This window comes from Oncorhynchus gorbuscha, unplaced genomic scaffold (assembly GCF_021184085.1).
Source record: "Oncorhynchus gorbuscha isolate QuinsamMale2020 ecotype Even-year unplaced genomic scaffold, OgorEven_v1.0 Un_scaffold_1582, whole genome shotgun sequence".
Classification (NCBI taxonomy): domain Eukaryota; kingdom Metazoa; phylum Chordata; class Actinopteri; order Salmoniformes; family Salmonidae; genus Oncorhynchus; species Oncorhynchus gorbuscha.
In genome coordinates, this window is record NW_025746317.1 from 3,886 (window position 1) to 75,974 (window position 72,089).

Sequence of the window (72,089 nt, forward strand, 5' to 3'; positions counted from 1 at the left end):
CATATAGACACTGTACAGGCCTATATTCCTGCACAGGGTTGTGCATATAGACACTGTACAGGCCTATATTCCTGCACAGGGTTGTGTATATAGACACTGTACAGGCCTATATTCCTCCACAGGGTTGTGTATATAGACACTGTACAGGCCTATATTCCTGCACAGGGTTGTGCATATAGACACTGTACAGGCCTATATTCCTGCACAGGGTTGTGTATATAGACACTGTACAGGCCTATATTCCTGCACAGGGTTGTGCATATAGACACTGTACAGGCCTATATTCCTGCACAGGGTTGTGCATATAGACACTGTACAGGCCTATATTCCTGCACAGGGTTTTACATGGATAATAGGGAGAGAAATCAAATCAAATGTTATTTGTCACATACACCGAATACAGCAGGTATAGCAGCACCGTACTGGGAAATGCTTACTTACAATCCCCTAACCAACAATTCAGTTAAAAAATATGTACTAACTATATACATATATATATATTTTCAAGTAACAATAAAATGACACAACAATAACGAGGCTATATACAGGCGGCACCGGTATTGAGTCAGTGTGCGGGAGTACAGGTAACGAGGCTATATACAGGGGGCACCGGTATCGAGTCAGTATGCGGGAGTACAGGTTAGTCGAGGTCATTTGTACACAGGTAGAGGTAAAGTGACTGCATAGATAATAAACAGGTTAGTCGAGGTCATTTGTACACAGGTAGAGGGGTAAAGTGACTCTGCATAGATAATAAACAGGTTAGTCCAGGTCATTTGTACACAGGTAGAGGGGTAAAGTGACTCTGCATAGATAATAAACAGGTTAGTCCAGGTCATTTGTACACAGGTAGAGGGGTAAAGTGACTCTGCATAGATAATAAACAGGTTAGTCCAGGTCATTTGTACACAGGTAGAGGGGTAAAGTGACTCTGCATAGATAATAAACAGCAAGTGTAAAAACTAAGTCATGTTTCAGGTCATAAAGCCTTCTGCTTTACACAGTTAAACAGGTTAGTCCAGGTCATTTGTACACAGGTAGAGGGGTAAAGTGACATTGCATTGAATACTTGTCTCTGATTGGTAAAGTGACTCTGCATAGATAATAAACAGCAGCAAGTGTAAAAACTAAGTCATGTTTCTGCCGTTTGAACGTCTTTATAAAGCCTATCTGCTTTAACACAGTTCATACCATGGCATTGTTGAATACTTGTCTCTGATTGGCTTGAAGACCATTCTAGAGCGTGCATTATTTTCCTATAACTCACGGTAATAATCAGCACAGTAGAATTCAATGTTCTTACTTGCATGTTCTACTGAGATACTTTTTGAAAGCAAAAGTCAAATTGGAGAATTCAGTTTGGGAAAATGACACTATGAAACAGTAGGCTACCGGTATCCGACCCAAAAACCATATTAGTTGGGCTCTAATGCATGGTGTCATTGGCTATTAGGTAGCCTAGTGGTTAGAGCATTGGGCCAATAACCAAAATCCCCGAGCTGACAAGGTAAAAATGTGCCCCTGTTCCCCCCGGTAGGCTGTCATTGTAAATAAGAATTTGTTTTTAATTGACTTGCCTAGTTAAATTAAAATAATTATCCTAAAACTACTGTCAACATAGAAACAGAGAATGAATGACAGGCTAATATCCCCGTTTGTAGCCAAGACCTCAGGGGAGAACACCTTGCAGGGTGATAACAACATAATGAATGACAGGCTAATGTCCCAGGGCCAAGACCTCAGAAGAACACCTAAAATTACACCTTATCCTAAAACTACTGTCAACATAGAAACAGAGAATGAATGACAGGCTAATATCCCCGTTTGTAGCCAAGACCTCAGGGGAGAACACCTTGCAGGGTGATAACAATAGAATGAATGACAGGCTAATATCCCCGTTTGTAGCCAAGACCTCAGGGGAGAACACCTTGCAGGGTGATAACAACATAGAAACAGAGAATGAATGACAGGCTAATGTCCCCGTTTGTAGCCAAGACCTCAGGGGAGAACACCTTGCAGGGTGATAACAACATAATGAATGACAGGCTAATATCCCCGTTTGTAGCCAAGACCTCAGGGAGAACACCTTGCAGGGTGATAACAACATAGAAACAGGAATGAAGCCTGACTGGATAATCAACCGGCTGGGATTGGTCATGTTTTCCTTCTCACGTGGTGTCATATTGCGCAACAATAGTGACGACAGTGACACTGCATCTTTATTAAAACCCCTAGGTGAACCAGGGTGGAAGGGCATCTATCCCAGTGTCATGAGGGGATTTAAAATGCTTAAATGTTGGACAGACATTTTTAGGATTTACTCACAGTGACTTGATTACTGGATAGTGGGGGCATCGGTAAGCAGAGTAGACTACCGGTATGCCTCACGGGAGCCCCCTGAGACTGTAGGCTTTTGTTCCAGCCCATCAATGTAGCCTACTCCTGATTCAAATGAGCAAGGGCGGTAGGCCTAGTGATTGGTTAGTGCTGAGTTGGAACAAAAGTTTGCAACCCATGTGGCTGGACCAGGAAGAACAGTGACAGGCCACAGCTTGTATAGATCACTAATTCAAATTGACCACTGACCTTTCTAAGGTGATCCTTAGCCCTGGTGACCTCATCCTGCATGGTTTTCCTCTTGAACTCCTGCATGTTCTCAAAGTACTCCTCGACATCTCGCTCGTCCTGCGGGAAAAGCGAGCCCAGCACTATCTTCCTGCCACAGATATCTATCGCAGTGCTGAAGTACTTCTCCAGCTGACGGCAAGGTGTATCCAGATCTCTCTCTTGATCATCTTGGTTGAACGTCCGATTGCTACCGAGAAAGATCATGTCCCAAATGTTACCCTCCTTGAAGTCCGACAGGTCGGGGAAAAAGGGTGCGACGACATCCCCGACCCCTGTAAACTGACGGTGGACATTTTTTAAGTCGTTAACGGAGAAGAGTCCGGCCCAGCTGGTTTCGGTTTCGCAGACAGCCAGCTGGTCTTTGCGCTTCTGTCGCTGGAGAGTTCTGTTGTGACAGGTGACCGCGAACTTGGACTCGATCACATTCCACTGAACGATAAAACCGAGCTTGAACGTCTCGTTTTCTTCGAATATGTTCGTTTTGATGGCGACCCAGCCGTCCAAGCTGTCCAAACGCTCGCAGTCTATGCTATTCATTTTGTTGTTGTTGTTGTGGTAAACATGTAGCTAGCGAACTAAGACTTGTATTCCTCTGGCTTGTTTACAACGTCGGCCATTTGTAACGATGACGTAGTATTTCCCGTGGCGTTCTCTTTTACCTTCAACTTTGACCTTTCCGTCACATGCTCAGGGGGGATTCCACAGCCAATTTTATTCGCTACAATATATCAGGGATTTATGCCAAGAGGATTTGAATATTTAATACAATGTGTCACCTTCAAGAAAATAATGACCACATTCACAATCAAATACTATTGGATTAAATACAATATTATCACTTTATTAGGCGACTAAAGGCAGATTTTGGCACGATGTCAAAATACCCATGCTGACACTTGATCTGTGTGCATAACAGTTGGGGATCCTGCTATATTTGTCACGAACTGCTTCCTTGGTTAGCCTGTCAAAAACACAGTCAATGGTCGCCCTGAATCGACGTTGCTGGGGGAGTTATTGAATAATTTCTCACCAAGGTAAACTTAACCAGTGTTTTTGAATTGTTAGTAACTAGGCTATAATAACTGATATGTCTAGTCATAATTATAGCAAATAAATATGAAACTCCAGCATAGTTGAAATGGTGTGTTTGAGTTTATGTGTACAGCCTGATCCATGTTTTGACAGAGGTCCAGGATGTTAGATAAGCAAACCCTCCTTTAACTGTCATCACTGTGTACTGTTCTTTCTGAACAAGTGTTTTTCTAAACATTTAAGACTATGAATCATACTTGTTTTGATTGCAAATAATGAACTCTTTGCATGGCTTCCATAAGAAAGCTAATTGAATATTTATACTTATTTTTAAAGTTACATAGAGCATATACATTTACACAAGTGAATGACTGGTTGGTTAATGTTGGGTGAATAGAACATCAAAATATTTGACAATACCTACTTCCTACTTCCTTTGTGGAAAAATTTTAATCTGACATGTTTTATTTGATTGCCCTGTCCACCACAGTACCTCCACCACAGTACCTCCACCACAGTACCTCCACCACAGTACCTCCACCACAGTACCTCCACCACAGTACCTCCACCACAGTACCTCCATCACAGTATCTCCACCACAGTACCTCCACCACAGTATCTCCACCACAGTACCTCCACCACAGTACCTCCACCACAGTACCTCCACCACAGTATCTCCACCACAGTACCTTAACCACAGTAACTCCACCACAGTAGCCCCACCACAGTATCTCCACCACAGTACCTTAACCACAGTACCTCCACCACAGTATCTCCACCACAGTACCTTAACCACAGTACCTCCACCACAGTACCTCCACCTTCCTCCTCCCATCATGGACCTGTATGAGGTCTTCACAGGAAGCAGGCTGGATGTCATCACTGAGGAGGTGCTGAGTGGAGACGAGGAGCGTGGGGAGGAGCACCAGGAGGAGGTGAAGGAGGAGGAGGTGAACAGGGATCTCCCTACCAAAGAGGCCTTCGTAGTAGTGTCAGAGAGAACAGAGACTAGAGAGTTGTCCTCTACCTTCCAGCGTTTCTCCACGGATACCAACGACTCTCTAAGGTCCGTAATACAACACCTGCTTTATTGGTCCATTTGCACAGATTATTCTTTTTTGGGGTTTGTTGCTGTCACAGTACCCAACCTGATACACAACACAAACATCCCAGGCTGACAGGGGTACTTAGGGGTAAAGTGCCTTGCTCAAGGGCACAACTGTAGTAGGTAGTGTACAGGATCCTCCGGCTTCCGGCTCACTCCCTGAAGATTCCCCTTGCAGGCAGGGGTTCAGGGGTTCGAACCGGCAAACCCCTGGTTACTGGCCCGCCTCTCAAACCTCAAGGCTACTGCCATCAAGGCTACCGCTGCCCCCCCCCCAGTGTCTAATGCACTATGTATATAATCTTTGCATGACATGATGCATGCATCAATCATTTAATGATGGATACAATAAAGTGATCATCATCAGGTTTGAGGCGTATGTCCCGTCTTCAGATGAGGAGGGAACTCCATCCCCTGACAGCTCTGTGGACGGACACGATGACGTGTTTGAGGAGCACAAGGAGTCAGAGGTAAGGGCAATGTGTGTGTTGAGTCGGAGGTAAGGGGAGGGTGTGTGATGTGTCGGAGGTAGGGGAGGGTGTGTGTTGTGTCGGAGGAAGGGGAGGGTGTGTGTTGTGTCGGAGGAAGGGGAGGGTGTGTGTGTTGAGTCGGAGGAAGAGTGGGGTGTGTGTGTTGAGTCGGAGGAAGGGTGAGGTGTGTGTGTTGTGTTGGAGGTAGGGGAGGGTGTGTGTGTTGAGTCGGAGGAAGGGTGGGGTGTGTGTTGAGTCGGAGGTAGGATGGGGTGTGTGTGTTGAGTCGGAGGTAGGATGGGGTGTGTGTGTTGAGTCGGAGGAAGGGTGGGGTGTGTGTGTTGAGTCGGAGGTAGGGGAGGGTGTGTGTTGAGTCGGAGGAAGGGTGGGGTGTGTGTTGAGTCGGAGGTAGGGGAAGGTGTGTGTTGTGTCGGAGGAAGGGGAAGGTGTATGTGTTAATTCCATGTGAATATACCCTTGATCTAGCCTGAGTGCCAGTCTGTGCTCTCCTGACAACTTCTACAGGCAGATTTGTACTCAGGCGAACCTTGACCCTCTGTAAGAGTTCATTTCTGCTGTGCCTTCAGGACAAGGTGAATAACATCAGGACTAAGCTGGAGGAGAAGGTGGTGGAGATGGAGAACTTTGCAGGACATCTAGAAGAGATCTTCCTCACTGTGGAGGTACAACAACCACTATTACTGACACAACAACCACTATTACTGACACAACAACCATTATTACTGACACAACCACTATCACTGACACGACAACCACTATTACTGACACAACAACCACTATTACTGACACAACAAACACTACTACTGACACAACAACCACTATTTCTGACACAACCACTATTACTGACACAACAACCACTACTACTGACACAGCAACCACTATTACTGACACAACAACCACTATTACTGACACAGCAACCACTATTACTGACACAACAACTACTATTACTGACACAACAACCACTATTACTGACAAAACAACCACTATCACTGACACAACAACTATCAACACAACAACTACATTACTGATTTAAATCAAAATCAAATCAAATCAAATTTATTTATATAGCCCTTCGTACATCAGCTGATATCTCAAAGTGTTGTACAGAAACCCAGCCTAAAACCCCAAACAGCAAACAATGCAGGTGTAAAAGCACGGTGGCTAGGAAAAACTCCCTAGAAAGGCCAAAACCTAGGAAGAAACCTAGAGAGGAACCGGGCTATGTGGGGTGGCCAGTCCTCTTCTGGCTGTGCCGGGTAGAGATTATAACAGAACATGACCAAGATGTTCAAATGTTCATAAATGACCAGCATGGTCAAATAACAATAAGGCAGAACAGTTGAAACTGGAGCAGCAGCACAGTCAGGTGGACTGGGGACAGCAAGGAGCCATCATGTCAGGTAGTCCTGGGGCACGGTCCTAGGGCTCAGGTCCTCCGAGAGAGAGAAAGAAAGAGAGAATTAGAGAGAGCATATGTGGGGTGGCCAGTCCTCTTCTGGCTGTGCCGGGTGGAGATTATAACAGAACGTGGCCAAGATGTTCAAATGTTCTGACACAACAACCACTATCACTGACACAACAACCACTATTACTGACACAACAACCACTATTACTAACACAACCATTATTACTGACACAACAACTACTATCACTGACACAACAACCACTATTACTGACACAACAACCACTATTACTGACACAACAACCACTATTACTGACACAACAACTACTATTACTGACACGACAACCACTATTTCTGACACAGCCACTATTACTGACACAACAACTACTACTACTGACACAACAACTACTATTACTGACACAACAACCACTATTACTGACACAACCACTACTATTACTGCCACAATCACTATTACTGACACAACAACCACTATTACTGACACAACAACCACTATTACTGACACAACAACCACTATTACTGACACAACCACTACTATTACTGCCACAAGCACTATTACTGACACAGCAACCACTATCACTGACACAACCACTATTACTGACACAGCAACCACTACTACTGACACAACAAACACTACTACTGACACAACAAACACTACTACTGACACAACAAACACTATTACTGACACAACAACCACTATTACTGACACAGCAACCACCATTACTGACACAACAACCACTATCACTGACACAACAACCACTATTACTGACACAACGACTACTATTACTGACACAACAACTACTATTACTGACACAACAACCACTATTACTGACACAACAACCACTATTACTGACACAACAACTACTATTACTGACACAACAACTACTATTACTGACACAACAACTACTACCACTGACACAACAACTACTACTACTGACACAACCACTATCACAACAACCACTATTACTGACACAACAACCACTATTACTGACACAACAACCACTACTACTGACACAACAACCACCATTACTGACACAACAACCACTATTACTGACACAACAACCACTATCACTGACACAACAACTACTTTACTGACACAGCCACTATCACTGACACGACAACCACAGTACACACATAACAAAGACACATCCAGGGGTTTTCAACCATGGATCTGTGAGCCAACCCCGTTTGGGAGCCCCTGATTATCGCTTAATGAAGTGTTTCATGTCTTTCAGGAGAATTTTGGTCGTCAGGAGCAACACCTGGAGCAGCACTGCAACGATGTTCTACAGACGTTGTCCCATCGTTACGACGAGCGAGCCGCTGCGCTGGGGGAGGAGAAGAAGAGGAAGTTGGAGGCCTTGTACACTCAGCTGCTGGGCTGCGGACGCACCCTGGACGCATCCAAGGACCTGATTGAGACCGCCCAGGAACTGTACCGCACCGAGGACAAACGACTCTTTCTACAGGTCTGTTGTAGTGGGTCGGTCGTCACAATGACTTATTCAAGATTAAATCATTGAATTTAGCTTTATAACTTTAAATAACTTTGAAACGTTTAAAAGTTTACGATAACTTTGTTTTGCTCTGAGTTGTGTTTTTTGTTTGTCACAACATTCTGGGTAAACCCGAGACACTGTCGGGAGTGAAAAGCCCAGGAGGCCGTTCCTGAGATACTGGAACCAGCGCACCTGGCAATGACGATCATACCACGTTAAAATGTGCTTCAGTCACTCGTTTAGCCCATTCTAACGTTCAATCGAACAGTAACTGAATGCCTCAATGCCTGTCTGCCTGCTTTATATAGGAAGCCACGGCAACGTGACTCACTTTCTGTAGGAGCGAACCATTTTCGTGAGCGGGGTGGTGTGGTGTACCTAATAAACTGTGGTCTTTGTGATTTTTTAATCTGCCAGTTAAAGGTTTTATGAACCTTAAAATGTTAAATGTCCGCTGGAGGAGTTGACTTTTGATGTTGTGAACTTTCCCTTGACAGGCTGTTATGCCCACCATGAAGAGGTAAAGTACTTAAAGGAGATTAACACTTCTGCCTGAGAATACAACAGAACTATACTATACGATACTATACTATACTATACTATACTATACTATACTATACTATACTATACTATACTATACTATACTATACTGTAAGAAGACTAACATTGCTAGCCTGAGAGTATAACCGAACTAGCCTGGTTCCAGATCCATTTTATCCTTGTTCTAGATCAATTTTATCCTTGTTCTAGATCCATTTTATCCTGGTTCTATATCCATTTTATCCTGGTTCCAGATCCATTTTATCCTGGTTCTAGATCCATTTTATCCTGGTTCCAGATCCATTTTATCCTGGTTCTATATCCATTTCAGCCTGGTTCCAGATCCATTTTATCCTGGTTCTAGATCCATTTCAGCCTGGTTCCAGATCCATTTTATCCTGGTTCCAGATCTGTTGGTTCTCTTGCCAACACGCTTGATCCATTTGTGTTATCTTGTTGCGTGACCATGACCATAGGAGTTGGCAAGGCACACAGATATCTGGGACCAGGCTATAACAAATCTATGATAAGTGTTTGTTTACAACTGCATGGTAGTGAGTCTGGTTAATAACAGTGTAATGGTGTGATTTGCTGTGAACCGTTTAACAGCCTGATTAGGAGTGTTTCATGAGGATAATATATCAGCTTATGTTTGTCGTCAACACTCATTCTGAAACCAAAATAGCTTCCGATCCTAATTAGCCAACTAATTCAAACTAATTTAAACTAAGCAGTATAATGAATGTGTTTGATGTTGAATAGGGTTTGTTGACATAGTTTATGTTTTGAATAGCATGATGACGCATGATGCTACATCCAATGTTCATTTTCAGTGTCGTTTTAGGTGGGCTCTGTTCAGAAGGTTGCGACGTTACAAAACATTCGGATAGAAAACAATTTTGTAGAACAGGTATGATTTTTCGTGGTGTAGAATCGGGCATCTTGTCAGCTCTATTCATTCCATTTCTATATGCAACGTTCTGAACGTTTCACCTCACTGAATACAGGTCTGTTTGTCCAATCAGAATGGAGAAGTTTGCTGACAGGTGTTTTGTTTGTCCAATCACAATCAAGGAGTTTGCTGACTTGGTTGCGTTTTGTCCATTCAGAATCAAGGTTTTTGCTGATTGATGTTTTGTTTTCCTAATCAGAATTGAGGAATTTGCGAAGGAGAAGCCTGACCTGACTCTGGTGACCCCTCTGGAGTTTGACATGCCCCTCGCTGACCTGTCAGACGTCAAGACCATGATGGACTCCATCAACATCGTACCAGGTCTGATCAATCAATCAACCCATCCTTCCATACACCCACCCACCCATCCATTCATCCATCCACCACAGGAGGTTGGTGGCATCTTAATTGGGGAGGACGGGCTCGTGGTAATGACTGGAGAGGAATTGGTGGAATGGTATCAAATACATCAAACACATGGTTTCTATTCCATTCTCTCCGTTCCAGACGTTATTAAGAGCCGTCCTCCCCTCAGCAGTCTCCACTGCCATCCATCCATTCGTCCATTCATCCATTCATTCGTCCGTCCATTCGTTCATCCATCCATCCATTCATCCATTCATCCATCCATTCATCCATTCGTCCATTCATCCGTCCATTCGTTCATCCATCCATCCGTCCATTCGTTCATCCAGCCATCCATTCATCCATCTATTCACCCATCCATCCATCCATTCACCCATCCATTCATCCATCCATCTATTCACCCATCCATCCACCAACATTTTTATTTTCGTTTTTTACATCCCCCTCTGATCACATAATTCTATTCTTAAAACCGGTTTATTCAGAATAACGTAGGACATTTAATGTACAGACATTTCCATCCCATGATTTTTGGCCTCTTATAAACAAACTTGCGGTCGTGATTGGGAGTCCCATAGGGCGGCGCACAATCGGCCCAGTGTCGCCCGGGTTTGGCCGGGGTAGGCCGTCATTGTAAATAAGAATTAGTTCTTAACTGACTTTCCTCGTTAAATAAAGGTTAAATATTATTATTACATATATTTTTTTCAATGCAATTAGATTTAGGCCATGGATGGGCAACTGGTCAATTTACAAAGTCTAAAATAAAAAACATAATTGTTTTATATTTTGGGTGGGGGAGTCAAACATTTCTCTCCATCCTATGCCAAAATATCTAGAATTGCAGGAAATAAGGTGTAAAACTGCAAATGTTTCTCTTCGCTCGATGGCAATATGAGTAGAATTGCATGAAATGTGTTATACATTTGCAAAATCTTCTCCCCGCCCCATGGCAAAATGTTTCGATTTACAGGAACTTTACACTAAAACGTTTTCTCTCCGTTGTCAAGAGAGGGGGGGGGGGGCGCTAAAATGTTTTTCTGGCAAGGTGGGGGTATGGATGTGGATACGCAGACCTGCGAGCCACTGCAGGCCCCCCATGATTACATTTAAGTCATTTAGCAGACGCTCTTATGAGTTCAGATTTTTTTGTGTGGCCCCCACCCCCATCAAAGTTGCCCATCCCTGATTTTAGACCAAGAGTATGAGCTTGGAACAGAGTAGAGCAGAGCCCCAGAGAAATCCTTCCAGTCTCCAAACTCTACCTTTTAGATAAATGGAGGTTTGCTAGGGGAGTTTGGTTGCTTAGAAACAAATGACTTTGATGCAAAAGTGATTTCATTTCTCTGAGTATTTAATTACATTGGGCCACTGGAGTGACGAGTCAGGCACTTTTGAATGATGCTTTCATTCTGCTGAAGTTTGACTGAGTCAATGAATGTGTCCCAAATGGTACCCTATTCCCCATATAGAACACTACGTTGGACCAGAGCCTATTTGTCAAAAGCAGTGCACTACATAGGGAATACAGACAATCTTCATGCTGCTTCTGTAGTTAATGATTGTAGAGGCTGGCTGTGACGTCAGTCTGTCTTGAAGAGAGATTATATACTGTTGACCAGGGCCCTGTTCCCTATATACTGTTGACCAGGGCCCTGTTCCCTATATAGTGTTGACCAGGGCCCTGTTCCCTATATAGTGTTGACCAGGGCCCTGTTCCCCCTATAGTGTTGACCAGATTTGATTTGATTTAGAGTTGACCAGGGCCCTGTTCCCTATATACTGTTGACCAGGGCCCTGTTCCCTATATACTGTTGACCAGGGCCCTGTTCCCTATATAGTGTTGACCAGGGCCCTGTTCCCTGTTCCCTATATAGTGTTGACCAGGATCCTGGTTCCCTATATAGTGTTGACCAGGGCCCTGGTTCCCTATATAGTGTTGACCAGGGCCCTGTTCCCTATGTAGTGTTGACCAGATTTGATTTGATTTAGAGTTGACCAGGGCCCTGTTCCCTATATAGTGTTGACCAGGGCCCTGTTCCCCCTATAGTGTTGACCAGGGCCATGTTCCCTATATAGTGTTGACCAGGGCCCTGTTCCCTATATAGTGTTGACCAGGGCCCTGTTCCCTATATAGTGTTGACCAGGGCCCTGTTCCCTATATGTTCCCCTGTTCCCTATATAGTGTTGACCAGGGCCCTGTTCCCTGTATAGTGTTGACCAGGGCCCTGTTCCCTGTATAGTGTTGACCAGGGCCCTGTTCCCTGTATAGTGTTGACCAGGGCCCTGTTCCCTGTATAGTGTTGACCAGGGCCCTGTTCCCTGTATAGTGTTGACCAGGGCCCTGTTCCCTGTTCCCTGTATAGTGTTGACCAGGGCCCTGTTCCCCCTGTTCCCTGTATAGTGTTGACCAGGGCCCTGTTCCCTGTATAGTGTTGACCAGGGCCCTGTTCCCTGTATAGTGTTGACCAGGGCCCTGTTCCCTGTATAGTGTTGACCAGGGCCCTGTTCCCTGTATAGTGTTGACCAGGGCCCTGTTCCCTGTATAGTGTTGACCAGGGCCCTGTTCCCTGTATAGTGTTGACCAGGGCCCTGTTCCCTGTATAGTGTTGACCAGGGCCCTGTTCCCTGTATAGTGTTGACCAGGGCCCTTAAGGATCTAGTCCAAGGTACTGCACTACAGTAGGGTGTCATTAGAACCGGTCTGTGACGTGTGTCTTTCTTTGATTCACGTGGTGACTCACCTCAGACAGCTTTGTTTTGTTTCTCAGAAACTCTGATTCCACAGAAGGACACACATTTGAGAGAAGTTTCAAAATGTTTAAAAATCCTGTAATAAAATAGTCTTCAAAGTATTTGTGTTTCAAATTGTCTGTGGGGGAGAGGCAGAGTGGCAATCAATGACATAGAGACGTAGTTTTATGTCACAGTCACTTAGAAAAAGTGTCAAGACCATTTAATAAACCATCAATGCAGTACAAACTAATTCACATAAAGCTTTTCCTCTCTCTCTGTAATGGTTCTGGTTCTTAACATGATATCATGTGTTTGTTGTGTCATTCCAGCCCCATCTGCCCCGGTCATCAACCCCCAGGTGTCTAACTCGGCCACGAGGACGTCTCTGCGTGTGTGCTGGAGCCTGTTCTCAGACGACTCTGTGGAATACTACGAGCTCTACTACAGACCTGTCCTGGAGGACACGCCGGCTGTAGACAGCATCAAGGGGCCTGACGGTAGCTACTAGTACAACCACCACCAGTACAACTTAGAATCAGGATGTAGAATCAGGACAGAGAATCAGAACGTAGAATCAGAATGTAGAATCAGAATGTAGAATTAGAATGTAGAATCAGAACATAGAATCAGAACATAGAATTAGAATGTAGAATCAGGACAGAGAATCAGAATGTAGAATCAGGACAGAGAATCAGAACGTAGAATTAGAATGTAGAATCAGAACATAGAATCAGAATGTAGAATCAGGACAGAGAATCAGGACATAGAATCAGGACATAGAATATGAATATAGATTCAGAACATAACATAGAATATGAATATAGATTCAGAACATAATATAGAATATGAATATAGATTCAGAACATAACATAGAATATGAATATAGATTCAGAACATAATATAGAATATGAATATAGATTCAGAACATAACATAGAATCAGAACATAGAATATGAATATAGATTCAGAACATAACATAGAATATGAATATAGATTCAGAACAAAGACAGACATTCCAGTTGAATATTGCATGACATTATGGACCAACACAGAGATAATATATTGGGTGTACTATTTGGAATGTGCAATCTCTCTCTAAGAGGGTAAATTTAATCTAATTGAATCAACTATTCCCCTATGAGGGAGACTATGGTTACTTTAATTAAAACCAACAGGTATAAGGCTTTAATAAGGCTTTATAATGCATTGTTGTAATGTTGTAAATGATTGAAGTGAGTTTCTCTCCTCCTCAGTGTCTAATGTGAAGGTTAAGGAAACCCACTGTAGTGTAGGAGAGCTGCTGCCTAACGTGCAGTATGAGTTCTGGGTCACAGCTACCAATACGACAGGCATCAGCCTTGCCAGTGAGAAGGCTGTCTACGTGACAGGTAAAACCCTGGACCTGTTACAGGGAACACCACTTTCAAACTGACTAACAGTGGCTTTCAATAGGAATGTGTCAGTGGAAGGCACAACTGAATACAATGGGCTGCACTATGCTCTCTCACCTCTTTTTCCTCTCTCTCTCTCTCTCTCTCTCCCTCCCTACCTCTTTAATCCCCCTGTATCTCCCTCTCTCTCTCTCTCTCTCTCTCTCTGTCTCTGTCTCTCTCTCTCCCTACCTCTTTAATCCCACTGTATCTCCCTCTCTCTCGCTCCCTCTTCTCCTCCCCCTCCAGTCCCATCTCCACCAGTCATCAGACAGAGGGAGTGTAGCAGTTGTCCGGAAGCCGCTCTGATTCGCTGGGAGTCAGGAAACACCAACCCAGTCGACTCCTACACCGTAGAGCTGATTGAGACAGGCACTGATGGACAGAGTGGGGTCACTGAGTAAGAATTAACGCACATGCACTCTCACACCCCCACACACATGCACTCTCACACCCCCACACTCTCACACCCCCGCACACATACACACTCACACCCCCACACACACACACACTCACACCCCCACACACATGCACTCTCACACCCCCACACACATACACTCACACCCCCGCACACATGCACTCTCACACCCCCACACACACTCACACCCCCACACACATACACCCCCACACACATACACTCACACCCCCACACATGCACTCTCACACCCCCACACACATACACACTCACACACATGCACTCTCACACCCCCACACACATGCACCCCCCCCCACACACATGCACTCTGCACACACCCCCACACACACTCACACCCCCCACACACATGCACTCTCACACCCCCACACACATGCACTCTCACACCCCCACACACATACACTCACACATAAACACACACACAGAAGTTTCAATATAAGATGCACATTTGAATTCACTTCCTATATTGACTAAACTGAAAAAAGTTTACATAAATTCTACTCCCCATTGGCTCTCTCTGCAGGTCTGTAATGTGATTGGTTCTCCCTGCAGGTCTGTAATGTGATTGGTTCTCCCTGCAGGTCATTAATGTGATTGGTTCTCCCTGCAGGTCTGTAGTGATTGGTTCTCCCTGCAGGTCTGTAATGTGATTGGTTCTCCCTGCAGGTCTGTAATGTGATTGGTTCTCCCTGAAGGTCCATCGTGGCTGTTCCTACCTGTGAGAGTCTGTAATGTGATTGGTTCTCCCTGCAGGTCCATCGTGGCTGTTCCTACCTGTGAGAGTCTGTAATGTGATTGGTTCTCCCTGCAGGTCTGTAATGTGATTGGTTCTCCCTGCAGGTCTGTAATGTGATTGGTTCTCCCTGCAGGTCTGTAATGTGATTGGTTCTCCCTGAAGGTCCATCGTGGCTGTTCCTACCTGTGAGAGTCTGTAATGTGATTGGTTCTCCCTGCAGGTCCATCGTGGCTGTTCCTACCTGTGAGAGTCTGATCCAGCTGGAGTCAGGAAGACAGTACCTCATCTACGTCAGAGCTGTCAACATCGGAGGACCCAGTGACAGGAGCCAGGCTTTTACTGTCTCTACTACAGGTGAGAGGAGAGACCCCCATGTCCTGATACTGTAGTATGTTTAGTTCAGTGTTTTACTGTCTCTACTACAGGTGAGAGGAGAGACCCCCATGTCCTGATACTGTAGTATGTTTAGTTCAGTGTTTTACTGTCTCTACTACAGGTGAGAGGAGAGACCCCCATGTCCTGATACTGTAGTATGTTTAGTTCAGTGTTTTACTGTCTCTACTACAGGTGAGAGGAGAGACCCCCATGTCCTGATACTGTAGTATGTTTAGTTCAGTGTTTTACTGTCTCTACTACAGGTGAGAGGAGAGACCATGTCCTGATACTGTAGTATGTTTAGTTCAGTGTTTTACTGTCTCTACTACAGGTGAGAGGAGAGACCATGTCCTGATAGTGTAGTATGTTTAGTTCAGTGTTTTACTGTCTCTACTACAGGTGAGAGGAGAGACCATGTCCTGATAGTGTAGTATGTTTAGTGTTTTACTGTCTCTACTACAGGTGAGAGGAGAGACCCCCATGTCCTGATACTGTAGTATGTTTAGTTCAGTGTTTTACTGTCTCTACTACAGGTGAGAGGAGAGACCATGTCCTGATAGTGTAGTATGTTTAGTTCAGTGTTTTACTGTCTCTACTACAGGTGAGAGGAGAGACCCCCATGTCCTGATACTGTAGTATGTTTAGTGTTTTACTGTCTCTACTACAGGTGAGAGGAGAGACCCCCATGTCCTGATACTGTAGTATGTTTAGTTCAGTGTTTTACTGTCTCTACTACAGGTGAGAGGAGAGACCATGTCCTGATAGTGTAGTATGTTTAGTGTTTTACTGTCTCTACTACAGGTGAGAGGAGAGACCATGTCCTGATACTGTAGTATGTTTAGTTCAGTGTTTTACTGTCTCTACTACAGGTGAGAGGAGAGACCATGTCCTGATACTGTAGTATGTTTAGTTCAGTGTTTTACTGTCTCTACTACAGGTGAGAGGAGAGACCATGTCCTGATACTGTAGTATGTTTAGTTCAGTGTTTTACTGTCTCTACTACAGGTGAGAGGAGAGACCATGTCCTGATACTGTAGTATGTTTAGTTCAGTGTTTTACTGTCTCTACTACAGGTGAGAGGAGAGACCCCCATGTCCTGATACTGTAGTATGTTTAGTGTTTTACTGTCTCTACTACAGGTGAGAGGAGAGACCATGTCCTGATACTGTAGTATGTTTAGTGTTTTACTGTCTCTACTACAGGTGAGAGGAGAGACCCCCATGTCCTGATACTGTAGTATGTTTAGTGTTTTACTGTCTCTACTACAGGTGAGAGGAGAGACCCCCATGTCCTGATAGTGTAGTATGTTTAGTTCAGTGTTTTACTGTCTCTACTACAGGTGAGAGGAGAGACCATGTCCTGATAGTGTAGTATGTTTAGTTCAGTGTTTTACTGTCTCTACTACAGGTGAGAGGAGAGACCCCCATGTCCTGATACTGTAGTATGTTTAGTGTTTTACTGTCTCTACTACAGGTGAGAGGAGAGACCCCCATGTCGTGATACTGTAGTATGTTTAGTTCAGTGTTTTACTGTCTCTACTACAGGTGAGAGGAGAGACCCCCATGTCCTGATACTGTAGTATGTTTAGTTCAGTGTTTTACTGTCTCTACTACAGGTGAGAGGAGAGACCATGTCCTGATACTGTAGTATGTTTAGTTCAGTGTTTTACTGTCTCTACTACAGGTGAGAGGAGAGACCATGTCCTGATACTGTAGTATGTTTAGTTCAGTGTTTTACTGTCTCTACTACAGGTGAGAGGAGAGACCCCCATGTCCTGATACTGTAGTATGTTTAGTTCAGTGTTTTACTGTCTCTACTACAGGTGAGAGGAGAGACCATGTCCTGATACTGTAGTATGTTTAGTTGATGTTGTTCACTGTCAAATATTATTCTGTCTCATAGCACCTTTATAGGTGAGGTTGTTACTGTGTGTTTTATAGTTGTCAAGGCCAGACAGTGAGGTTGTTACTGTGTGTTTTATAGTTGTCGAGGCCAGACAGTGAGGTTGTTACTGTGTGTTTTATAGTTGTCGAGGCCAGACAGTGAGGTTGTTACTGTGTGTGTGTTTTATAGTTGTCGAGGCCAGACAGTGAGGTTGTTACTGTGTGTGTGTTTTATAGTTGTCGAGGCCAGACAGTGAGGTTGTTACTGTGTGTTTTATAGTTGTCGAGGCCAGACAGTGAGGTTGTTACTGTGTGTTTTATAGTTGTCGAGGCCAGACAGTGAGGTTGTTACTGTGTGTTTTATAGTTGTCGAGGCCAGACAGTGAGGTTGTTACTGTGTGTTTTATAGTTGTCGAGGCCAGACAGTGAGGTTGTTACTGTGTTGTTTATAGTTGTCGAGGCCAGACAGTGAGGTTGTTACTGTGTGTTTTATAGTTGTCGAGGCCAGACAGTGAGGTTGTTACTGTGTGTTTTATAGTTGTCGAGGCCAGACAGTGAGGTTGTTACTGTGTGTTTTATAGTTGTCGAGGCCAGACAGTGAGGTTGTTACTGTGTTGTTTATAGTTGTCGAGACCAGACAGTGAGGTTGTTACTGTGTGTGTGTTTTATAGTTGTCGAGGCCAGACAGTGAGGTTGTTACTGTGTGTTTTATAGTTGTCAAGGCCAGACAGTAGGGTTGTTACTGTGTGTGTTTTATAGTTGTCAAGGCCAGACAGTGAGGTTGTTACTGTGTGTTTTATAGTTGTCAAGGCCAGACAGTGAGGTTGTTACTGTGTGTTTTATAGTTGTCAAGGCCAGACAGTGAGGTTGTTACTGTGTGTTTTATAGTTGTCGAGGCCAGACAGTGAGGTTGTTACTGTGTGTTTTATAGTTGTCAAGGCCAGACAGTGAGGTTGTTACTGTGTGTGTAGGAACCATCTTCCACCTGCTGCAGGACACAGCCCACCCCTGTCTGTCCATCTCTGAGGACGGCTTCTCCATGTTCTACGGAGACGAGGAGCTCCCGCTCTCCGCCATGACCTTCGATGACAACACCTTCGCCAGGTAGACAAACCAACCAGGTTTACACCTTCGCCAGGTAGACAAACCAACCAGGTAGACAAACCAACCAGGTTTACACCTTCGCCAGGTAGACAAACCAACCAGGTTTACACCTTCGCCAGGTAGACAAACCAACCAGGTTTACACCTTCGCCAGGTAGACAAACCAACCAGGTAGACAAACCAACCAGGTTTACACCTTCGCCAGGTAGACAAACCAACCAGGTTTACACCTTCGCCAGGTAGACAAACCAACCAGGTTTACACCTTCGCCAGGTAGACAAACCAACCAGGTTTACACCTTCGCCAGGTAGACAAACCAACCAGGTTTACACCTTCGCCAGGTAGACAAACCAACCAGGTTTACACCTTCGCCAGGTAGACAAACCAACCAGGTTTACACCTTCGCCAGGTAGACAAACCAACCAGGTTTACACCTTCGCCAGGTAGACAAACCAACCAGGTTTACACCTTCGCCAGGTAGACAAACCAACCAGGTTTACACCTTCGCCAGGTAGACAAACCAACCAGGTTTACACCTTCGCCAGGTAGACAAACCAACCAGGTTTACACCTTCGCCAGGTAGACAAACCAACCAGGTTTACACCTTCGCCAGGTAGACAAACCAACCAGGTTTACACCTTCGCCAGGTAGACAAACCAACCAGGTTTACACCTTCGCCAGGTAGACAAACCAACCAGGTTTACACCTTCGCCAGGTAGACAAACCAACCAGGTTTACACCTTCGCCAGGTAGACAAACCAACCAGGTTTACACCTTCGCCAGGTAGACAAACCAACCAGGTAGACAAACCAACCAGGTTTACACCTTCGCCAGGTAGACAAACCAACCAGGTAGACAAACCAACCAGGGTTACACCTTCGCCAGGTAGACAAACCAACCAGGTTTACACCTTCGCCAGGTAGACAAACCAACCAGGTTTACACCTTCGCCAGGTAGACAAACCAACCAGGTTTACACCTTCGCCAGGTAGACAAACCAACCAGGTTTACACCTTCGCCAGGTAGACAAACCAACCAGGTTTACACCTTCGCCAGGTAGACAAACCAACCAGGTTTACACCTTCGCCAGGTAGACAAACCAACCAGGTTTACACCCAACCAGGTTTACACCTTCGCCAGGTAGACAAACCAACCAGGTTTACACCTTCGCCAGGTAGACAAACCAACCAGGTTTACACCTTCGCCAGGTAGACAAACCAACCAGGTTTACACCTTCGCCAGGTAGACAAACCAACCAGGTTTACACCTTCGCCAGGTAGACAAACCAACCAGGTTTACACCTTCGCCAGGTAGACAAACCAACCAGGTAGACAAACCAACCAGGTTTACACCTTCGCCAGGTAGACAAACCAACCAGGTTTACACCTTCGCCAGGTAGACAAACCAACCAGGTTTACACCTTCGCCAGGTAGACAAACCAACCAGGTTTACACCTTCGCCAGGTAGACAAACCAACCAGGTTTACACCTTCGCCAGGTAGACAAACCAACCAGGTTTACACCTTCGCCAGGTAGACAAACCAACCAGGTTTACACCTTCGCCAGGTAGACAAACCAACCAGGTTTACACCTTCGCCAGGTAGACAAACCAACCAGGTTTACAAGACAAACAACCAGGTTTACACCTTCGCCAGGTAGACAAACCAACCAGGTTTACACCTTCGCCAGGTAGACAAACCAACCAGGTTTACACCTTCGCCAGGTAGACAAACCAACCAGGTTTACACCTTCGCCAGGTAGACAAACCAACCAGGTTTACACCTGCTGAACACCTCAGCTAATATAGATCTGTTAATGACATGGAGATTTACTGTAGCTTTCAAAATGAAAGATCTGAAAATGTGAGTGTACTCATCCCGTGATAGTGTGGTGTGTGTACTGTGTGTGTGTAGATTTGTGTTGTGTGTAGCTGTGTCTCCTCCCTCTGATAGTGTATATTGTATGCATGTGTGTTTGGTCCAGGTGTGTACTGTGTAGCTGTCTCTCCTCCCTCTGATAGTGTGTATTGTATGTGTGTGTGTTTGGTCCAGGTGTGTAGCTGTGTCTCCTCCCTCTGATAGTGTGTATTGTATGTGTGTGTGTTTGGTCCAGGTGTGTGTACTGTGTAGGTGTGTCGCTGTGTCTCCTCCCTCTGATAGTGTGTATTGTATGTGTGTGTGTTTGGTCCAGGTGTGTGTACTGTGTAGGTGTGTCGCTGTGTCTCCTCCCTCTGATAGTGTGTATTGTATGTGTGTATGTTTGGTCCAGGTGTGTGTACTGTGTAGGTGTGTGTAGGTGTCTCCTCCCTCTTATAGTGTGTATTGTATGCGTGTGTGTACTATGTAGGTGTGTGTCGCTGTGTCTCCTCCCTCTGATAGTGTGTATTGTATGCGTGTGTGTACTATGTAGGTGTGTGTCGCTGTGTCTCCTCCCTCTGATAGTGTGTATTGTATGCATGTGTGTTTGGTCCAGGTGTGTAGCTGTGTCTCCTCCCTCTGATAGTGTGTATTGTATGCGTGTGTGTACTATGTAGGTGTGTGTCGCTGTGTCTCCTCCCTCTGATAGTGTGTATTGTATGCGTGTGTGTTTGGTCCAGGTGTGTAGCTGTGTCTCCTCCCTCTGATAGTGTATATTGTATGCGTGTGTGTTTGGTCCAGGTGTGTAGCTGTGTCTCCTCCCAATGATAGTGTGTATTGTATGTGTGTGTTTGGTCCAGGTGTGTCGCTGTGTCTCCTCCCTCTGATAGTGTGTATTGTATGCGTGTGTGTTTGGTCCAGGTGTGTAGCTGTGTTAGGGGACCTGATCCCTGTGAGAGGCAGACATTACTGGGAGGTGGAACTGGACGAGGACACAGAGTACAGGATTGGAGTGGCCTATGAAGATACTCAGAGAAACTCCTACCTGGGAGGAACAAATACATCCTGGTGCATGAGACATGTCCTCACCCCATCCAGGTGAGAAACCCTAACCTTTAACCCCTAACCTATCACAAAATACATCCTGGTGCATGAGACATGTCCTCACCCCATCCAGGTGAGAAACCCTAACCTTTAACCCCTAACCTATCACAAATTATTACCTGGGAGGAGCCAACACATCCTGGTGCATGGTCCCTAACCCCAGCTTAATGTCCACATCCCTGTTCAACCCTAAACTCAACCCGTCCAGGTGAGAAACCCTAACCTTTAACCCCTAACCTATCACAAATTATTACCTGGGAGGGGAGCCAACACATCCTGGTGCATGGTCCCTAACCCCAGCTTAATGTCCACATCCCTGTTCAACCCTAAACTCAACCCGTCCAGGTGAGAAACCCTAACCTTTAACCCCTAACCTATCACAAATTATTACCTGGGAGGAGCCAACACATCCTGGTGCATGGTCCCTAACCCCAGCTTAATGTCCACATCCCTGTTCAACCCTAAACTCAACCCGTCCAGGTGAGAAACCCTAACCTTTAACCCCTAACCTATCACAAATTATTACCTGGGAGGAGCCAACACATCCTGGTGCATGGTCCCTAACCCCAGCTTAATGTCCACATCCCTGTTCAACCCTAAACTCAACCCGTCCAGGTGAGAAACCCTAACCTTTAACCCCTAACCTATCACAAATTATTACCTGGGAGGAGCCAACACATCCTGGTGCATGGTCCCTAACCCCAGCTTAATGTCCACATCCCTGTTCAACCCTAAACTCAACCCGTCCAGGTGAGAAACCCTAACCTAACTGCTTTGACAGGTTACACAAGCGATTCTCAACCTGTTGTAATTTGTATACCTTTATTTAACCAGGAAGGCCAGTTGAGAACAAGTTCTCATTCACAACTGAGACATGGCCAAGATAAAGCAAAGCAGTGCGACACAAACAACAACACAGAGTTACACATGGAATAGACAAACATACAGTCAATAATACAATAGAAATGTCTATATACAGTGTGTGCAAATGAGGTAAGTGTAGGGAGGTAAGGCAATACAATAGGCCGTAGTGGCGAAGTAATTACAATTTAGCAATTAAACACTGGAGTGATAGATGATCAGAATGTGTAGAGATACTGGGGTGCAAAGGACCAAAAAAACAATATGGGGATGAGGTTGTTGGGTGGGCTATTTACAGATGGGCTATTTACAGGTGAAATGATCTGTAAGCTGATCTGACAGCTGGTGCTTAAAGTTAGAGAGGGAGATATGAGTCTCCAGCTTCAGTGATTTTTGAAATTCGTTCCAGTCATTGACAGCAGAGAACTGGAAGGAAAGGTGACCAAGGGGGAATTGGCTTTGGGGATGACCAGTGAGATATATCTGCTGGAGCGCGTGCTACGGGTGGGTGCTGCTATGGTGACTAGTGAGCTGAGATAAGGCGGGGCTTTACCTAGCAAAGACTTATAGATGACCTGGAGCCAGTGGGTTTGGCGACGAATATGAAGTGAGGGCCAGCCAACGAGAGCATACAGGTTGCAGTGGTGGGTAGTATATGGGGCTTTGGTGACAAAACGGATGGCACTGTGATAGACTGCATCCAATTTGCTGAGTAGAGTGTTGGAGGCTATTTTGTAAATGACATCGCCGAAGTCGAGGATCGGTAGGACGGTCAGTTTTACGATGATTTGTTTTAGCCCCCACAATCCCATCTGAATGACCAGAGGAGAAGTTGATAGTTGAATCCGGCGTGTGAGTTCTGGTTTGAAACACAAGTCTGCACAGACTGAGGCCCCCAACACACTACAATCACAACAAGAAAAAGGGAACATTTTGAGTCCTCAAACAGGGCCTTTCAGCTGACTCCTGGACAGACTGGGAGTTGGTAAACACCGTTCTAGAGGGCTGACTACTGGACAGACTGGGAGTTGGTAAACACCGTTCTAGAGGGCTGACTACTGGACAGACTGGGAGTTGGTAAACACCGTTCTAGAGGGCTGACTACTGGACAGACTGGGAGTTGGTAAACTGACTACTGGACAGACTGGGAGTTGGTAAACACCGTTCTAGAGGGCTGACTACTGGACAGACTGGGAGTTGGTAAACTCCGTTCTAGAGGGCTGACTACTGGACAGACTGGGAGTTGGTAAACACCGTTCTAGAGGGCTGACTACTGGTCAGACTGGGAGTTGGTAAAACACTGTTCTACAGGCTGAGGGCTGACTCCTGGCGGTGTTTTAAATTCAGCTGACTCACCACTACCACTGCATGGCTTCCCAGAGGGTCCACCATTACCACACACGGTCTGAAAAGTAGGCCAGCCAAGGATATTTTTGTCGTTAAAATATCTCTCCTCTTCCTTAAGCGCTTGGCTCGCTTCTTCTCACATTTCGCCTCCTAAACCTTTTCTGAGGCAGAAGTGACAAGTCAAGTTGTTTTTTTATTGCTGTGAAAAAGCCCATAGAATACCGTTACCTTATAGCTGCTGTTGCCATAGCAACTCTACTATTCCTGGCACTAAACAGGACTGAGGAACTGTCTCTTTACTAGGAGATCATTCACTGAGACATCTCAACATGAAACACCACCACCTCAAAGTCTGTTTGAGAGAGAGAAGGAAGGGAGAGAGAGAGAGAGCACCTACTGCCTACGCAGAACCAATACAATACAGCAATACACACTTCTCATATTCCCTGCTAATCCTCTCTTTGGCAGTAAAAGGGTTTTATTTGGCCCAGTGACAGTTTTGGGTTGAGGGTGTACATACTGTCTCCCCATGGTACTGTTAGTTTAAGATACCGTGTTGGGTTGAGGATGTACTGTCTCCCCATGGTACTGTTAGTTTAAGATACCGTGTTGGGTTGAGGGTGTACATACTGTCTCCCCATGGTACTGTTAGTTTAAGATACCGTGTTGGGTTGAGGATGTACTGTCTCCCCATGGTACTGTTAGTTTAAGATACCGTGTTGGGTTGAGGATGTACTGTCTCCCCATGGTACTGTTAGTTTAAGATACCGTGTTGGGTTGAGGATGTACTGTCTCCCCATGGTACTGTTAGTTTAAGATACCGTGTTGGGTTGAGGATGTACTGTCTCCCCATGGTACTGTTAGTTTAAGATACCGTGTTGGGTTGAGGATGTACATACTGTCTCCCCATGGTACTGTTAGTTTAAGATACCGTGTTGGGTTGAGGATGTACTGTCTCCCCATGGTACTGTTAAAGATACCGTGTTGGGTTGAGGATGTACTGTCTCCCCATGGTACTGTTAGTTTAAGATACAGCTAAAACACCATTTGATTCCTGCATCAAGGGTCATGTAGTAATTTACTGTGACATTATTGGTCCGGGTTTCATAACGTTGATCTGGGACCAGGAAGCCTAAGGGTTTGTTTCCCTGACAGAGATGAAGACTAGGCCTGGACTAAAAGGTTATGTTCAAGGGAGATTCTCAATTGGTAATGATGTTTTGTCCGGGACTGGTCTAATCTGTATCCGGGAAAACCATCAACTGTATGTCGCTATAAAGCGTCTGCTGAAAATGATTGTATCATTACTTATGGTTGTATTATCACAACACACACACACACCATGTCTGTAGGCTACATGTTATGAATGAGTTAAGTGTAAGTCACATAACATTGTATGGTCTTAATGACATCGGTCTCCCCCTTCCTCCCCTCTCTTCCATTCCATCTCCATCCAGACGCAAGTACGACTTCCTGTCACATTCTTCTTCTTCTATATCCTGTACACTCAGTGGCCAGTTTATTAGGTACCACCCATCTCGTACCAGTGTAACGGATGTGAAACGGCTAGCTTAGTTAGCGGTGTGCGCTAAATAGCGTTTCAATCGGTTACGTCACTTGCTCCGAGACCTTGAAGTAGTAGTTCCCCTTGCTCTGCAAGGGCCGCGGCTTTTGTGGAGCGATGGGTAACGATGCTTCGTGGGTGACTGTTGTTGATGGTGTGCAGAAGGTCCCTGGTTCGCGCCCGGGTATGGGCGAGGGGACGGTTTAAAATTATACTGTTACACCAGGTCGGACGCTTTGCCTCCAGAACAGTCTGAATTATTCGGGGTGTGGCATTCAATAGTTGCTCAATTGGTACAGAATATGTGTTGCCCACACCAGTACACCACCAGCCTGCTGCTTCGGCCAAATCCTGACTCTGCCATTAGCATGACACAACAGGAATCGGGATTCGTTGGACTAGGCGATGTTTGTCCACTCCTCAACTGTCCTGTGAACACGTGTCCACTGGAGCTGCTGCTTCTGGTGTTGAACTGATAGGAGTGGAACCCGGTGTGGTCTGCTGCAACAGCCCGTCCATGACAAGGACCAACGAGTTGTGTGTTCCGAGATGCCGTTCTTTGTCGTTTGTGGCCCGCCTGTTGGCTTGCACCATTCTTGCCATTCTCCTTCGACCTCTCTCATCAACTGGTTGTTTTCGCTCACTAGACAGCCGCAGCCCAGGAGGCTGTTTCTGAGGTACTGGATCGGCCGTGCCTGGGAACCAACGATCACACCACGCTCAGTCGCATAGGTCACTCGTTTTGCCCATTCTAACGTTGAATCGAACAGTAACAATGCGTCTGCCTGGTTTATATAGCAAGCCACGGCCACGTGACTCACTGTCTGTAGGAGAGAACCATTTGTGAACGTGGTGGTGTACCTAATAAACTGGCCACTGTGTGTATATAGAAGTATGATGTGTAACAAGTCACATAGAACCATCATTTTGTAAATGACATTACTTCCATTCCGTCTCCCCCTCTCCCCCACTCCTCCATTCCGTCTCCCCCACTCCTCCATTCCGTCTCCCTCACTCCTCCATTCTGTCTCCCCCACTCCTCCATTCTGTCTCCCCCTTCCTCCCCTATCCAGACACAAGTATGAGTTCCTCCACAGCGGCTGGAGCCCAGACATCCGGATAACGGTGAACCCTGTGAGGATAGGGCTCAGTCTGAACTATGAGAGAGGGATCCTGTCCTTCTTCAACGTAGAGCTGGAACAACACCTCTACACCTTCTACTGTAGCTTCCAACGCTACGTTCATCCCTGCTTCGCTCTGGACAACCCCGGTGCGCTCACTGTTCTCACTGGGGTAGAGGCACCGGGGTACGTCCACTTGGTCTGAGTTTACCTACCATGATGTACAGGTGTGTCCATGGAAACGTCTTTACCTACCATGATGTACAGGTGTGTCCATGGAAACGTCTTTACCTACCATGATGTACAGGTGTGTCCATGGAAACGTCTTTACCTACCATGATGTACAGGTGTGTCCATGGAAACGTATTTCTGTTGTCTGATTGTTATTCTAACCCTCTGGACAACACTGCATGGTAGAGCACAATTATATTACAAAAACATGTTTATGACCCCTTTGTGTAAGTGAGTTAACAACCATATCTGAATAAAAACCATGTATATCAGTGGTTTAGACCAGGGTTTGATTGACTACCACAACACTGTTACATACTAACATGATGAAACCCTGGACTGGACTTACCAGGACTGGACTAGCACAACACTGTTACATACTAACATGATGAAACCCTGGACTGGACTTACCAGGACTGGACTAGCACAACACTGTTACATACTAACATGATGAAACCCTGGACTGGACTTACCAGGACTGGACTAGCACAACACTGTTACATACTAACATGATGAAACCCTGGACTGGACTACCACAACACTGTTACATACTAACATGATGAAACCCTGGACTGGACTACCACAACACTGTTACATACTAACATGATGAAACCCTGGACTGGACTACCACAACACTGTTACATACTAACATGATGAAACCCAGGACTGGACTACCAGGACTGGACTACCACAACACTGTTACAGACTAACATGCTGAAACCCTGGACTGGACTACCACAACACTGTTACATACTAACATGATGAAACCCTGGACTGGACTACCACAACACTGTTACATACTAACATGATGAAACCCTGGACTGGACTAGCACAACACTGTTACAGACTAACATGATGAAACCCTGGACTGGACTACCACAACACTGTTACAGACTAACATGATGAAACCCTGGACTGGACTACCACAACACTGTTACAGACTAACATGATGAAACCCTGGACTGGACTACCAGGACTGGACTACCACAACACTGTTACAGACTAACATGATGAAACCCTGGACTGGACTAGCACAACACTGTTACAGACTAACATGATGAAACCCTGGACTGGACTAGCACAACACTGTTACAGACTAACATGATGAAACCCTGGACTGGACTAGCACAACACTGTTACAGACTAACATGATGAAACCCTGGACTGGACTACCAGGACTGGACTAACAACACTGTTACAGACTAACATGATGAAACCCTGGACTGGACTTCCAGGACTGGACTAGCACAACACTGTTACAGACTAACATGATGAAACCCTGGACTGGACTCCCAGGACTGGACTACCACAACACTGTTACATACTAACATGATGAAACCCTGGACTGGACTAGCACAACACTGTTACAGACTAACATGATGAAACCCTGGACTGGACTACCAGGACTGGACTACCACAACACTGGACTACATGATGAAACACTAACACTGTTACAGACTAACATGATGAAACCCTGGACTGGACTACCAGGACTGGACTAGCACAACACTGTTACAGACTAACATGATGAAACCCTGGACTGGACTACCAGGACTGGACTAGCACAACACTGTTACAGACTAACATGATGAAACCCTGGACTGGACTACCAGGACTGGACTACCACAACACTGTTACAGACTAACATGATGAAACCCTGGACTGGACTACCAGGACTGGACTAACACAACACTGTTACAGACTAACATGATGAAACCCTGGACTGGACTACCAGGACTGGACTAGCACAACACTGTTACAGACTAACATGATGAAACCCTGGACTGGACTACCAGGACTGGACTACCACAACACTGTTACAGACTAACATGATGAAACCCTGGACTGGACTACCAGGACTGGACTACCAGGACTGGACTACCACAACACTGTTACAGACTAACATGATGAAACCCTGGACTGGACTACCACAACACTGTTACAGACTAACATGATGAAACCCTGGACTGGACTACCAGGACTGGACTACCAGGACTGGACTAACACAACACTGTTACAGACTAACATGAAACAAGATGAATGTTGTTTCCAAATCCATTTATTAATGTATTCCATGGGAACAGATTCACACCATTTTCCATTATACACAATATAACAGTAATAAATCAGTGACTGTGTGTACTGCAGGCTCGGTCGTGGAGGGACAACTACATATGCTTTTTCAGATTTGAAATTAAAACGCTTTAATAATTATAATAACATAAAGTAGCTTTATTTTTGGGGCCGTAGCAATGCGACGCTCTGTCCAATGTCCAGTAGTCGATGACTGTAATAGCAGAGCTAAGCTAGACTTGGGCTGAACACTGCAACCAAGCATCTAAGTGGAATGAGGACACTAGGTTGGGGCTGATAGGATTAGTGAAGGGTAGTGGGCGTATGAGTCTTACTGCTAGGAGTCCTCTCCCTCATCAGAAGAGTCCCCACCGTAGGGTACTAGGCATGAAGGGTTCTCCACTACCTTCGTCTTCTTCACCTCCTGAGGACAATCTGTAGAAAACAACGACAGACAGCAAGAGACAGAGGGACAGAGAGAGAGGGACAGGGAGAGAGGGACAGAGAGAGAGAGGGACAGAGAGAGAGAGAGAGAGGGACAGAGAGAGAGAGGGACAGAGAGAGAGAGGGACAGAGAGAGAGGGGGACAGAGAGAGAGAGGGGGACAGAGAGAGAGGGCAAAACAAGAGGAGCCCAGCCCATGTTTGAGTTGGTTGGATTGATCCACAGCCAGTCAGAGCAGAGGGATCACACAGACACCAGATGAGATAGACCCATGTTAGGTAGCAGCAGGTCCAGGAGACATGTGGAGAGAGAACAAGGGGAAGACAAAAGAACACATACAGGAAGTGACGGTTAGCACGGCTCAGCCAATCACAGAGGAGCTGGAACAGATCGTCTCCATTACTCCACTACTGAGGGGAGAAGAAATCTTTGAAAACACCACTCAACTTCATCATGGTCAAAAAGTCTGCCCATTCAGGCATCAAGTACAGTGAAGTGTGTTCCCAGTAAGAAGCGTACCCTGTGATGCAGGGGCGCTCGGTGGTAGACTGGGTGGGACCTCTGGTACTGCTGTCTCCCTGGGTCTCTTGTGTGCCACAGGGCCGAGGGTTCTGGGTGGTAGACTGGGTGGGACCTCTGGTACTGCTGTCTCCTTGGGTCTCTTGTGTGCCACAGGGCCGAGGGTTCTGGGTGGTAGACTGGGTGGGACCTCTGGTACTGCTGTCTCCCTGGGTCTCTTTCGTGCCACAGGGCCAGGGGCCAGAAACACAGGGAGAGGAGGTGGCATCAACATCCTACAGACAGAGAAAGGAACCAGGTGGAGAAACATCAGAGGCTTCATTTAGGGCTGTGTTCAGTAGGAGCAAAATGTACAAAAACAACCCAAAACTGGTCTGAACGTGTAACAAGAAACAATGGTTCTCTTTTATTCCGTTGTGCCCTTTTGAACACGACCCCAGTGGCTGCAACATCCAGGGCAAAACAAAACCAGCAACCATTGTTAAGAAATTTAGAACAGGAGATCTATGTTGAAACCTTTCAGCTCCTTGTCCCGACTCTTCCTCTCTCTGAGCTGGAGGTAGAGGAGGAGACTTCTCTCTCACCGGGGCCTCAGGTGAGCTGCTGGCAGGCTGAGAGGGAGAGAGACCGGTAGGACTGTTAGCAGAAGACCACTGATCACGGTTTGAATTCCTAAAAACAAAAGAAAACACTTTCTGCACTTAGAGTAACCGCTGAGCTAACACCTCTGGGTTGGGGACAGCCTTTATTGATTTTGCTTTAGCCATGTTATTCAGTTGACAAAAGCCCTTCCCTTGAAAATCATTCTCTCGCATATTTCAGCAGTTTTATCTCAGTCTCACCTGAGAGGCCCGCGCATCCTCAGTCTTTTCCTGAAAGCGCCGCTTAGGACTTCCTGCCCCTGTCTGAGGGGAGCTGGATGACGACAGGTCAGTCTCCGTCTGGTCAGTCTCCGTTGGGTCACTGCAACCAGGGTCCTGAGACACCAAGGTCAAACCCAAACAACAGTTAGTCGAATCCCTGGGGTCATCAATACACCTGGTCAGTCCTGGTGTACAACTTCATCAATACATCTGGTCAGTCCTTATAATGGTGTCCCTCATCAATACATCTGGTTAGTCCTTATAATGGTGTCCCTCATCAATACATCTGGTTTGTCCTTAAAATGGTGTCCCTCATCAATACATCTGGTTAGTTCTTAAAATGGTGTCCCTCATCAATACATCTGGTTAGTCCTTAAAATGGTGTCCCTCATCAATACATCTGGTTAGTTCTTAAAATGGTGTCCCTCATCAATACATCTGGTTAGTTCTTAAAATGGTGTCCCTCATCAATACATCTGGTTAGTTCTTAAAATGGTGTACAACTGAATCTCCTGGCTGCTATTAACTAATGAAATTGATAGACATTTTATAAACTGAAGTCCTGACTTCAATTTTCAGTTGAGAAACATTTTTTTTGTTGGCTTTTTTATGAGTGTCATGGTGATGTCTGTCCGAAACAACTGATCCCTGTCCTGAATCCTATTTGGACAATCCACCCATGTTCCTGTCAATACATACCTGTACTGGTTTCATAGCCACTACGAACTACTAGGCAGAGGTACTGGTTCCCTAGCCACTACGAACTACTAGGCCGAGGTACTGGTTCCCTAGCCACTACGAACTACTAGGCCGAGGTACTGGTTCCCTAGCCACTACGAACTACTAGGCCGAGGTACTGGTTCCCTAGCCACTACGAACTACTAGGCCGAGGTACTGGTTCCCTAGCCACTACGAACTACTAGGCCGAGGTACTGGTTCCCTAGCCACTACGAACTACTAGGCCGAGGTACTGGTTCCCTAGCCACTACGAACTACTAGGCCTAGGTACTGGTTCCCTAGCCACTACGAACTACTAGGCCGAGGTACTGGTTCCCTAGCCACTACGAACTACTAGGCCGAGGTACTGGTTCCCTAGCCACTACGAACTACTAGGCCGAGGTACTGGTTCCCTAGCCACTACAAACTACTAGGCCGAGGTACTGGTTCCCTAGCCACTACAAACTACTAGGCCGAGGTACTGGTTCCCTAGCCACTACAAACTACTAGGCCGAGGTACTGGTTCCCTAGCCACTACGAACTACTAGTTCCCTAGCCACTACGAACTACTAGGCCGAGGTACTGGTTCCCTAGCCACTACGAACTACTAGGCCGAGGTACTGGTTCCCTAGCCACTACGAACTACTAGGCCGAGGTACTGGTTCCCTAGCCACTACGAACTACTAGGCCGAGGTACTGGTTCCCTAGCCACTACGAACTACTAGGCCGAGGTACTGGTTCCCTAGCCACTACGAACTACTAGGCCGAGGTACTGGTTCCCTAGCCACTACGAACTACTAGGCCGAGGTACTGGTTCCCTAGCCACTACGTACTAGGCCTAGTTCCCTAGCCACTACGAACTACTAGGCCGAGGTACTGGTTCCCTAGCCACTACGAACTACTAGGCCGAGGTACTGGTTCCCTAGCCACTACGAACTACTAGGCCGAGGTACTGGTTCCCTAGCCACTACGAACTACTAGGCCGAGGTACTGGTTCCCTAGCCACTACGAACTACTAGGCCGAGGTACTGGTTCCCTAGCCACTACGAACTACTAGGCCGAGGTACTGGTTCCCTAGCCACTACGAACTACTAGGCCGAGGTACTGGTTCCCTAGCCACTACGAACTACTAGGCCGAGGTACTGGTTCCCTAGCCACTACGAACTACTAGGCCGAGGTACTGGTTCCCTAGCCACTACGAACTACTAAGCCGAGGTACTGGTTTCCTAGCCACTACATACCTGTAATAGGCCGAGGTATGGTTTCCTAGCCACTACACACCTGTAATAGGCAGAGGTATGGTTTCATGGCCACTACATACCTGTAATAGGTCGAGGAATGGTTTCCTAGCCACTACATACCTGTAATAGGCCGAGGTATGGTTTCCTAGCCACTACACACCTGTAATAGGCCGAGGTATGGTTTCCTAGCCACTACACACCTGTAATAGGCCGAGGTATGGTTTCCTAGCCACTACATACCTGCAATAGGTATGGGTGTGTCTTCCTGGGACAGACAGGATACTGAACCATAGCCTGAGAAGATGGAGGGTTTGTCGACAGGTTAGATTGACTGGGCTGACCACTAGCAGCACTAGTCCAATAGCCAGAGGGTCCTGGCGGTGTGGGGTAGCTGGTAGAGGCAGCATAGCCCCCAGACAGCCCGTTACACCCTGGGTAACCACTGCTGTACCAGCCCTGGCTAGAGTAAGAGCTATTAGCTGGGTATCCATGAGCTGGGTATGCTGAAAGGGAAGTATAGGAGATCAGGGTTAATGGATGTGATTGGAAGAGATCGTCATTCACAGACAGGGTTGTTGTCTGTCTGACTGTTCTGTTTGTAGTCGTTGTTGTGCCACTAAAGACAGAAAGAGATTCATTTACCACAGTAGCTAGTTGTGTCCGTGGTTTAAGTAAACATAGGAAGTGATTTACGGGAACGGAAACATTCTGGTCATTCTAGAATATTCAAGTCATTTGAGTAGGACATAGAGTTTCCCTGTCCATGTAACCTGGATGGTCAATTCACCTGGTCAGGTAAACTCCCAGGCCTGGCTGGTTATTTCACCTGGTCAGGTAAACTCCCGGGCCTGGCTGGTTATTTCACCTGGTCAGGTAAACTCCCGGGCCTGGCTGGTTATTTCACCTGGTCAGGTAAACTCCCGGGCCTGGCTGGTTATTTCACCTGGTCAGGTAAACTCCCGGGCCTGGCTGGTTATTTCACCTGATCAGGTAAACTCCTGGGCCTGGCTGGTTATTTCACATGTTCAAGAAAACTCCTGGGCCCATATTTATAAAATGTCTTGGAGTAAGAATGCTGAAATGGTTCCCTTCTTGTCCATTGAAATCCCAAATTGATCCTAGATCAGCACTCAGTACTCAAGAGGCTCTTTCTGAAAACGGACCCTGGTTCTATGACTGTGGTATGTTAGTTACTGCGTGTTAGTTCTGGTGTGTCAGAGAGAGAGAGGGGAGACTTACGTTGGGTGGAGCCGGTGGCTGTGTAGATGGACACCATGTGCCTATGTTCAGCTCTCACCTGGACGACAGACACAGGGAACAGGATGTCAACACTGAACTCTTTACAAAAGGGAAGTGAACCGTGTTTAGAGAGTAATAAGCAGAGGAAGAAATCCTGTGGAATAAGTCTCAGACGAGCAAGAATATCAATAACTTTTTGTTTAGAGAGTAATAAGCAGAGGAAGAAATCCTGTGGAATAAGTCTCAGACGAGCAAGAATATCAATAACTTTTTGTTTAGAGAGTAATAAGCAGAGGAAGAAATCCTGTGGAATAAGTCTCAGACAAGCAAGAATATCAATAACTTTTAATCCCACAACATGCATGGTTTTAAAAACAACGCAGAGTGAGTTGTAGAGCATGGTAGAGAATTCAACGGTTAAGTCTGTACTGGTTCAGGATGTGAGTAGGTGCAGAACACCATAGACTCATGTCTAGAGGTCAGGTGGTTCACTCTACTGTTTCCTATAGGAGGTGGGTATCAGTGACAACTACACACTTCAATAGTTTCACCTTCATTAACCTCCATCGTGGGGCGTGTTCATTAGGGCACGCAAACCAATAACATTTTTACACAAAACAAAATGAGTCCCGGTTGTCCCTCGTTTCAGTCAGTTTTCTTCTGTTCGGTGGCTAATGAACACGACCCACTTTAAATATTTATTTATTTAACCTTTATTTGACTAGGCAAGTCAGTAAAGAACTAATTCTTATTTTCAATGACGGCCTAGGAACAGTGGTTTAACTGCCTTGTTCAGGGGCAAAACGACAGATTTGTACCTTGTCAGCTCGGGGATTTGAACTTGCAACCTTCCGGTTACTAGTCCAACGCTCTAACCACTAGGATACCCTGCCGCCCCATTGGAGTCATTTAGCATACGCTCCCATCTACACTGTCTGCTTCCCTTGCTGTGTATCAAATCAAATGTCATTGGTCACACGGTTAGCAGATGTCATTGGTCACACGGTTAGCAGATGTCATTGGTCACACGGTTAGCAGATGTCATTGGTCACACGGTTAGCAGATGTCATTGGCCACACGGTTAGCAGATGTCATTGGCCACACGGTTAGCAGATGTCATTGGCCACACGGTTAGCAGATGTCATTGGCCACACGGTTAGCAGATGTCATTGGCCACACGGTTAGCAGATGTCATTGGCCACACGGTTAGCAGATGTCATTGGCCACACGGTTAGCAGATGTCATTGGCCACACGGTTAGCAGATGTCATTGGCCACACGGTTAGCAGATGTCATTGGCCACACGGTTAGCAGATGTCATTGGCCACACGGTTAGCAGATGTCATTGGTCACACGGTTAGCAGATGTCATTGGTCACACGGTTAGCAGATGTCATTGGTCACACGGTTAGCAGATGTCATTGGTCACGGTTAGCAGATGTCATTGGTCACACGGTTAGCAGATGTCATTGGTCACACGGTTAGCAGATGTCATTGGTCACACGGTTAGCAGATGTCATTGGTCACACGGTTAGCAGATGTCATTGGTCACACGGTTAGCAGATGTCATTGGTCACACGGTTAGCAGATGTCATTGGTCACACGGTTAGCAGATGTTAATGTGAGTGTAGTGAAATGCTTGTGCTTCTAGTTCCGACAGTGCAGTAATAACCAACAAGTCATCTGGGTGGAAACACTGTGCTGACTTACAGTCTCCAACAGGCTCTCTGTGAGTTTCTTGGCAGCTTCCAGCCCCGTGGAGTAGGGATGGCTACAAGACAAGACAACAGTGTTGAAATGGGAAGAAACCGACCGACAACAACCCACCACCACCACGGCAGGGAACAACTACAAGAGGAAATAAACTATTTCAGACTCTACGAGACAAACATATGGTTCACCAAACATACTAGGAGGAGAGAGCAGCAGGACTGGTAGCTCGCCAACGTGTGGTGAGCAGTCTCTTCTGAATGCATACGAGTGAGTTGTAGAGAATTCAACGGTTCAGTCTGTACTGGTTCAGGATGTGAGTAGGTGCAGAACACCATAGACCCATGTCTGGAGGTCAGGTGGTTCACTCTACTGTTTCCTATAGGAGGTGGGTATCAGTGACAACTACACACTTCAATAGTTTCACCTTCTTTAACCTCCAAATAGTTCACATGGATTTTGTACTCATCACAGGTTGGTGTATATTGAGGAGTCCACCCCCCTCTTCATTGAAAATTCTAATATCAGGGTCTGCTGAGCCCTTATAGGCTGAGCCAGGGTCTGCTGAGCCCTTATAGGCTGAGCCAGGGTCTGCTGAGCCCTTATAGGCTGAGCCAGGGTCTGCTGAGCCCTTATAGGCTGAGCCAGGGTCTGCTGAGCCCTTATAAAAGGTGTTTGACCCGGAAGTAAAATCACCGTTACCTGATGTAGACGTAGAGTGGTTCGAAGGACTCCCGTCGTGAGGCCTGCTCTATGTACCCCGAGCCTTTCCCCCTGAGGAACACTCTGGCTCCCGTCTCTGTCTGGATGTGTCCCAGGTACATCCCCGCAGGCCCCTCCACCTTCTCGTTCACATTGAACGAGGGCAGGGACTGGTCCAGACCCACAAAAATCTTGACGTGCACAAAACTCTTGACGGGGAGAGATGACAGTTACATTTGAATAATCCTGGGTCAGGTCAACACATAGTTCCAACCACCACATTACAAACATACTTCATCTTATGGATAACAGGAAGCGGTTAGAGTAGGGAGCTGGTCAATGTCTGAACTGCTAACCTTTTAATCCAACTAAATGACTAGCTAGAGAACAGTGTTGTGAGCAGCAGCAGTAACCGTGGTGTGTCTGTAGACCAGGGTGGTTCTCTCTGCCTTGTTACTCTAGGAGGTGGGTATCAGTGAAGGTCACATGGTCTCAACTGGCCTCACCTTCATTACCTCCAGCTATGGGACATGGGCCAGATTGCAAACTGAAAAACACATTTCCCTGCTGCAATATTGTGAAAAACCCAAAGTTCCTGTGTTTTTAGAAATCCCAGTTAGAGGATTCCCAGAGTTGGGAGGGAATAAGGAGGGAATCGTCCAAGAAGGATTTCTTAAAAACCTTTCAGGGGAAAATTCTGTGAGGACCAGGGACCCCTGTATCTACCCCTTGGTGTGGCGCGGCGGGCCGGTGTCCATGTGGCACAGGAGGGTTGACACTAGGCATCCTGGGTAGGTGTGGGGCAGTCATGGGGCGAGGGGGCTGGGGGTAGAGAGGCAGGGGGGGTATGACGGGTCTCAGCTGGGATCCTAACGCTGCAGCTGTCCTCAACACATCCTCAGAGATGATCTCCTTTATCCTCAGCACTGCCTCTGTAAAACAACACAGGGAATAGATAGACAAGGGGGTTTATGGGGACTTTATCCTCAGCACTGCCCCTGTAAGAAAGTACAGGAACTAGATAGACAAGAGGTCTATGGGGGATAATCTAGTGAGAAAAACAACAGCCAGTCAACCACATCAACCCATGGTCATCCTCTGAGATGTGTGGTCTCCACTAGGTTGTGTAATGTACAGGATCCGAGGACAATAAAGAATCTACTGCCACTGTAGACGGGAGGGTGATAGAAAGTCTACTTACTATTGACCTCGTCTTGGCTCTTCCCCTGGACGTGTAAATACAAGGGCCTTTCTCTAAATAAGAAGAGTCGGTTAGAAATCCACGTGGTCAGAGTCCACTACAGATACACACAGTAACACCAACTGCATACATACACTCCCTTTCCATGGGACTTCTCTGCACTGGTCATGTAGTGGCCTCTGGTTGAGACGACTGCACCGCTGAACTGACGGATCTGAAACAAAAAGAGAGAAACTTTTCAGTATTAGTTGGGGCCACGAATACATAAAATGTATGTAGTCACGTCTTCTAAATAGAATATATTAGATATATATTATACAGAAAGGGTTGCGATTTAGGTCGAGCGATGGTATCCACCCCCTTGTCATTCCTATAGGAGGAAAGGTCCAAGGTCCGTCCCAAATGCATTTTAAGAAGGAGCCAAGTGGAACGATGCTGGAGAAGAATCAAGGAGAGATGAAAACTCCCCCCCCTTTCTTTTACCTCTTCCTGTGTTTTCCCTTTGGTGAGCAGGTTTCTGCTGTTGATGGGCACATCGTTGATATCCACCTCCGTCACCACAGTCTCGTCTCCACTAGTGGCAGCCGACATACACAGAGGGATCTGTGGGCGACACGTTTCATATGAGTCCACATTTTTTTAAATATTTTTTTATTTTACCTTTATTTAACCAGGCAAGTCAGTTAAGAACATATTCTTATTTTCAATGACAGCCTGGGAACAGTGGGGTTAACTGCCTGTTCAGGGGCAGAACGACAGATGTACCTTGTCAGCTCGGGGGTTTGAACTCGCAACCTTCCGGTTACTAGTCCAACGCTCTAACCACTAGGCTACGCTGCCGCCCCAACATACAAACACTAAATAACTAGTCATTTTAGTCATACAGTCATTGTTTAACCATCCCGGGAAGGCACCCGGGGTTCAGGCTTTTAGATCCTACTAAAGCACCTATTTGGTTGAACCAGGTTTGTTAGTACTGAGCTGGAACAAAAGCCAGGGACTCACAGTGTGCAGAAGGACTAACTGAGTTAGAGAGACTGCCTAGAGTGTTGTGAGCAGCAGCAGTAACCGTGGTGTGTCTGTAGACCAGGGTGGTTCTCTCTGCCGTGTTACTCTAGGAGGTGGGTATCAGTGAAGGGCACATGGTCTCAACTGGCCTCACCTTCTATTACCTCCAGCTATGGGACATGTCTACATTATATTATGTGGTTGAAAACAATGACAATCCATCACTCTCCCTGTTCTCAGAGACAAGTTGCACCACCGAAGGAAACCATTCTAGGCTGTGGCTTGAGCCTCTTATGACTGGACAGGTGACCCTTAGGACTGGACTAAATGCCTGCTACAGTGATTCCTCAGGACCATGAGAGAGTAAGAGAAAGTTACATTAACCCTTTCACTCTCACCTTGCCAGGTAGTGGTGGAGGAACCATCAGTTTCCCCTTGGCCATCAGCATAGCGTTGATCTTAGCAGCCATAGCAGCAGCCATCTCCACACCTCCCCCTTGTGCTGCTGGCATGGGGCCAGCTACAGGGTGCTGGGCTGATTGAGGGGTTGTAGTGGCCGATGCGCAGGTCTGGGCAGAGGAAGCGAAGCCTTGCATGACGTCTACCCTCGTTTTGGGCTGAGCAGGCTGATCCCATCTGCTGCTATTGGTTAGGCACCTGGATCCAATATGGGACAGAAATTAGACAATTCAACATAAAGTGGCTTGAAACAACAACTAATCTGGGACGCGCTCCATATTGAGATTAGATATCTTATCCAACAGTTTGGGGCTAATTTGCACGGTTGCCTATCATTTCATCTTAACTCAATATCATTTTGTAGGGCTAGTTTGTGTTTGCACGCTAGTTACCGGAACACTAGTCGCGCATGCGCCGATGCGCCGCCTGCCAACATCAGTGTTCGTAGAGTTAGTAGGCCTCGGCAATCTCTTGAAAACTGTTCTGGCCTGTTCCTCTACAAATCATTTATCTTGGAGGGTAGTATCAGCAGGTAACCACAACTTTAGAGAGACCGCTTTCTTGACCCTCCACTAAACTAGCGATATGTTAGGTGTCTAGTTAATAAACGACGTTAAGACAATTAAAACTTAGCCAGAAACCGGTGTTGCTAACTAACGTTAGCTCGATTAGCATACCGTTTTCTAGCAACGTTAGCAACTTGTACTGCTATGGTTAAAAACAAGAATATACGACTGTGGCTTGGTCATCAATTTCGGATAAACCTTTACGAAATATTCTAGTTATAACGATTGTACTTTCATACAGTGGAATAAAACCGTTATCTCGCTGTAAAACCAGCAACCTCCGCTAACGTTACTGTATTAACTACGGTAGGTAGCTAACATGTTAGCACGAAGCTAAAATAAAAAACAATACGTGTTCTTGCGTCCGTAACTTATTCAAAATATAAAAGTAAATGGTACTAAATAAAAAGTGTAACTTACGGTGTCTGTCCAGTCATCCCAGAAGACATAGCTAGTACAGTTCAATATCCAGAGGAATGTGTGTCCTAACTAGCAACTCTACTCGGTCCTGGACACGTCCTCCTTCCTCCGGACTCCGGTCCGCTCCTAAAGGCCGCCGACGGTGTCGTACAGGGCAGTCTGGATTCCCGGTCCGCTCCTAAAGGCCGCCGACGGTGTCGTACAGGGCAGTCTGGATTCCCGGTCCGCTCCTAAAGGCCGCCGACGGTGTCGTACAGGGCAGTCTGGATTCCCGGTCCGCTCCTAAAGGCCGCCGACGGTGTCGTACAGGGCAGTCTGGATTCCCGGTCCGCTCCTAAAGGCCGCCGACGGTGTCGTACAGGGCAGTCTGGAATCCCGGTCCGCTCGTAATAAAAGCAACACGGGAACTTCACACTGTCGTCAACTGCATAACACCAGAGAAAAAGTCAAAGAAAAACGGACAAATCTTTCTTCTTCGTGTGGCTTTTCGGACAGACTTAGACGCTATGTTGCGTTTTGCTGCCTTTCACCGTTTGGAAAGTGCATTGCACATTTGTTAATTTTATTTATAAAAAAATATATAGTTGTCGCATAAGTATTTACCCTGGTTGTTCAAACAAGCCTAAATTAATTTCCAATTACAATGTGGCTTAACAAATCACATAATACATTCTATGGACATGATTTCTGAATGACAACCCCTTCCTCTGTCCCCCATATATGTTCAACATCTGTAAGGCACCTCAGTGAAGTATTGAATTTCAAGCACAGATTAAACTACGAAGACCAGGGGGCTTATCAAAAGCCTCATAAAGAAGGGCAGTGATTGGTAGATGAGTAACAATAACAAATCAGCTCATTGAATATGTCTTTAAGCATGGTCAAGTTAATAACGATGCTGTGGATGATTTATTAAACCACCCAGACATATCAAAAAATGCAGTCGTCCTTCTGAACTGAGCTGCAGGACATGAAGGAAACTGCTTTAAGGATGTCCACCATGAGGCCATTGGTCATTTTTAAAACAGCTACAGAGAAGATGGGAAAAATGGGAGAAAACTGAGGATGGATCAACAACATGGTAGTGACTCCACAATAATGACTTAAATGACAGAGTGAAAATAATAATAATACAAATAATACTACAAGTCTTCCAAAACGTGCATCTGTATGCAACAAGGCACTAAAGTAATACTGCAAAAACAACCACAGCAAAGGAATACACTTTTTGGCCTAAATGCAAAGCCTTAGGTTTTGGGGCAAATTCAACGCAATACATGACTGAGTAACTGCCTTTTTATTCTCAAGCATGGTGGTGGCTGCATCATGTTATGGGTATGCTTTACATCGGAAAAGACTGGGGAGTTTTTCAGGATGAAAAGAAACTGGATGGAGCTAAACACACGCAAAATCCCAGAGGAAAACCTGCTTTAGTCTGCTTTACACTTGATACTGGGAGAGGATTTCATCTTTCAGCAGGCCAATAACCTACAACACGAGTTGCTTACCAAGAATACAGAATGTTCTTGAGTGGCCAAGTTTCAGTTTTGAATGAAATATGCTTGACATTTTGGGGCACATTTAGAAAATTGCTCTTTAGCCATGATCCCTAACACCTTGACAGAGCTTGAAAATTGCTCTTTAGCCATGATCCCTAACACCTTGACAAAGTTAGAATAATGAGCAAATATTGCGCAATACTGGTGTGCAATGAGCTCTTATGAGACTTACCCAAGAAGACTCACAGCTGTAATCACTACCAGAGGTGTTTCTAACATGGATTGACCAAGGGGGTGAATATTTATCTAATCAAGTTATATTATTGTTTTAAGTTTTGTTCATCTTCAATTATTTTTTTGAATTTTTCTTCCACTTTGACATTACAGAGTATTTTGTGTAGATCGTTGACATTTCTTTTTTACAATTAAATCCATTTTGATCCCACTTTGTAAAACATATACATTTTATTTTAAGAAATCCAAGGGGTTGTTGACTTTCTATAGGCCCTGTATTTGCATTGTAAACATACTGATTCCCAATGGATGTCCACTGTAGGACACGTTTCTTTACTCTCGACAAATCCTATGGGACACTACAGACACCCTGGTTCGATTCCAGGCTGAATTTTTATTTATTTTACCTTTATTTTACTAGGCAAGTCAGTTAAGAACAAATTCTTATTTTCAATGACGGCCTAGGAACAGTGGGTTAACTGCCTGTTCCAAGGGCAGAACGACAGATTTTGTACCTTGTCATCTCGGGGATTTGAACTTGCAACCTTTAGGTTCTAACCACTAGGCTACCCTGCCGCCCCACAACCGGCCGTGATTGGGAGTCACGTAGGGCGGCGCAACAATTTGCCCAGCGTAGGCCGTCATTGTAAATAAGAATTGGTTCTTGACTGACTTGCCTCGTTAGATAAAGGTAAAACAAAAATAAAGAAAAATATAAAGTATCTGGATAAGGATACATGAGGTTGAGGCTGGTATTAGCATAGTACACTTAACAGAAATGTAAGCGCAACTTGGAAATCAGTCAATTTAATCACATTCATTAGGCCCTAATATATGGATTTCACATGACTGGGAATACAAATAGCATCTGTTGGTCACAGATAAGGAAGGGGGCGTGGATTAGGAAACCAGTCAGTATCTGGTGTGACCACCATTTGCCTCATACAGTACGACCCATCTCATTCGCACAGAGTTGATCAGGCTGTTGTCCCAGTCCTCTTCAATGGCTTGTACAAATTATATATATAATTTTTCAAAAAACTTTTTACCTCTTTTTCTCCCCAATTTTGTGATATCCAATTGTTAGTTAGAGTCTTGTCCCATCGCTGCAACTACAGTACGGACTCAGGAGAGGCGAAGGTTGAGGGCCATGAGTCCTCCGAAACACAACCCTGACAAGCCACACTGCTTCTTGGCACAATGCCCGCTAAACCCGGAAGCCAGCTGCAGCAGGAAACACCGTACAACTGGCGACCGTGTCAGCAAGCATGCGCCTGGCCTGCCTGCCTGTGCGAAGTTGCTGGATATTGGCTGGGAACTGGAACACTGCTGTACACGTCAATCCAGAGCATCCCAAACATGCTCAATGGCTGACATGTCTGGTGAGTATGCAGGCCATGGAAGAATGCAGGCCATTTTCATTTTCCAGGAATTGTAGGCATATCCTTGCAACATGGGGCCATGTATTATCATGCTGAAACATGAGGTAATGGCGGCAGATGAATGGCACGACAACGGGCTTCAGGATCTGGTACACGATCTCTGTCATCTGTCCGGTACAGTTGAAACCAGGATTTATCCAGAGAAGAGCACACTTCTCCAGCCAGTGGCCATCAAAGGTGAGCATTTACCCACTGAAGTCGGTTACGATGCTGAACTGCAGTCAGGTCAAGACCCTGGTGAGGACGACGAGCACACAAGATGAGCTTCCCTGAGACGGTTTCTGACAGTTGGTGCAGAACATCTTTGGTTGTGCAAACCTACAGTTTCATCAGCTGTCCGAGTGGCTGGTCTTAGACGACCCCGCAGGTGAAGAAGACAGATGTGGAGGTCCTGGGTTGGCATGGTTACATGTGGTCTGTGGTTGTAAGGCCAGTTGGACGTACTGCCAAATGATCTGAAACGACTTGTGGTTGAGAAATTAACATTTAATTATCTGGCAACAGCTCTGGTGGACATTCCTGCAGTCAGAATGCCAATTGCACGCTCCCTCAAAACTTGAGATATCTGTGACATTGTGTTGTGTGACAAAACTGCACATTTTAGAGTGGCCTTTTATTGTCCCCGGCAGAAGGTGCACCTGTGTAATGATCATGCTGTTTAATCAGCTTCTTGATTGGCCACATATGTCAGGTGGATGGATTATCTTGGCAAAAGGAGAAATGCTCACTAACAGGGATATAAACACATTTGTGGACAAAATCTGAGAGAAATAAGCTTTTTGTGCGTATGGAACATTTCAGTGATCTTTTATTTCAGCTCATGAAACATGGGACACTTCACATGTTGCGTTTATATTTTTGTTCAGTGTGTATATATCATATCAAGTATCTTGTAGAAGGATGTATGAGGTTAAGGCTGGTGGTACGTTTACTATACTGAACATATCAAGTATCTGGAGGCCTGAAAAAGGGGAATAGGCCCATCTGGTTTTAGAGGTGGCCTTCTTATTTGATTCGTACAGAAAAGTGTCTATTAGAAATGTCAGATATCTTGCTTTTCTTTTCATTCTGCAGTTCCTCTTTCTCTCTCAGGGCGGAGCCTCTTGTCAAGACCTCTCCTGTCTCCATTTGGGTGTTTTGATTTGAAATGAGGACTGGGTAAATACCGTAAAGGGTTGTGATGAATCCTCCATGCATTGACGTCTACGGGAGACTATGTTACAATGTGGCTGAAGTGGAAGTTACAGGATTCACCTCTAAAGGAGCAGTCATTAAAAAGAGAATAGAAAACAAAGTGATTATCTGCCTCAGGCCGCAGTGTCCTGTGCATTAGTTTGGACCGCTAGAATTAGCGTTTGTGGTTAGCTAACATGCTAAGTAGCTGACAAGTAGGAAGTAGTTGTACAGTTGCTAATTAGCTGAAATGCTCAAGTTGTCCGTGATTTGATTAGAACACGGAACCGGTGATGTCACTAGACGTTCTCGTTATACACCACCCCATCCTCCCAGATCAATGTCCTTCCTTTTGTCTTAATTAAAGTAACCTTCTGTCTTATGTAACCATACCAAATATAACATGTCATACTCATTTGTGTTAACTATGTTACGTCTAGTCTACGAGGCCAGGCTGAAAGGGTGGACTAAACTCAGAAGAGAGAACTGGGTTGGGTTGGTAGTGAGAGTTAGCATACAGTAGAGTAGACATACATGACACAATATAAATGATATCAACTATAGAAACTGACACACTGTGTACTGTATACTCCAGTAGTAGATAGAGAGAGATAGAGAGATAGAGACTCCAGTAGTAGGTAGAGAGAGATATAGAGACTCCAGTAGTAGATAGAGAGATAGAGAGATAGAGACTCCAGTAGTAGGTAGAGAGAGATAGAGAGATAGAGACTCCAGTAGTAGATAGAGAGAGATAGAGACTCCAGTAGTAGATAGAGAGAGAGATAGAGGGAAGAGAGAGAGATAGGGGGGAGAGAGAGATAGAGAGATAGAGACTCCAGTAGTAGATAGAGAGAGATAGAGAGATAGAGACTTCAGTAGTAGATAGAGAGAGAGATAGAGAGATAGAGACTCCAGTAGTAGATAGAGAGAGATAGAGAGATAGAGACTCCAGTAGTAGATAGAGAGAGAGATAGAGACTCCAGTAGTAGGTAGAGAGAGATAGAGAGATAGAGACTCCAGTAGTAGATAGAGAGAGATAGAGACTCCAGTAGTAGATAGAGAGAGATAGAGGGAAGAGAGAGAGATAGGGGGGGAGAGAGAGATAGAGACTCCAGTAGTAGATAGAGAGAGATAGAGAGATAGAGACTCCAGTAGTAGATAGAGAGAGATAGAGAGATAGAGACTCCAGTAGTAGGTAGAGAGAGATAGAGACTCCAGTAGTAGATAGAGAGAGATAGAGAGATAGAGACTCCAGTAGTAGATAGAGAGAGAGATAGAGGGGAGAGAGATAGAGGGGGGAGAGAGAGATAGAGGGAAGAGTGAGAGAGAGACAGAAGAGAGAGAGAGAGAGAGAGAGAGAGAGAGCAAGATAGAGGGGGGAGAGAGAGAGATAGAGGGAAGAGTGAGAGAGAGACAGAAGAGAGAGAGAGAGATAGAGGGGGAGAAAGAGAGATAGATGGAGAGAGAGAGGGAGAGCTAGAGTTAGAGGGGGAGCCAGATTGCAAGAGAGATAGAGGAGAGAGATAGAGATTGTGATTGCTGACCAGTAAATTGTCTCGTTACTGAAAACATGGTGCAAACAGAAGTCATTGTCATTATTTTATTCTCCATTGAATCATTTCTAATTTGTTTCATTTTTTCTTCTCTCCCCTCGGTGCCTTCAGACCAGAAGTAGTAGCGAATCAGAAGGAACAAACTCATTCCCTGATGTGAGTGTTTAATTCAACCTGAAGGAGTTATTAAGTTACTCATCGATCACTAATAATAAAACACATCATCATCAACCGACGTTGGCTTTGTGTGTTATGCTATTTTATATATATATACACTGTTTAAATAGGAAATCATCTTAATAAGCAACATTGTTTAACATATATTAGTATCCTCATCTGAAAGCACCCTTGGCGCAGAGCACCCTGGGTAAAGTGACCCCTTGTCTGCGTGTCACAAAGGATCTTGAACAAATGGCCAATAATGGGAGGACGTTGGTCAACATCAAGTCAAAGCAAGCTGGTTTCTAGGAGACAGAGGGGGAAAAGACAGTGATAGACAATTCTGTGATCCACATCCTTAATTAATCATTATAATCATATAGGGTGGGTACCAAATGACACCCTATTCCCTATATAGTGCACTACTTTAGACCAGGGCTGGCACCCTATTCCCTATATAGTGCACTACTTTAGACCAGGGCTGGCACCCTATTCCCTACATAGTGCACTACTTTAGAACAGGGCTGGCACCCTATTCCCTACATAGTGCACTACTTTAGAACAGGGCTGGCACCCTATTCCCTATATAGTGCACTACTTTAGACCAGGGCTGGCACCCTATTCACTACATAGTACACTACTTTAGAACAGGGCTGGCACCCTATTCCCTATATAGTGCACTACTTTAGACCCTACTCCCAGAGATGCACCATATAGGGAATAGAGTGCAATTTAGGACACAGACAGAGTTTCCCTGTTTACAGGACTGAAATGTTTCTCTATCAACCCAACAAAACATTTCACAGGTGAACGCAGATAGTTAATAAGTTGTTATGTTATTCCTGTCACTCCAGTGTAAAATTCAGAGTCTATAAAAATATTGACATTTACTTGAACATACATTTGTTTTCTGACTGTGTTATTAAAAAACGTCCATATGTCCTTATCCATTGCACAGTGGGATGTACTGTAGCTGGGACGATGTACTGTAGCTGGGACGATGTACTGTAGCTGGGACGATGTACTGTAGCTGGGTCGATGTACTGTAGCTGGGACGATGTACTGTAGCTGGGACGATGTACTGTAGCTGGGACGATGTACTGTAGCTGGGACGATGTACTGTAGCTGGGACGATGTACTGTAGCTGGGACGATGTACTGTAGCTGGGACGATGTACTGTAGCTGGGACGATGTACTGTAGCTGGGACGATGTACTGTAGCTGGGACGATGTACTGTAGCTGGGACGATGTACTGTAGCTGGGACGATGTACTGTAGCTGGGACTGGGCTGGGACGATGTACTGTAGCTGGGACGATGTACTGTAGCTGGGACGATGTACTGTAGCTGGGACGATGTACTGTAGCTGGGACGATGTACTGTAGCTGGGACGATGTACTGTAGCTGGGACGATGTACTGTAGCTGGGACGATGTACTGTAGCTGGGTCGATGTACTGTAGCTGGGTCAATGTACTGTAGCTGGGACGATGTACTGTAGCTGGGACGATGTACTGTAGCTGGGACGATGTACTGTAGCTGGGTCGATGTACTGTAGCTGGGACGATGTACTGTAGCTGGGTCGATGTACTGTAGCTGGGATGATGTACTGTAGCTGGGACGATGTACTGTAGCTGGGACGATGTACTGTAGCTGGGTCGATGTACTGTAGCTGGGACGATGTACTGTAGCTGGGACGATGTACTGTAGCTGGGACGATGTACTGTAGGTGGGTCGATGTAATGTAGCTGGGACGATGTACTGTAGCTGGGACGATGTACTGTAGCTGTAGCTGGGACGATGTACTGTAGCTGGGACGATGTACTGTAGCTGGGGACGATGTACTGTAGCTGGGACAATGTACTGTTGCTCTACGATGTACTGTAGCTGGGACGATGTACTGTAGCTCTACGATGTACTGTAGCTGGGATGATGTACTGTAGCTCTACGATGTACTGTAGGTGGGACGATGTACGGTAGCTGGGACGATGTACTGTAGCTGGGACGATGTACTGTAGCTGGGACGATGTACTGTAGCTGGGATGATGTACTGTAGCTGGGACGATGTACTGTAGCTGGGACGATGTACTGTAGCTGGGACGATGTACTGTGGTTGGGACGATGTACTGTAGCTGGGACTATGTACTGTAGCTGGGACAATGTACTGTAGTTCTACGATGTACTGTAGCTGGGACGATGTACTGTGGCTCTACAATGTACTGTAGCTGGGTCGATGTACTGTAGCTGGGACGATGTACTGTAGCTCTACGATGTACTGTAGCTGGGACGATGTACTGTAGCTCTACGATGTCCTGTAGCTGGGACGATGTACTGTAGCTGGACGATGTACTGTAGCTCTACGATGTACTGTAGGTCTACGATGTACTGTAGCTGGGACAATGTACTGTAGCTCTACGATGTACTGTAGCTCTACGATGTACTGTAGCTGGGACAATGTACTGTAGCTCTACGATGTACTGTAGCTTGGACAATGTACTTTAGCTGGGGCGATGTACTGTAGCTGGGGCGATGTACTGTAGCTGGGAAGATGTACTGTAGCTCTATGATGTACTGTAGCTGGGACGATGTACTGTAGCTGGGACGATGTACTGTAGCTCTGACGATGTACTGTAGCTTTGACGATGTACTGTAGCTGGAATGATGTACTCTATCTCTACAATGTACTGTAGCTCTACAATGTACTGTAGCTGGGACGATGTACTGTAGCTATACGATGTACTGTAGCTCTACGATGTACTGTAGCTCTACGATGTACTGTAGGTCTACGATGTACTGATGTGTACTGTAGCTGGCTCTACGATGTACTGATGATGTACTGTAGCTGGGACGATGTACTGATGTACTGTAGCTGGTACTGTAGGTCTGATGTACTGTAGCTGGGAGCTGGGATGTACTGTAGCTGGTACTGTAGCTCTACGATGTACTGTAGCTGGGACTCTATGATGTACTGTAGCTGGGACGATGTACTGTAGCTGGGACGATGTACTGTAGCTGGGACGATGTACTGTAGCTGGGACGATGTACTGTAGCTGGGACGATGTACTGTAGCTGGGACGATGTACTGTAGCTGGGACGATGTACTGTAGCTGGGACGATGTACTGTAGCTGGGACGATGTACTGTAGCTGGGACGATGTACTGTAGCTGGGACGATGTACTGTAGCTGGGACGATGTACTGTAGCTGGGACGATGTACTGTAGCTGGGACGATGTACTGTAGCTCTGACGATGTATTGTAGCTGGGACGATGTACTGTAGCTGGGACGATGTACTGTAGCTGGGACGATGTACTGTAGCTGGGACGATGTACTGTAGCTATACGATGTACTGTAGCTCTACGATGTACTGTAGCTCTACGATGTACTGTAGGTCTACGATGTACTGTAGCTCTACGATGTACTGTAGGTCTACGATGTACTGTAGCTGGGACAATGTACTGTAGCTCTACGATGTACTGTAGCTCTACGATGTACTGTAGCGCTACGGTGTACTGTAGCTCTATGATGTACTGTAGCTGGGACGATGTACTGTAGCTGGGACGATGTACTGTAGCTGGGACGATGTACTGTAGCTGGGACGATGTACTGTAGCTGGGACGATGTACTGTAGCTGGGATGTACTGTAGCTGGGACGATGTACTGTAGCTGGGACGATGTACTGTAGCTGGGACGATGTACTGTAGCTGGGACGATGTACTGTAGCTGGGACGATGTACTGTAGCTGGGACGATGTATTGTAGCTGGGATGATGTACTGTAGCTGGGACGATGTACTGTAGCTGGGACGATGTACTGTAGCTGGGACGATGTACTGTAGCTGGGACGATGTACTGTAGCTGGGACGATGTACTGTAGCTGGGACGATGTACTGTAGCTGGGTCGATGTACTGTAGCTGGGACGATGTACTGTAGCTGGGACGATGTACTGTAGCTGGGACGATGTACTGTAGCTGGGACGATGTACTGTAGCTGGGACGATGTACTGTAGCTGGGACGATGTACTGTAGAAATATTGTATAAAATAAGGCAGTCTGTTTCAGTAGGATAAACCTGATACAAACATTTCTGTGAGAAAAATCATCTTTCCAGTCCAAAACATAGTTTTTCTTGTTCTCAGATTTCTGCTGTAGCGGGATGCTGTGAGTTCCTTTTGTCGGTCAACAGCATTTGTGAAATCCACAGACAGGTGGGGTTGCCGATGGAAACGGGTGATACCTAGTCACTTGTCCAACTGAATGTATTCAACTGAAATGTGACACAAACGCGCAGAGGTGATAAGACGACAACAACAGCAGCTTATTCCAACACGTTAAATGTCCCGATTCCCATCCATGGACTAAATCACTGAGACGTTATAGACAATTCAGCTGTTGTTTTACAGTGCAATACAAAGATGTCCATTCAAACTGATACTGTACTAAAATAAAATAAAATGTTTATAACGTTAATGTTTTCTTATGGATAATATTCCTCCTCATCATCGACAAGACTCAGAGAGTTATATAATAGTATGTTATTCAGCTTTGGCTTGTCTTTCTTTCATCTTTTCTTATTTTTGTTCTAATCTCGTCATCATCAGATAATTCATTAATTGACGTTACTCATTTTTTTTGTTTTATAAAGAAAATATGGAACATTTAAAACAAAATAAAAAGACCAAATTTGTCTGTAATAATGACCTAGCTATGACCAAGATGTCTGAATGTTTGTGTCTTTCACCAATGGCCTGAGGACAGTTAATTAGCTCCACCCACTGAACACCTGTGACCACGCCCCCACCCCGTACAAACGTATGTCTCTGGATGCGTCCCAAAATGGCACCCTATTCCCTTTATAGTGCACTACATTTGACCAGGGCCGATACGGAAATAGTGCACTACTCTTGGCACAGCCAGAAGAGGACTGGCCACCCCACATAGTCTGGTTCCTCTCTAGGTTTCTTCCTAGGTTTTGGCCTTTCTAGGGAGTTTTTCCTAGCCACCGTGCTTCTACACCTGCATTGCTTGCTGTTTGGGGTTTTAGGCTGGGTTTCTGTACAGCACTTTGAGATATCAGCTGATGTACGAAGGGCTATATAAATACATTTGATTTGATTTGATGATTTGTTCTGGTCAAGTAGTAGCAGTAGTGCACTATAAAGGGAATAGGATGGTAATATGGAACACAATTTTAGTGTGTTTAGGACGGCCTCGTGTCCCATCCCGTCGCTACAGGTCCTCTAGTGGACGAGGTGCTTCTGAAGGACAAAGAAACAAAGGAAGTACAGCTAGAAGACATAGTAAAAGGTGATGGTGGCAGCTGGTGGAGGTGGAGTGTAGTTCGACCTGGTGGCCACTGGGGGGCGATATAGGGATTTATCCGGTCGGAATGCCCACCACACACTGGGTAGTACAGTCTGACGTGGATTTGACATGGTTCGCCGTCCCAAATGCAACCCTATTCTCTATATAAAGTGCACTTCTTATGGCCAGAGCCCCATAGACTCTTTTATCCTAAAAGTAGTGCACTATATAGGGAATAGGGTGCCATTTAGGAGGGAAAACTGTGTAATGTGAACCTGTCCCATCAGCTGATCCTCCAAACAGTTTTTCATTGGAGGTGCCTGAGACTTGAAACCACCTGACATCTCAACGTTCAGTTTGTTTGTGTGTTTCTCCGTAGCTCTAACCAACAGTGCAGTCAGTCTGCAGAGAGACAGTAACATCAGCCGGCCTCTGACTGACAGAGAGAGAGAGAGAGAGAGAGAGAGGCAGGGGGAACCCGTGTGTGAGTACTAAGGGGATGGTACGTCCATCACCAGGTTGGCTGGGAGAAGAACAGTCCCTCACACAGCCTCCCTGGCAGCAGTAGGAGCATACAGACAAGCCCACCAGGCACTGGTAGTTTATAAGGACTCTGAGGCGCCGTGTGTCTGTCCATCATCCATCCTCAGCTAGCGAGGTTTTATGTACGAAGCAAGAGCCTGGTGTTGCTGCAGCAACCGTCCGTCCGTCCGTGTGTGTTGTCTCTGTTGGACGGACATGTGGACGCTTGATGGCGTGTCACAGAAGCAGAAGAGTGAAGGCTTGGTGGCCCCTGGACGGACAGGAACCAAGGAGGGGCCCGGGGCCTGGCGGCGACCCCAGTCAGGGTGCTCCTACTCTGGGGGGGGGGGACGCAGGCGGACAGGAACCAAGGAGGGGCCCGGGGCCTGGCGTCGACCCCAGTCAGGGTGCTCCTACTCTGGGGGGGGACGCAGGCTGTGCAGCTTCCTCTCGTCCAAGTCTTTCCAATACTTGAAGTTGTTGTCCAGGTGCTGCATGAGGTTGGGAAGGTCTGCGAACGCTGGGGACAAAAGATCATTGAATGATTGATTTAGGACGGATTCAAATGAGTCAGTACCGTCAGGACCGTCAGTACCGTCAGTACCGTCAGGACCGTCAGTACCGTCAGTACCGTCACCGTCAGTACCGTCAGGACCGTCAGGACCGTCAGTACCGTCAGTACCGTCAGGACCGTCAGTACCGTCAGTACCGTCAGGACCGTCAGTACCGTCAGTACCGTCAGGACCGTCACGACCGTCAGGACCGTCAGTACCGTCAGGACCGTCAGTATCGTACCGTCAGGACCGTCAGTATCGTCAGTATCGTCAGTACCGTCAGTACCGTCAGTACCGTCAGTACCGTCAGTACCGTCAGTACCGCAGTACCGTCAGTACCGTCAGTATCGTCAGTATCGTCAGGACCGTCAGTACCGTCAGTACCGTCAGTATCGTCAGGACCGTCAGGACCGTCAGTACCGCCAGTACACCAGGGACCGTAGTCAGGACCGTCCAGGACCGTCAGTATCGTCAGTACCGTCAGGACCGTCACCGTCCGCCAGTATACCGCCAGTACCGTCAGGACCGTCAGTACCATCAGGACCTTCAGTACCATCAGTACCGTCAGTACCAGTACCATCAGGACCGTCAGTACCGTCAGTACCGTCAGGACCGTCAGTACCATCAGGACCTTCAGGACCGTCAGGACCGTCAGTACCATCAGTATCGTCAGTACCGTCAGTACCGTACAGATGTATTGACTAAGTCGCTCTGGAGAACAGCAGTCTGATAAATGACCAATATGTAAAAGGTCAAAACAGACAGGGTAGCACATGAAGGTATCTAGCAAAGAACGGATGTAAGACTAAAGTTATTCAGCATTAAATAAATGATCCAGAAAGATTGTGATAGTCTATAGGCCAACAGATGTGTGGGCGAAACAGGAGACTATGTAGCTGTACTGTAGACTATGTAGTTATACTGTAGACTATGTAGTTATACTGTAGACTATGTAGCTGTACTGTAGACTATGTAGTTATATTGTACTGTACTGTAGACTATGTAGTTATACTGTAGACTATGTAGTTGTACTGTAGACTATGTAGTTATATTGTACTGTACTGTAGACTATGTAGTTATATTGTACTGTACTGTAGACTATGTAGTTATATTGTACTGACTATGTAGCTGTACTGTAGACTATGTAGTTATATTGTACTGTACTGTACTATGTAGTTATACTGTAGACTATGTAGCTGTACTGTAGACTATGTAGTTATATTGTACTGTACTGTAGACTATGTAGTTATACTGTAGACTATGTAGCTGTACTGTAGACTATGTAGTTATACTGTAGACTATGTAGTTGTACTGTAGACTATGTAGCTATACTGTAGACTATGTAGCTATACTGTAGACTATGTAGTTATACTGTAGACTATGTAGCTGTACTGTAGACTATGTAGCTGTACTGTAGACTATGTAGCTGTACTGTAGACTATGTATACTGTACTATGTAGTTGTACTGAGACTATGTAGTTATACTGTAGACTATGTAGCTGTACTGTAGACTATGTAGCTATACTGTAGACTATGTAGTTATACTGTAGACTATGTAGCTGTACTGTAGACTATGTAGCTGTACTGTAGACTATGTAGTTGTACTGTAGACTATGTAGTTATACTGTAGACTATGTAGCTGTACTGTAGACTATGTAGTTATACTGTAGACTATGTAGTTATACTGTAGACTATGTAGCTGTACTGTAGACTATGTAGCTATACTGTAGACTATGTAGCTGTACTGTAGACTATGTAGCTGTACTGTAGACTATGTAGTTATACTGTAGACTATGTAGTTATACTGACTATGTAGTTATACTGTAGACTATGTAGTTGTACTGTAGACTATGTAGCTATACTGTAGACTATGTAGTTGTACTGTAGACTATGTAGCTATACTGTAGACTATGTAGTTATACTGTAGACTATGTAGCTGTACTGTAGACTATGTAGCTGTACTGTAGACTATGTAGTTATACTGTAGACTATGTAGCTGTACTGTAGACTATGTAGTTGTACTGTAGACTATGTAGTTATACTGTAGACTATGTAGCTGTACTGTAGACTATGTAGCTATACTGTAGACTATGTAGTTATACTGTAGACTATGTACTGTACTGTAGACTATGTAGTTATACTGTAGACTATGTAGTTATACTGTAGACTATGTAGCTGTACTGTAGACTATGTAGCTTATACTGTAGACTATGTAGCTGTACTGTAGACTATGTAGCTATACTGTAGACTATGTAGCTATACTGTAGACTATGTAGCTATACTGTAGACTATGTAGCTGTACTGTAGACTATGTAGCTGTACTGTAGACTATGTAGCTATACTGTAGACTATGTAGCTATACTGTAGACTATGTAGCTGTACTGTAGACTATGTAGCTATACTGTAGACTATGTAGCTGTACTGTAGACTATGTAGCTATACTGTAGACTATGTAGTTATACTGTAGACTATGTAGCTATACTGTAGACTATGTAGTTGTACTGTAGACTATGTAGCTGTACTGTAGACTATGTAGCTGTACTGTAGACTATGTAGCTATACTGTAGACTATGTAGTTATACTGTAGACTATGTAGTTGTACTGTAGACTATGTAGCTATACTGTAGACTATGTAGTTATATTGTACTGTAGACTATGTAGTTATATTGTACTGTACTGTAGACTATGTAGTTATACTGTAGACTATGTAGCTGTACTGTAGACTATGTAGCTGTACTGTAGACTATGTAGCTATACTGTAGACTATGTAGTTATACTGTAGACTATGTAGTTGTACTGTAGACTATGTAGCTATACTGTAGACTATGTAGTTATACTGTAGACTATGTAGTTATATTGTAGACTATGTAGCTGTACTGTAGACTATGTAGCTGTACTGTAGACTATGTAGCTATACTGTAGACTATGTAGCTGTACTGTAGACTATGTAGCTATACTGTAGACTATGTAGTTGTACTGTAGACTATGTAGTTGTACTGTAGACTATGTAGCTGTACTGTAGACTATGTAGTTATACTGTAGACTATGTAGTTATATTGTAGACTATGTAGCTGTACTGTAGACTATGTAGCTGTACTGTAGACTATGTAGCTGTACTGTAGACTATGTAGTTATACTGTAGACTATGTAGCTCTACTCAGACTATGTAGCTACTGTAGCTCTGTAGTTATACTGTAGACTATGAGCTCTACTGTAACTTACTATGTAGCTCTACTCAAGACTATGTAGTTATAACTTGACTATGTAGCTATATGTAGACTATGTAGTTATATTGTACTGTACTGTAGACTATGTAGCTGTACTGTGACTATGCTCTACTCAAGACTATGTAGCTGTACTAAACTACTATGTAGCTGTACTATAGACTACGTAGCTGTACTGCACTTACTATGTAGCTGTACTATAGACTACGTAGCTGTACTGTAGACTACTAGCTGTACTTACTACGTAGCTGTACTCAGACTACGTAGCTATGTAGCTCTATTGTACTATAGACTACGTAGCTGTACTCAGACTACTGTAGCTGTACTCATAGACTACGTAGCTGTACTATAGACTACAAGCTGTACTATGGACTACGTAGCTGTACTATCAGACTTGCTATGTAGCTCTACTCAACTTACTATGTAGCTCTACTCAACTTACTATGACTAGCTGTACTCTACGTAGCTGTACTTACTACGTAGCTGTACTATAGACTACTTGCTGTACTGTAGACTACTAGCTGTACTATAGACTACGTAGCTGTACTGTAGACTACGTAGCTGTACTGTAGACTACGTAGCTGTACTCACTACGTAGCTGTACTCTAGACTACGTAGCTGTACTATAGACTACGTCTGTACTGTAGACTACGTAGCTGTACTCAACTTACTATGTAGCTGTACTCAACTTGTAGCTGTACTACTAGACTACGTTGCTGTACTATAGACTACGTTGCTGCACTAGCTAGACTACGTACTATAGACTACGTAGCTGTACTATAGACTATGTAGCTGTACTGGTAGACTACGTAGCTGTACTACTCAACTGTACTATAGACTACGTAGCTGTACTTAGACTACGTACTATAGACTACGTAGCTGTACTGTAGACTACGTAGCTGTACTATAGTAGCTGTACTCAAGACTACTAGCTGTACTGTTTAGACAATAGATGGAAAACTGACAGCTGACTTGTAGGCCCGTGGACCAATTTACAAAATATTATAATTTTTGCCCATTATTTTTGGAACTAAAGTCGGGGTCTCACCTTACTATGTAGCTCTACTCAACTTACTATGTAGCTCTACTCAACTTACTATGTAGCTCTACTCAACTTACTATGTAGCTCTACTCAACTTACTATGTAGCTCTATTCAACTTACTATGTAGCTCTATTCAACTTACTATGTAGCTCTATTCAACTTACTATGTAGCTCTACTCAACTTACTATGTAGCTCTACTCAACTTACTATGTAGCTCTACTCAACTTGCTATGTAGCTCTACTCAACTTACTATGTAGCTCTACTCAACTTACTATGTAGCTCTACTCAACTTACTATGTAGCTCTACTCAACTTACTATGTAGCTCTACTCAACTTACTATGTAGCTCTACTCAACTTACTATGTAGCTCTACTCAACTTGCTATGTAGCTCTACTCAACTTGCTATGTAGCTCTACTCAACTTGCTATGTAGCTCTACTCAACTTGCTATGTAGCTCTACTCAACTTACTATGAAGCTCTACTCAACTTACTATGTAGCTCTACTCAACTTACTATGTAGCTCTATTCAACTTGCTATCTACTCAACTTACTATGCTCTACTCAACTTACTATGTAGCTCTACTCAACTTACTATGTAGCTCTACTCAACTTACTATGTAGCTCTACTCAACTGCTATGAAGCTCTACTCAACTTACTATGAAGCTCTACTCAACTTAGACTTAGATTCAGTAGCTCTAGCTGCTGAGCTCTATTCAGGCATTAGATTCAGGGAGCTGCTGAGCTGAACTTAGGCATTAGATTCAGGGAGCTACTGAGCTGAAGCAGACATTAGATTCAGGGAGCTGCTGAGCTGAAGCTTAGGCATTAGATTCAAGGAGCTGCTGAGCTGAAGCTTAGGCATTAGATTCAGGGAGCTGCTGAGCTGAAGCTTAGGCATTAGATTCAGGGATCTAACAAGTCACCAAGTCCTCTGTTATATGGAGAAGATAGGGTTAACAGTCATTACCATCCCAAGCATCAAAACACTGTTAGCCCGCTGAGCTGAAGCCTTAGATCAGGTAGCTAACGTTAAGTCCTTACCATCCCAGGCGTCGAACATGTCTGTGATGAAGTAGTCTATGAAGGAGATCTGGGACTTAGGAATGCTGCAGGTGTTCCTGTCAAACACAGGCATGACCACCGGTAGACTCTGCCTCTTCTCCTCGTCAGTCTGGAACACACACGCACACAGACAGACACAGACAGACACACACACACACAGACACACACAGACACACACACACACACACACACACACACACACACACACACACACACACACACACACACACACACACACACACACAGACACACAGACACACAGACACACAGACACACAGACACACACAGACACACAGACACACACACACACACACACACACACACACACACACACACACACACACACACACACACACACACACACACACACACACACACACACACACACACACACACACACACACACACACACACACACACACAGACACACAGACACACACACGCAGTGTCTCTACTGAGTGTGTACCAATATTTCCTGACTGGTACAGTACATCTAATCAAAACAATCAATGAATGCTGCTCCAGTAGGCTGTGTTTCCCATTCCACATCAGCTAACTGCTGAATCCCCAAAGGTCCTCTGTTCTACTGTATCTATTAGTGTTCCACACCGCAGCATCACGTCTCTCTCCTCTCACCACTGTCCTGTACCTGTGCAAAGTATTCCTCTGAGATGCGCCCGGCCCATTCTATGCACAGCTCCAGCGGTCGGCACGGATTGGAGATGTCGGCACACTTGATCAGCATGCGCTTGACAAGGATCCGGTTGTCTGGGGACGTTAGGATGCCTTTGACAGACTCCTCGTCGCCGATTCCCTAAGGAGAGGGGACACGGACACACACACGGACACGCACGCACGCACGCACACACACACACACACACACACACACACACACACACACACACACACACCGTCAGCACTAGAGCACACACATGATTTTAGTTTGATTGCTAACTGTGTTAGACACAGTTTGGTTGCTGTGTTAGACACACACAGTTTGCACTAGTGTTACACATTTTAGTTTAGTTTGATTGCTAACTGTGTTAGACAGTTAGTTTGATTGCTGTGTTAGACAGAGTTAGTTTGATTGCTAGACTGTGTTAGCACAGAGTTAGTTTGATTGCTAGCTGTGTTAGACAGAGTTAGTTTGGTTGCTAGACTGTGTTAGACAGAGTTAGTTTGGTTGCTGTGTTAGACAGAGTTAGTTTGGTTGCTGTGTTAGACAGAGTTTGTTTGGTTGCTGTGTTAGACAGAGTTAGTTTGGTTGCTGTGTTAGACAGAGTTAGTTTGGTTGCTGTGTTAGACAGAGTTAGTTTGGTTGCTGTGTTAGACAGAGTTAGTTTGGTTGCTGTGTTAGACAGAGTTAGTTTGGTTGCTGTGTTAGACAGTTAGTTTGATTGCTGTGTTAGACAGTTAGTTTGATTGCTGTGTTAGACAGTTAGTTTGGTTGCTGTGTTAGACAGTTAGTTTGGTTGCTGTGTTAGACAGTTAGTTTGGTTGCTGTGTTAGACAGTTAGTTTGATTGCTGTGTTAGACAGTTAGTTTGATTGCTGTGTTAGACAGTTAGTTTGATTGCTGTGTTAGACAGTTAGTTTGGTTGCTGTGTTAGACAGTTTTAGTTTGAATTGTAGTAACCAAAAAGCTGGACCACAACCACCTGTTAAACAAATCAAAATATATTTTATATTTGAGATTCTTCAAAGTTGCCCCCTGTGTTATGACAGTTTGCACACTTTGGCATTCTCTCAACCAGCTTCATGAGTTAGTTTGACCGCCCTGGACCATGACCGCCCTTTTTAGTTTGGACCCTGTGGACCCTGACTGGACCCTGACCGTTAAACAAACCAAAATGGATATTTTATTTTGAGATTCTTCAAAGTAGCCCCCTGCCTTGATGACAGCCCTGGACCCTTGGCCCTCTCTGGACCCTGACCATGACCGCCCTGGACCCTGACCGCCCTGGACCCTGACCGCCCTGGACCCTGACCGCTCCTGGACCCTGACCGCTCTGGACCCTGACCGCCCTGGACAGACCGCCCTGGACCCTGACCGCCCTGGACCCTGACCACCCTGGACCCTGACCGCCCTGGACCCTGACCACCCTGACCCTGACCACCCTGGACCCTGACCGCCCTGGACCCTGACCGCCCTGGACCATGACCGCCTGGACCCTGACCGTAACCCTGACCGCTTGGACCCTGACCAAAATGGACCCTGACCGCCCTGGACCCTGACCGCCCTGGACCCTGACCACCCTGGACCCTGACCGCCCTGGACCCTGACCGCCCTGGACCCTGACCAGCCTTAAGTCCATGGCACAGCTCTAAGAAAGAGAAACAACAGTCCATCATTACTTTAAGACCAGTCTCCGGACCAAGCTTTGATGACCTGCTCGACCCATCAAGCTCTATGATGAAACTGGCCTCATGGACCGCCACAGAAAGGAAGACCAGAGTTACCCTGGACCCTGACCAGCCCTGGACCCTGACCACCCTGTCTTCCTAGTTTTTGGCCTTTCTGTGAAGAACATATATCAAGACCATTTCCTAGGACAGCTTTTTCCATTACACATTGACCCTGACCACCCTGGACCCTGACCGCCCTGGACCCTGACCGCTCCCTGGACCCTGACCGCCTGGACCCTGACCGCCCTGGACCCTGACCGCCCTGGACCCTGAACGCCCTGGACCCTGACCGCTCTGGACCCTGACCGAGAAGATAGCCTTACCCTTGTCCATTTATGGCAAGAACACCTGGTTTTATAAGCAAATGAGAAACAACAGTCCATCATATCTTTGTTTAAGACATGGAGACCGCCCTGGACGGAAAATGTCAGAACTTTGAACGTTTCTTCAAGTGCTCCCAGGTGGCAAACAGCTCAAAAGCCAAGAGAAACAACAGTCCATCATTACTTTAAGACATGAAGGTCAGTCAATCCAGGAAAATGTCAAGAACTTTGAACGATTCTGTGCCGTGGTTCCCACCATCAAGCTCTATGATGAAACTGGCTCTCATGAGGACCGCCACAGGAAAGGAAGACACAGAGTTACCTCTGCTGCAGAGGATACGTTTTTACGCCTCAGATTGCAGCACAAATAAATGCTTCACATAGTTCAAGTAACAGACACATCTCAAAATCAACTGTTCAGAGGAGACTGATTTGATATTTTTGTTTCCAACCGTTGTGTATTTGTGAGACACAGAGTAGGTGAACTGAAGATCTCCGCATGTGTGGTTCCCACTGTGAAGCATGGAGGAGGAGGAGGTGTGATGGTTCCCACTGTGAAGCACGGAGGAGGAGGAGGTGTGATGGTTCCCACTGTGTGGTTCCCACTGTGAAGCATGGAGGAGGAGTTGTGATGGTTCCCACTGTGTGGTTCCCACTGTGAAGCATGGAGGAGGAGGAGGTGTGTGGTTCCCACTGTGAAGCATGGAGGAGGAGGAGGTGTGTGGTTCCCACTGTGAAGCATGGAGGAGGAGGAGGTGTGTGGTTCCCACTGTGAAGCATGGAGGAGGAGGTGGTGTGATGGTTCCTACTGTGTGGTTCCCACTGTGAAGCACGGAGGAGGAGGTGGTGTGATGGTTCTTTGCTGGTGACACTGTCTGTAATTAATTTAGAATTCAAGGCACACTTAACCAGCATGGCTACCACAGCATTCTCCAGGGATACGCCATTCCATCTGGTTTGCGCTTTGTGGGACTATCATTTGTTTTTCAACAGGACAATGACCCAATTTGACCAAGAAGGAGAGTGATGGAGTGCTGCATCAGATGACCTGGCCTCCACAATCACCCAACCTCAACCCAATTGAGATGGTTTGGGACGAGTTGGACCGCAGAGTTAAGGAAAAGCAGCCAACAAATGCCCAGCATATGTGGGAACTCCTTCAAGACTATTGGTAAAGCATTCCAGGTGAAGCTGGTTGAGAGAATATATGTATTTTCACCTTTATCTAACCTGGTAGGCCAGTTGAGAACAAGTTCTCATTTACAACTGCGACCTGGCCAAGATAAAGCAAAGCAGTTCGACACAAACAAACACAGAGTTACACATAAACAAACGTATAGTCATTAACACAAAATAAAAATCTATATACAGTGTGTGCAAATGTAGAAGAGTAGGGAGGTAAGGCAATAAATAGGCCATAGAGGTGAAAATAATTACAATTTAGCATTAACACTGGAGTGATGGATGTGCAGATGATGATGTGCAAGTAGGGTGCAAAAGAGCAAGAGGGTAAGGAATAATATGGAGATGAGGTAGTTGGGTGTGCTATTTACAGATGAGCTATGTACAGGTACAGTGATCGGTAAGCTGCTCTGACAGCTGATGCTTAAAGTTAGAGAGGGAGATATAAGACTCCAGCTTCAATGATTTTTGCAATTTGTTCCAGTCATTGGCAGCAGAGAACTGGAAGGAAAGGTGGCCAAAGGAAGTGATGGCTTTGGGGATGACCAGTGAGATATACCTGCTGGAGCGCTTGCTACGGGTGGGTGTTGCTATGGTGACCAGTGAGCTGAGGTAAGGCGGGGCTTTACCTAGCAGAGACTTATAGATGACCTGGAGCCAGTGTGTTTGGCGACGAATATGAAGCGAGGGCCAGCCAACGAGAGCATACAGGTTGCAGTGGTGGGTAGTATATGGGGCTTTGGTGACAAAATGGATGGCACTGTGAAATCATGCTAAGACTCTGCAAAGATGTCATCAAAGCAAAGGGTGGCTACATTGAAGAATCTCAAATATATTTTCATTTGTTAATCCCTTTTTTTGTTATTACATGATTCCATATGCGTTATTTCATAGTTTACCGGTATGTCTTCACTATTATTCTACAATGTAGAAAACAGTAAAAATAAAGAAAAACCCTTGAATGAGTAGGTGTGTCCACACTTTTGATTGGTACTGTAGTTTGATTGCTAACTGTGTTAGTCAGAGTTATAGTTTGATTGCTAACTAGTTAGATTGCAGAATTACCTCCTATGACATTCCTTAAAAGGGCCTGTGTGATAGAGTAGAATGGCTGTGCTGTGCATTCCACACCATCGTGAGGAAGATGGACCAGACTGTAAGATTCTCTCTCCATGCTAATCTGTCTGTGGCCAGGTGGCTACCTGCTAAGCTACGCTAGCAGGTTACACTAGGAGGCTATGCTAGCAGGCGAAACTACAAGGCTAGGCCAGGAGGCTATGCTAGCCTATGATATGCTAGCAGGCTACATTAGGAGGCTAGCCTATGATATGCTAGCATGCTACACTAGGAGGCTAGGCTATGCTAGCAGACTAAAGTGCATGGAAGCGGCTACATTAGGAAGCTAGGCCAGGAGGCTACACTAACTCCCTTCAACCTGCATCATAGTTGGCTAACTTTTAGCCGGAAGGTTCCACTGGAAGGCTAGGCTAGGTTACGTTATAAGGCTACGTTAGGCCACACAGGCTAGACAATGACTCCCTTCAACTCTTCTCCTCTTTCTAACCTGCATGCTGTTAGCTAACTGTCGGCGGTTTTTAGAGTTAAGTGTGATGCAGAATGATATCTAAAAACAGACTGATTGTATTTTCTAGATTGTTCCATGACTGGACACAGATACACATACTGTATTGGCTGCAATACTCTGATCTAAGCCATGAACAGGTTCCTGCTGCCATCATGTTTAACCACAGAGCCTATCTAACCTGGACTTTAGTGGTCTTTTTCATCCCCTCTTTTCTCTTTTCTTGTTCTGTCCTTCATCTCACCCCGTTCTCCTCCAGCGCGGCCAGCGGCTTGTTGATGCTGTTGACGAACTTGTTGACGTGCTCAAAGTGTTTTGTCATCTCTGTGGCGAGCACCATGTCTATGATGGCTTGACGCAGGGTACGGTACTCATTCCTACAGAGAGAGAGAGAGAGCGAGAGAGACAGCGAGAAGGGAGGGGAGGAGAAAGAGAGAAGAGACAGCGAGAGGGAGGAGAGGGGGGAGGGGGGGAGAAAGAGAGAAGAACAGAGAGAGAGACAGCGAGAGGGAGGAGAGGGGGACAGGGGGAGAGAGAGAGAGAGAGAGAGAGAGACAGCATCGGGAGGGAGGAGAGAGAGAGAGAGAGAGAGAGAGAGAGAGAGAGAGAGAGAGAGAGAGAGAGAGAGAGAGAGAGAGAGAGAGAGAGAGAGAGAGAGAGAGAGAGAAGAACACAGAGAGAGACAGCGAGGGAGGGGAGAGAGAGAGAGAGAGAGAGAGAGAGGGGGGAGAAGAACAGAGAGAGAGAGAGAGAGAGAGAGAGAGAGGGGGAGAAGAACACAGAGAGAGAGAGAGGGAGGGAGAGAGAGAGAGAGAGAGAGAGAGAGAGAGAGAGGGGGAGAAGAACAGAGAGAGAGACAGCGAGAAGGGAGGAGAGAGAGAGAGAGAGAGAGAGAGAGAGAGAGAGAGGAGAGAGAGAGAGAGACAGAGAGAGAGAGAGAGAGAGAGAGAGGGAGAGAGAGAGAACACAGAGAGAGAGAGAGAGAGAGAGAGAGAGAGAGAGAGAGAGAGAGAGAGAGAGAGAGAGAGAGAGAGAGAGAGAGTGAGAGAGAGGAGGAGAGAGAGAGAGAGAGAGAGAGAAAGAAGCAGTGAAGGAGAGAGGAGAAGAGAGAGGGGGGGAAGAACACAGAGAGAGACAGCGAGAAGGGAGGGGGGAGAGAGAGAGAGAGAGAGACAGAGAGAGAGGGGGGAAGAACAGAGAGAGAGAGAGAGAGAGAGAGAGAGAGGGGGAGAAGAACACAGAGAGAGAGAGAGAGAGAGAGAGAGAGAGAGAGAGAGAGGGGGAGAGAGAGAGAGAGAGAGAGGGGGGAGAAGAACACAGAGAGAGACAGAGAAGGGAGGGGAGGAGAGAGAGAGAGAGAACAGAGAGAGAGAGAGAGAGAGAGAGAGAGAGAGAGAGAGAGAGAGAGAGAAGAACACAGAGAGAGAGAGAGAGAGAGAGAGAGAGAGAGAGAGAGAGAGAGAGAGAGAGAGAGAGAGAGAGAGAGAGAGAGAAGAACACAGAGAGAGACACGTTCACACAAAAAGCATTGGTAAATAAATGTGCTGAAAGCCCTTCTGGACAGTTGTAGCCTCCTGACTGTAGTGACAGAGGAGAGGAATGAATGGAGTGATTGTGTACCTTCCCCCATCCCAGGGAGAGCATTGCATGAGACACACTGCTCTGGGACTCAAATCACATGACTGCCCTGCCTCACTGTCTCTCTCACACACACGGACAGACAGACAGGCCAAACAGCCTCCCAGAAAACCCACAGACAGCCGTACCTCTCCATGTTCTTGAAGATGTTACACTTGTCGTCCCGTGTGGTGATCTGGAAGGCAAGGGCAGCGTGGTGGCTCTCTAGCACGGCCGTGTCGTTGTACAAGATGGCCAGCTCACTTCCTGCGTTACACAGGAAGCTGTTGGTGCGTCCCGGGTGATCCACGTCGTGTACCGTGGCTGCTATCAGAGCCGCCACCTCATCAATCTGCTCCAGACTTTGCTGTTCGGGAAAGAAGAGGAGTGTTTTCTTCCTATTTAACATGAATGGAATCTTCTAACTGGAATGTTTGAAAAACTTGGACATTTTGGGGAAGCTACCGGCATCGTGCAACTCTAATTAGGATTTGGATGAAGACATGCTGGTGATTGAGGAATGTCAGCCCAGGATTGACTCATTGCTGTGTGCTTATTTAATTTCAATGCGTGTTTGTTACAAATGTTTTACTTCTGCTGTCTCTGAACAGGTCATACAGATTTACCTGTATAAATGAGGGGCAAACAAACATACAACCAAACCAAAGTAGACAAAAACAAACAAGACAAAACAAGACAAACAAATAAATAAGACAAAAACAAACAAGTCAAATCAAACAAGACAAACAAATAAATAAGACAAAAACAAACAAGTCAAATCAAACAAGACAAACAAATAAATAAGACAAAAACAAACAAGTCAAAACAAGACAAAACAAACAAGACAAACAAATAAATAAGACAAAAACAAACAAGACAAAAACAAACAAGTCAAAACAAAACAAAAAAGTCAAAACAAAACAAAACAAACAAGACAAAACAAGACAAAACAAGACAAAACAAACAAGACAAAAACAAACAAGACAAAAACAAACAAGACAAAACAAGACAAACAAACAAGACAAAAACAAACAAGACAAAAAGACAAAACAAACAAGACAAAGACAAACAAGTCAAAACAAGACAAAACAAACAAGACAAACAAATAAATAAGACAAAAAAACAAACAAGACAAAACAAACAAGTCAAAACAAGACAAAACAAACAAGACAAAACAAACGAGACAAAACTGTCTGACCCAGTGGCGGCCATCTTGGACGGCCATCTTACCTTGACCCTCTCCTTGCAGAGGAAGTATGCGGTAGCGTGCATGACATCGGCAGCATGCGAGGAGTTGTGGTAGGAGTTGGTGGAGTGGTAGTTAGCCTCGATCCCCTGCAGCCAGGAGCGGAGAGTGGCCTCGGGACAGCTCAGGAACTCACACACCCCGAACCGAGAGAAGATCTTCAGGCCCAGATAGGTCAGAGGCCTGGGAGGAGACAATTACCAGACAGCATGAAGGTTAGGATGAACAGAATGGAGGTGTTCAATACCACAGAGTTAAGGAAAATAACCTCACACTCAACGTCAACAAAACTAAGGAGATGATTGTGGACTTCAGGAAACAGCAGAGGGAACACCCCCCTATCCACATCGATGGAAAAGTAGTGGAGAGGGTAGCTAGTTTTAAGTTCCTCGGCATACACATCACAGACAAACTGAATTGGTCCACTCACACTGACAGCGTCGTGAAGAAGGCGCAGCAGCGCCTATTCAACCTCAGGAGGCTGAAGAAATTCGGCTTGTCACCAAAAGCACTCACAAACTTCTACAGATGCACAATCGAGAGCATCCTGGCGGGCTGTATCACCGCCTGGTACGGCAACTGCTCCGCCCTCAACCGTAAGGCTCTCCAGAGGGTAGTGAGGACTGCACAACGCATCACCGGGGGCAAACTACCTGCCCTCCAGGACACCTACACCACCCGTTGTTACAGGAAGGCCATAAAGATCATCAAGGACATCAACCACCCGAACCACTGCCTGTTCACCCCGCTATCATCCAGAAGGCGAGGTCAGTACAGGTGCATCAAAGCTGGGACCGAGAGACTGAAAAACAGCTTCTATCTCAAGGCCATCAGACTGTTAAACAGCCACCACTAACATTGAGTGGCTGCTGCCAACACACTGTCATTGACACTGACCCAACTCCAGCCATTTTAATAATGGGAATTGATGGGAAATGATGTAAATATATCACTAGCCACTTTAAACAATGCTACCTTATATAATGTTACTTACCCTACATTATTCATCTCATATGCATATGTATATACTGTACTCTACATCATCGACTGCATCCTTATGTAACACATGTATCACTAGCCACTTTAACTATGCCACTTTGTTTACTTTGTCTACACACTCATCTCATATGTATATACTGTACTCGATACCATCTACTGTATGCTGCTCTGTACCATCACTCATTCATATATCCTTATGTACATATTCCTTATCCCCTTACACTGTGTATAAGACAGTAGTTTTGGAATTGTTAGTTAGATTACTTGTTGGTTATCACTGCATTGTCGGAACTAGAAGCACAAGCATTTCGCTACACTCGCATTTAACATCTGCTAACCATGTGTATGTGACAAATCAAATTTGATTTGAAGTACAGTACACTGTGTAACACCCCCCCCCCAAAAAAACATCAAAAAAAACAAACATGATTTGGGGGATTTTCACGTAATGTAGAATGGTCCTTTGAAGGAAGGATTGTTGACCTATATTTGATATTTGCATCTTAAAGACATGTTCAGGTAATTTGGCAACTAAGAAAGACTCATTTTAAACCTGCCCCTTTGGGCTGGATGTGTCAATGTGTAGTTCATACATGCATAATCTATGAGCAGAATTCGTCTTACCTCAATTAGCCACAAAATCCATAGTTGAAAATGACTGCTTCTTTTCGCTATATTTGTATTTATTATTCTGTCCAGCAGAATTAAGGCAGTTATACCATTTTAAAAACATTACTATACAATTACAGAATTCACAACTTACTGTGTGTGTGCCCATAGTCCACTACCACATATCTACAGAGACAAACCCATGTGTACGTGTGTATAGTGTGTATGTTATCATGTGTGTGTCTATGTGTGTGTGTGTGGTGACCATTAACATCTGCTAACCATGTGGGGGACCATGTAACATCTGTATGTGTATGTGACCAATAACATCTGTGTGTGTGTGACCATTAACATGTAACCATGTGTATGTGTGTGTAACCATGTGTATGTGTGTGTAACACCCCCCCCCAAAAAAAAAAAAACAAACATGTGTTTTCACGTGTGTTGTTGACCTATATTTGCATGTGTTCAGGTAATTTGGCAACTAAGAAAGACTCATTTTAAACCTGCCCCTTTGGGCTGGATGTGTCAATGTGTAGTTCATACATGCATAATCTATGAGCAGAATTCGTCTTACCTCAATTAGCCACAAAATCCATAGATGAAAATGACTGTGTGTGTGTGTGTGTGTGCCCATATCCACTGTGTGTGTGTGTGTGTGTGTGTCTATGTGTGTGTGTGTGTATGTGTGTGTCTATGTGTGTGTGTGTGTGTCTATGTGTGTGTCTATGTGTGTGTGTGTGTGTGTGTGTGTGTGTGTGTGTGTGTGTGTGTGTGTGTGTGTGTGTGTGTGTGTGTGTGTGTGTGTGTGTGTGTGTGTGTGTGTGTGTGTGTGTGTGTGTGTATGTGTGTGTGTGTGTAGTGTGTGTGTGTGTGTGTGTGTGTGTGTGTGTGTCTGTGTGTGTGTGTGTGTGTGTGTCTATGTGTGTGTGTGTTAAGTCTATGTGTGTGTGTGTGTATGTGTGTGTCTATGTGTGTGTGTGTGTGTGTATGTGTGTGTGTGTGTGTGTGTGTAGTGTGTGTGTGTGTGTGTGTGTGTGTATGTATGTGTGTGTGTGTGTGTGTGTGTCTATGTGTGTGTGTGTGTGTGTGTATGTTATCATGTGTGTGTGTATGTGTGTGTGTGTGTGTGTGTGTGTGTGTGTGTGTGTGTGTGTGTGTGTGTGTGTGTGTGTGTGTGTGTGTGTGTGTGTGTGTGTGTGTGTGTGTGTGTGTGTGTGTGTGTGTGTGTGTGTGTGTGTGTGTGTGTGTGTGTGTGTGTGTGTGTGTGTGTGTGTGTGTGTGTGTGTGTGTGTGTGTGTGTGTGTGTGTGTGTGTGTGTGTGTGTGTGTGTGTGTGTGTGTGTGTGTGTGTGTGTGTGTGTGTGTGTGTGTGTGTGTGTGTGTGTGTGTGTGTGTGTGTGTGTGTGTGTGTGTGTGTGTGTGTGTGTGTGTGTGTGTGTGTGTGTGTGTGTGTGTGTGTGTGTGTGTGTGTGTGTGTGTGTGTGTGTGTGTGTGTGTGTGTGTGTGTGTGTGTGTGTGTGTGTGTGTGTGTGTGTGTGTGTGTGTGTGTGTGTGTGTGTGTGTGTGTGTGTGTGTGTGTGTGTGTGTGTGTGTGTGTGTGTGTGTGTGTGTGTGTGTGTGTGTGTGTGTGTGTGTGTGTGTGTGTGTGTGTGTGTGTGTGTGTGTGTGTGTGTGTGTGTGTGTGTGTGTGTGTGTGTGTGTGTGTGTGTGTGTGTGTGTGTGTGTGTGTGTGTGTGTGTGTGTGTGTGTGTGTGTGTGTGTGTGTGTGTGTGTGTGTGTGTGTGTGTGTGTGTGTGTGTGTGTGTGTGTGTGTGTGTGTGTGTGTGTGTGTGTGTGTGTGTGTGTGTGTGTGTGTGTGTGTGTGTGTGTGTGTGTGTGTGTGTGTGTGTGTGTGTGTGTGTGTGTGTGTGTGTGTGTGTGTGTGTGTGTGTGTGTGTGTGTGTGTGTGTCTCTTCACAGTCCCCGCTGTTCCATAAGTTGTATTTTTACCTGCTTTTTAAATTTACATTTACATTTAAGTCATTTAGTGCTGCATCAGTTACCTGATGTGGAATAGAGTTCCATGTAGTCATGGCTCTATGTAGTACTGTGGAATAGAGTTCCATGTGGTCATGGCTCTATGTAGTACTGTGGAATAGAGTTCCATGTGGTCATGGCTCTATGTAGTACTGTGGAATAGAGTTCCATGTGGTCATGGCTCTATGTAGTACTGTGGAATAGAGTTCCATGTGGTCATGGCTCTATGTAGTACTGTGGAATAGAGTTCCATGTGGTCATGGCTCTATGTAGTACTGTGTGCCTCCCATAGTCTGTTCTGGACTTGGGGACTGTGAAGAGACCTCTGGTGGCATGTCTTGTGGGGGTATGTATGGGTGTCTGAGCTGTGTGCTAGTATTTTAAACAGACAGCTCGGTACCTTCAGCTTGTCAACACCTCTTACAAAAACAAGTCATGAGGAAGTCAATCTCTCTTCCACTTTGAGTCATGAGAGATTGACATGAATATTATTAATGTTAGCTCTCTGTGTACCTCTAAGGGCCAGCTGTGCTGCCCTGTTCTGAGACAATTGTAATTTCCTAAGTCCCTCTTTGAGGCACCTGACCACACGACTGGACAGTAGTCCAGGTGAGACAAAACCAGGGCCTGTAGGACCTGCCGTGTTGTTAAGAAGGCAGAGCATTGCTTTATTATGGACAGACTTCTCCCCATCTTAGCTACTGTTGTATCAATATGTTTTGACCATGACAGTTTACAATCCAGGGTTACTCCACGAAGTGTAGTCACCTCAACTTGCTCAATTTCCACATGATTCATTACGAGATGTAGTTGAGGTTTAGAGTTTTGTGAATGATTTTTCCCAAATACAATGCTTTTAGTTTTGGAAATATTTAGGACTGACTTATTCCTTGCTACCCATTGTGAAAATAACTGCAGCTCTTTGTTAAGTGTTGCAGTCATTTCAGTCGCTGTGGTAGCTGACGTATATTGTGTTGAGTCATCCGCATACATAGACACACTGGCTTTACTCAAAGCCAGTGGCATGTCGTTAGTAAAAATGGAAAAAAATCAACGGGCCTAAACTGCTACCCTGGGGAATTCCTGCTTCTACCTGGATTACGTTGGAGAGGCTTCCATTAAAGAACACCCTCTGTGTTCTGTTAGACAAGTAACTCTTTATCCACATTATAGCCGGGGCTGTAAAGCCAGAACGCATACGTTTTTCCAGCAGTAGATCAATAATGTCCAAAGCTGTAAAGAAGTCTAACAAGACAGCCCCTACAAGCTGTACTGCGCCATTTTCCCTACATTTCCCCCCCACGTGGGCCAGCCCCCTAGCAATTCGAGTTCCACCAATGAGCTTCAGCCCCTTGCATTTGAGATTACAAGAGAATCTTTTTAAAGCATAATTGAGAAATAATTTATTCCTGTTTTAATATTTGTGAAATTTTGCATTAAAACTGCATTATGTTTCATCTGTAGTTGCTACAAAATAAAATTGGTGTCGTGTAAAGCTTTACCCGCTTAGGAATACTAAAAAATATAAACATGAATATTGAAAATATAACATTTTTGAATTTGACAAATGTTTCAATATATTGTTGACCAAGAACATAATATCCTCTACAGGCATATCACAGTTCTAGAGTGGTATCTCTGCTACTTTCAGAGATTATTTGTAAGCATTACCAACATCTGTCGTTCTGCCCCTGAACAGGCAGTTAACCCACTGTTCCTAGGCCGTCATTGAAAATAAGAATTTGTTCTTAACTGACTTGCCTGGTTAAATAAAATAAAGGTAAAATAAAAAAATAAAGAGTGAATGTGAAAATGGATTCAAAATGGTCGCCCTCTGCTGGTGATTTGCAGGATGTGCAATGATTACAAGTAAAATGAGGGCTGTGATTGGTTACATTGCCGACTATGCCAATTTCTATGTATAAAATGGGCCGTAACTTTAAAACTAGCAGAGATTCCACTTTGTAACTTTGATATGCCCGTATAGTATTATTATATTCAACAATATATTGAAACATTTGGCAAATTAAAAACATATTCATGTTTATATTTTTCAATATTCATAAATTCATGTAAGAAAAAAAGTGTTATTGAAATCAAAATACCAATCATATTACAAAGTTTCACGTGACACCAATCGTTTTCTTTGTAGCATCTATAGATGAAACATAATGGAGTCTTAAAGGAGGCCTGGGTAAAGCCAACAAATGTCACAAATATTCCAAACTTCAATTCATTATTTCTCAAATATGCTTTTAGGCACATAGATACATAGGAACTAAATGGATAGAATGAAAATCTCCTAAATCATGGTCTTTTTTTTGTCTTGGCTTCATGAGGAATCACCCATATGCCCCTGGTTGAAAGTAGTGC

The 72,089-nt window shown here is 45.3% G+C and overlaps 3 protein-coding genes across 8 annotated transcripts in view; 1 reads left to right on the forward strand and 2 right to left on the reverse strand.

Moving 5' to 3' along the window:
- Positions 1 to 2,723: 2,723 nt before the first annotated feature.
- LOC124023311 (fibronectin type III and SPRY domain-containing protein 2) lies at positions 2,724 to 28,229 on the forward strand. Of its 6 annotated transcripts, none has more exons than XM_046337822.1 (15): positions 2,724 to 3,662; positions 4,473 to 4,726; positions 5,133 to 5,235; positions 5,823 to 5,918; positions 7,912 to 8,145; positions 8,673 to 8,695; positions 9,867 to 9,988; positions 13,099 to 13,266; positions 14,022 to 14,156; positions 14,448 to 14,598; positions 15,588 to 15,721; positions 18,597 to 18,729; positions 21,504 to 21,680; positions 25,352 to 25,357; positions 26,532 to 28,229. In XM_046337822.1, exons 2-15 carry the CDS (start codon positions 4,497 to 4,499, stop codon positions 26,782 to 26,784), a joined length of 1,965 nt encoding a protein of 654 aa, XP_046193778.1. In that variant the 5' UTR covers positions 2,724 to 3,662; positions 4,473 to 4,496; the 3' UTR covers positions 26,785 to 28,229. The 6 variants fall into 6 exon arrangements, 5 of the variants coding, with proteins under 5 accessions (XP_046193778.1, XP_046193780.1, XP_046193781.1 ...); XR_006836691.1 differs by lacking the exon at positions 2,724 to 3,662 and having other exon boundaries at positions 4,255 to 4,726; positions 26,532 to 26,886; positions 26,927 to 28,229; XM_046337824.1 differs by lacking the exon at positions 2,724 to 3,662 and having other exon boundaries at positions 4,255 to 4,726; positions 26,532 to 26,806; positions 26,847 to 28,229.
- A 618-nt stretch (positions 28,230 to 28,847) lies between these two features.
- On the reverse strand, positions 28,848 to 40,454 carry LOC124023312 (KH homology domain-containing protein 4-like). Its single transcript, XM_046337827.1, has 14 exons — positions 39,971 to 40,454; positions 38,924 to 39,182; positions 38,001 to 38,120; positions 37,652 to 37,731; positions 37,518 to 37,570; positions 37,043 to 37,248; positions 36,317 to 36,525; positions 35,615 to 35,675; positions 33,907 to 33,964; positions 32,908 to 33,170; positions 30,689 to 30,823; positions 30,363 to 30,457; positions 29,847 to 30,121; positions 28,848 to 29,318 (listed from the first exon to the last, which is right to left on the reverse strand). Exons 1-14 carry the CDS (start codon positions 39,997 to 39,999, stop codon positions 29,221 to 29,223), a joined length of 1,941 nt encoding a protein of 646 aa, XP_046193783.1. The 5' UTR covers positions 40,000 to 40,454; the 3' UTR covers positions 28,848 to 29,220.
- Positions 40,455 to 51,061: 10,607 nt separating this feature from the next.
- The window catches only part of LOC124023310 (high affinity cAMP-specific and IBMX-insensitive 3',5'-cyclic phosphodiesterase 8A-like), a 72,536-nt gene continuing 51,508 nt past the window's right edge, over positions 51,062 to 72,089 (reverse strand). Inside the window, exons 13-18 of the mRNA XM_046337820.1 lie at positions 66,075 to 66,273; positions 64,994 to 65,211; positions 63,472 to 63,604; positions 58,385 to 58,549; positions 57,715 to 57,844; positions 51,062 to 52,368 (exon numbers count right to left, since the gene is read on the reverse strand). Coding sequence (XP_046193776.1) covers positions 52,262 to 52,368; positions 57,715 to 57,844; positions 58,385 to 58,549; positions 63,472 to 63,604; positions 64,994 to 65,211; positions 66,075 to 66,273 — 952 coding nt within the window. The 3' untranslated portion in view covers positions 51,062 to 52,261. The remainder of the gene's footprint in view (positions 52,369 to 57,714; positions 57,845 to 58,384; positions 58,550 to 63,471; positions 63,605 to 64,993; positions 65,212 to 66,074; positions 66,274 to 72,089) is intronic.

Coding starts and splice junctions, on each gene's coding strand:
- LOC124023311 (XM_046337822.1), top strand. CDS start 4,497: ATGGACCTGTATGAGGTCTTCACAGGAAGCAGGCTGGATGTCATCACT. Junction 5,919..7,911: donor AGATCTTCCTCACTGTGGAG/GTACAACAACCA, acceptor CATGTCTTTCAG/GAGAATTTTGGTCGTCAGGA. Junction 14,157..14,447: donor GAAGGCTGTCTACGTGACAG/GTAAAACCCTGG, acceptor CTCCCCCTCCAG/TCCCATCTCCACCAGTCATC.
- LOC124023312 (XM_046337827.1), bottom strand. CDS start 39,999: ATGTCTTCTGGGATGACTGGACAGACACC. Junction 37,732..38,000: donor AAGGGAAAACACAGGAAGAG/GTAAAAGAAAGG, acceptor TTTTTGTTTCAG/ATCCGTCAGTTCAGCGGTGC. Junction 30,122..30,362: donor TCGGGACAAGGAGCTGAAAG/GTTTCAACATAG, acceptor CTCTGTCTGTAG/GATGTTGATGCCACCTCCTC.